Consider the following 59,451-nt stretch of genomic DNA (forward strand, 5'->3'; position numbering starts at 1 on the left):
GTTCACCTGCTGCTGTCTAATATTGTATCAAATTTGCTCATTTATTTCCATGGTTTGTTGAATCCAGAAGATGCCCAGACATATACGGATTTTAACCCTTATCGTGGCCATAATAGCTCAGTATGACAATAAATATAATTTTGTGAATAAAAGGAAGCCTGGTGAAGGTTACCAATTAAAGAGATCTTAAAGAGTGCAATTCCAAGTGGCATATAAAGATATTCGCTCCTGGCTTGAGACACAGACGTCAGCTAGGCGGGGGGTAATAAAAACTCCCAATCATCCCGAGGAGGGGCGTAATTGGCTTGACCACATCTTGAAACCACTATCAAGCATATATTGGGCAATAAACTGACTTATTCATTCAGCATCTGGTGAACTCCGGGCATTATAATTCCAGTTTAACGCGTAGCACTTTCCAACTGACATAATGGGTTAGAAAACTCTCCTAACTTGACGTATTACAACACACCCACACAGACTTTGCAAAGCACAGACTGTTGTTTTTAAATCACAAGAAAGTGAGTAAATCCATTACAGAAGCCATAATTAATGGCGCAATGATCGAATCCAACGTGAGTCGGAGTTGCGCATGGTGCGCCGGAGGAGGTGACGGAACCAGCGAGCACTTGGATCTAAATCATTCAGCGCACACTCTGAGCCCAACGGGACACTTGGTGGTCGCGGTGTGCCTCGGATTCATCGGAACTTTCGGGTTTCTCAATAACACGCTGGTCCTGATCCTGTTCTTTCGCTACAAAGTGCTGCGCTCGCCAATAAACTGTCTTCTGGTGAGCATCTCGGTGAGTGATCTGCTGGTGTGCGTCGTCGGCACTCCTTTCAGCTTCGCCGCCAGCACGCAGGGACGCTGGCTCATCGGACGCGCGGGATGCGTGTGGTATGGCTTCGTCAATTCATGCCTGGGTGAGTTTAGATGTAACGGTTGTCAGTAAACTCGTAAAGCAGATTTCGCATGCATCTGACTTAGTTTGGTACTTTTTAATCATACGCGAGCGCTAGGAGGACCGAAGATATTTCACTGCATTGTGGTTTGAATTGAATTGCAACTATTCTATTATGGCATTTATGCCTAACACTATTCAGATTATTCAGTTACCCTCTGTAATGACATAAGTAGGTATCTCCCCATTACGCAGAGGAATGTATTGTAGTGCATTGCACTTGCAATGTATTTTAAACCGTAAGCCTCAGAAATCATAGAATCCAACCTGCATGTTTACCCATAACAGAAACTCTCCCCTGTCCATAGATTATAATCAGTTTAAAATGGCTGTTCCCTTGATGACAGATTAAACCAATTGCAGTTATTATAACACTGGGCGTGTGTGTTCCAATTTATGGAACAAAAAAAAAGTACCACGGTATTAGCATGTCTTTCAAACTTGTTTCATGGAAAATTATATTATTTGTATTACAGTACCTTGGAGTGCCATGTAAATACCATGATACTGGAATATTGTAATCACTCAATATACGACAGTTTTACTATCTGAAACCATCAACGTACGCTGATACCACCACAACACTTTTCTGTAAGGGTTTTAACAAGAATATATTACAATTACTAAAAATTAGACTACTAATTGGATAAATATGCCAATAAGCACAAAATAATGCTCAAAGGACTTCAGCATGGAAAGAAATTGCTTATTGAAAAGACCCTGAAGTCTCTCACACCAGGGCAGAGGGGTATTGTTCCCTTGATTGCAGTTTTGCAATCGACCTGTTATAAAACGAAGAGCAGCTTTAGGGGAAATAAGATGCATGCTGTCCTGTACTTGACCCGTAGCACAGACTGTGCAATAGAGACCGTGTAAAAAGTGGGTATTGTATTTCCACTAAGTAGAAAAGTGGTGTTGTTGTTAATCAACAGTTCTCACTTTTAGCAGCCCTTATAACAAGAGTTTAACGTCATTGCATTTCAATGAACTCTTGATATAATACTCTTAAAATATTATACAGTCTAGTTGGTTATCAAGGAATGTAAATTACACATAAACACACAGAATAAGTTGTCAATGCACTGACATTTTCAAAACCTCAATGACCTGGCAGAGACCTCTGTTTAAAAACTGTGAATTAATCACCACTTGTTCAATACAGTTATGGGTTAACTTAGAACTTCCTAAATAAATGTGCATTTATGGAGAAAAGCTCTGTGATTGGTTTCACTCAACCAGATGCCACTCATTGCTTTGAAGAGGCTCATTACTCACTTTCTTGATTAGCAGTGATCAGGAACCATCATGCATAATCAGCATATATAATAAACCTTTTCTCTTATTCACAATGAGAACATTTCTAAGGCAATGTCTAATTGCTCCAAGTGCTAAGATACTTGTAAAACAATGCTACTGGACATAAAGACATGACAAATAGAGATTTTACTGTACTGTAATATTTTTTTTAATTATATTTTTATAATTAATAAATATAATGAACTAAATGGCATTATATATTTTATGAAATATGTATGCTTATAATAGGTCTCTGAAAACCATATACATTTTAAGTGAAAGGCTTATGCTGCTTTTTTATGATTAATTTGGCTATTTGGGGGATCTTTTTTGAGTGTTATGGTCTTAGGTTCAGGTTGGTGAAAATTGCCACGAGAGGGTCAAAAATAGCCCCAAAATACAAAATGTGGATGAAAAAATGCCTCTAGAATGAGTTCATCTTTGTAAAGTGATATATTTCCTAACGTTTCATTATAGGCCGAGTTCTACATATTATCACATAAAATAGGCATATGTTATCAGAGTTGATGCTGATTCAGTTTTAATTCATTAAACGTGATTCGTTCACAACATAACAATGGAACTGAATGAGAGCGATTCATTCATTTAAATGATTCGTTCATAAACACTGATTTATTCTTGAACAGTGTTGAAGTAGGCATATAAGTACATGTGAAGACAAAAGACTGGATGAAATGTATGATGAACAGTACATCAAATATGGATTAATGTGCCTCAAACTAACTAACAAATCACAACCACAGTGTGTTGTACTATGTTCCGAGTTGCTTTTAAATGACAGTGTAAAACTTGTGAAACTTATAAGACTCTTCCATCCAAACCAACCACTCAACATTAAAAGATAAGCCGGTTTACTTTTTCTGCCATAAAGAGTCAAGGTTGACATACCAAAAACAAGCAATGATGAGATAAACCACAGAGAGAAGCCACGTTTTCCATACCCACTTACTCGCATCAAAAGCAAGTATCGCTCACGTATTAACAGTGGAGGATGATATAACTCGCTTTGTATGGCACTGAACCATGGATTGACATGATGTCCTCTCAGAAACGAGCTGATCCATCACACTGAATACGGGCTAAGCGAAGGTCTATATATTTTTGTATCAGTATGCTTATAGCAGGCATAATCTCGCAGACTTAAGTGAGATTTAAGATGACATTTATTTGATGAATATTAAACAGAAAATTAATGTCTCTCTTTGGCGTAGACGGGGCATCTGGTGGTCCTCTGGTGGACTCAACTGGTGGTGGGGTGGTGGAGGTTGCCGTGTTAGCACACTGAAATGCAATGTGATAGATTGTGAACAGACTTATAAAACAATGGCTTGCATGTGATTGGCTAGGAATAACCCAGCTAATGGTGCGGCGATGTACAGCTGCTAGTCTTCCTGCTAGAACTACACTGCACTTACATTTATACTATTTTAATAGTGTGTCAAGAGTGTTTGGTAACATCCTAATTGCTCAGATGATTGAATTTATCATATATAAAAGGATGACACCGGATGTTTATACATGGTTAGAATGCCCTAAAAAAAATATGCCTATGAAAATCAGCTTTAAAGTGAGACACATATTAATAAGAAGTGTGTGAGTGTTTTAGTTATTATTTACTCTTTAGTGGACCATTTGGTGTAGTTCATCCATGCTTTAGACCAAAATCACAACCAGTATCCCTCTCATACAAAACATTCATCTCTCTCAACAGCAAGACAACACATTTCTACTTTCTGTAATTAAGTAGAATAAACTCAATTACACAATAGTACTATTTCACTTTAGACCTTACCCAAACTCCCCTTTGGGGCTCTATATCATTACACAATACATTGTTTGGCCTCCTCATATTATATATGGCCCACTGTGCCTAATCAATTAAGAACAACTTGCAGTCAGACACATCTTACATGAGTCCGTACACCTGCACTTCACAGTATTCAATGAATTTATAGCTGCTGTAAATTTAAGGTATTTTTAGATTCCTCTGAGTTTATCTGGCACAATTGACTGCAACATAGAACGATTGAGTGGAAAGCACAATGTGACAGTGATGTCCCACACCAGATACAGCATTAGGTACCTGTCGAATACTGATGTAAGTCTGCAGTCCACACAAAAACACTGTAAACGACATGGCCCTGGTGCTCCTTTTTGTAAACAAACCCTCGCTGGCAATGAGGGCCTGTAAGCAGTTCAGGTCTGCACTGCAGCTTTTACTCATAACACTTAGAGTTACAGTCTTGTATGGTCTGTTTCTCATTCTTTTGTTTGTACAGGCATTGTGTCTCTTATCTCCCTGGCAGTGCTCTCCTACGAGCGCTACTGCACTATGATGGGGGCCACGCAGGCCGACTCTACTAATTACAGAAAGGTGGCCATGGGTATTGCCTTCTCCTGGATGTATTCCGTGGTTTGGACTCTTCCTCCACTGTTTGGATGGAGCCGCTATGGTCCTGAGGGTCCTGGCACCACCTGCAGTGTCAACTGGGCTGCCAAGACAGCCAACAACGTGTCTTACATCGTCTGTCTCTTTTTATTCTGCCTTATTCTTCCCTTCATTGTGATTGTCTACAGCTATGGCAAGGTCCTTCAGGCTATCACACAGGTAGGTGGCAAACTATTTTATAGTTATTGATTTAAGAGCTTACAATATAGGCTAATATAAAGATCATAATGCCTCAATTATGAATTTAGCTACTCATACTGATTTAGCTTATATGTATCATTAATTGCAGGTTGTAAATGATGCATGGTAAATTTAGCAAGGCAGCTTGTTGGCGTTAAGGGATTAATTCAATAATTAATTGTGTTTTTCTCCTCTTTAAGTAAACACGGCAGTGTTCAGTGACTGAAACTTAATCTGGTGATGTAATATTTGTTCTATTTTTTTAGGTGAAGTGTGTATTTTTCCAATGTTTAAATACTTTTTTTCTATCCTAGTTTAATGTGTCCCCCAAACAGTGTAAACACTGGTTTTGTGACACTTTACATATTGCTCTACTTCTAACCTTTCCTATATTTTAATTAGCATGATTATAAAAATCATCGATATCAAGTCAAATTGTAAGAGTAGTACTAAATTACAAAATCATAAGAAATCGTACGAATTGGCTCAAAGAAAACATATGACTTCTACTGTTATGTAGTATGGAAAAATTATACATTTTAAATTGTGTTTGTTGATTGGTTGGTGTTTGTATGTGAATAAAGTTGAACGTTTTCATACGAGGCAAGTCATACGATATCTTGTGATTACGATGTTGTATTATTAAGAATTATAATTGTAATGAGTGTTGTTTAGCCAGAATGTTAGCCTCAGTCACCATTCACTTTCATTGTGTGGAAAAAAAGATGCAATGAAATAGAAAGGTGATGAGTTTAGTAAATGATGACAGAAACGATTTATGTGCAAACTATTCCTTTAATTGCTAAAACTCCTAAGTAGTTTTCTCGACATGTTGCACTAATAAGAAACAGTTTGAATCATTTGCTTTGTAGTCGTTCTTTGTTCCTCTATCATTTCCACTTAAGAAACAAGTTTACTTCCTTTACAACCACTCACCAGGAGGTGTTCTCTGTTGTCCAAAGATCAACATCGGCAGTCACCAACAATTGCCGATTTTTTTTCAACGTTTTGCGTGAGCCATTTTGAATGCAAATTAAGCACAGTCTTATGTTGCGTACGAAGAAAATCGTGTCAGAATTTGCATGGAGATGGGAAGAAAACAACATTTTCAATTGAGCAATCATTTTTATTTGATGTCCCATGAGTGGCCCAATTTTCTGAAGTAAACCAAATGCAAACACTTTCAAAGCTCCCACAATTCCTTTCTTCTCACCCCTCCCCCTGGTTTAGCTAACAGGGGCCATGAATGCTCAAATCAAATGCAGTGACACAACAGAGCGCTTTGATTTGCACCTGAATAACTTCGGAAAGCAACAATGACTGAAAACCTTCTCTGCTTCTTAGTAGAGGACAATGTTTAGAAGAGATGTTTCAGCACTTTTCATAGACTGGCGCTGCTTAGGAGAGCTAAATTCATGTTGATTTAAATTGCATCTTTATACACATTCCAATTTGACCTTCCTAAATGAGGCCATTGATGCTTTTGATGAGTGAACAGAGAGTGAACTTCTTCCTATTCACATCATTTATCACCAGCTGTCATTGCATTAACATGAGAAGTTTCTCCATAAATGTTCTGAAATGCCATTGCTGTTTGTGTGAAAGCCCTTCTGAATCTCATTTTGGTCTATAGGTCATCTATAGATTCATGTACAATGCGATCTGCACCTTGCGACTGGTGGGTGTCACATAGTTAGGTAATTAACAGCATAAGCTTATTTAAGAGTCAGCTATGTGACCATATTAAATGTCTGCATGCACATGTGAGTGTGTGCATGTATGCCTTGTGTACAACAAAAACATATGTGGACCACACAATCCACAAAGCTCTTTTACCATATTCTTCCTGAGACAACAAAAAAGGCTGAATAAATTCACATTCAGCAAAAGAACTGCCAAGCAAGGTCAACTTCAGAATAATGACTAATTCCAGTAAAATGTGTGTGGAGCTGTGATTATACTGTACATGTTGTATTCTAGTATGCAGGTCAAGACAAGACTTATGATAAGCCATAGACATCAGTGGTGTGATCTAAACTCAGTGGTGTCAGACAGATTCTTCTGCATGCCTGATAACCTTGATCATGGGCTTCTCTTGATAGAGGCATGAACAAAAGGAGGCCTGCAAGATCCTGAGTGGAAATAATTTCCAATTAATTAAAGAGTTACAACTCTTCACAAGGGTGAAGGGAAGGAACTGCAAGAACCAGTGAGATCCATCACTGGGCTTATGACCTTGTTACCTAGAGATTAGGTAAATGATTACATTTATGCACACACCAAGGCTTTAGGATTGAAGATAAAGCTCTGTGTGACATTTGTGACTCTATCTAAAGCCCAGGTATACTTCGTTTTTGCATGTTCTGGATTGCCTCATGCCTGGTCGACCGCGTTGTGACACTCTTTTAATATGGTCAGTGGCCAGCGCATGCGCAGACGACGCGCACAGCTAAGGACTGCATGAATGAATAAAGAAAATCTAGGTGGCTTGTAGACTTGTAGCTGTGCCAATGACGCAATTTGCGTCACACATACTGTGTGTGGAGCATTCCGCAACGCACACACCCGAAGTATATTTTGGCCTTAAAAAAACAAGGCTCAAGTTGACAAGGAATACATGCACTCACTCACATGTGTATGCAGACATTTAATTAACAATAAGCTTATGCTGTTAATTACCTACAACTCTGGGTTAAGTATTTGTTGGATTTTTGTCCAATTTGAAACTCTATAAAATGAAAATGCTCCTCCCCTTAATACCACCTGCAACTGACTAGCAGGCAAATTACTTTTCAAAGCAAGTCAGTCCACTCTGCAGCCATCTTTGGAACACTCCCGGGCAGCTATTTTGAATGAATACAAGTAGAATGACAGTACAGCTCCTATCTACTTGAATGGGGAAAGACCATAATTTCCAAAACTGTTGGTCAAGATTACAATCAAATAACATATTTCAAATCAACAGTAAAATGTAACAAGAATGGTATCATAAATTGTGCTTCTTTCCCTCAGCCATGCTTAAAAACACTAATTATCCAGCTTGTCAAGCTAATGCACTTGCCCATTTTAGAGTTGACTGACAGGCGATGTCTGTATCTAAAAAGTGATTGGCTCGTTTACCTATAAGGAGGGACTTCCGTTTCTACATCCACCATATTGGGTGTTCCAATTTCTCCCATTCATTTCAATACAAGTGCTCTGTCTCAGGGCTATAGTTTCTGCTAGCAAGTCCCTCAAGGCAAGTCAGTCCACTCGGCCACCATCTTTTGGAACACTCCCTGGCAGCTATTTTCTATGAATAAAAGCAGCATGCAAATATAGCTCCTATCTACTTGAATCTCCAAAACAGTTGTAAAGATTATGATCAAATATATTTTTTTAAATCAGCAGTAAAAATGTAACAAGAATGGTAACATAAATTGTGCTTCTTTAGCTCAGATCAAAGATTTTAATTAAAAAAAATTTTCAGGTTGGTCCATTTAACGCACATGTGCATTCTTATATTAACAGGCAATGACCGTATCTAAAAGGTGATTTTTACCTGTAAGGTGGCTAAATACTCTCTGCTAGTGACTTACAAGATGTTCATGACAATGAAGGAACATAAAAGGGACAAGTCCTTCGATATGACCAGCTATGACCCAAACATCCTTTCTTAATAGAAAAATTCAACACCAGAAATAAAACTGAAACATAACTGAAAATTCTTTTGTCGTTTTCTCACCCTTATGCCATTTAAAACCTGTAAGATTTTAAATCTTTTGTGAATGCAAAACAAGATGTTAGGCAGAATATTTGTAAATAACAGCCTCTGTCACCATTTACTTTTACTGAAAAATAGATGCATTGAAAGTGAATGGCAAATTAAGTTTTTCTGGACTTTTCTGTCTAACATCTCCTTTTTTGTTTCAATGGATAGAAGAAGCCCATACAGCTTTGGAAAAACACACGGGTGAGAATATGACAGGATTTTCATTTTTGAGTGAACTGTCCCATTAAGAGCTGTTTTCATTGGTTCAGACTGTATTTACTGGCTGTACTCTATTTCAATAAGAACTGATAGATTCATAAGCCTATTTCGAGAATATGCATTGATGCCTCACACAAATTCATTAGCATAATGTCATCCTGAAGGTAATTGTGAAAGATCTTTTGCTTGATTGGGAAGGAGGAAGCAGGGGCCAGATGAACAGTCCACGTAATTATTTATTAACAACACTTTTCTGCATAAACACACATATTTTTCTTTTCAGCACAACACACACTCTCTCTCTCGCCTTCGGGGGTCTGGACTGCTCATATTTTCCTCTCCAGCTCTCACTGCAAAACAAAACAGCTGTAAGAGAGAATGTCCCACAGGTGTCAGTCCTTACTGCTTTTCCTCTCCCGGCTTCACTCTCCACAGATGTCGCTCGGCCACTCCCCCATCTCCACATACCCCCATCGTCCGACACAGGCCGGAAAGCCATCCGCCCTGTCACCTAGTCCCCAAAATTTATGGAGAGGAAATCCGCAACGGCCATCTATTCTCTCGGCATATGGACCACCTTGAACTTAAAAGGCTAGAGAGTTAGATACCAAATGGTGATCCCTGCATTGGCATCCTTCATGCGATGGAGCTACTGAAGCATGGCATGGTCTGAACAGAGGGTGAAAGCACACCCCAACAGATAGTACCATAGGGTGAGGACTGCCCACTAGATGGTCAAACTCTCCTCAATTGTGCTGTACCTAGTCTCCCTCAGCGAGAGCTTCCAAATTCTGTACAGAATGGGGTGCTCCTCCCCCTCCACCATTTGGGAAAGTACCTCTCCCAACCCCTGTCCGCCATGTCTGTCTGCAAGATAAAAGTGTGAGAGAAGTCAGAAGAGTGCAATAACATTCCGCCGAAAAGTGCAGCTTTCACCTGCGTGAATGCCTGCTGACACAGCTCCATCTACAGAACCGGATCTGGTTCCCCCTTTTAGATAGATCAGTCAGCGGGCTGGTGACAGTCAAATAGTTAGGCACAAACCTACGAGAATAGCCAGCCAGCCTCAGGAAGTGTCTCACCTGCAGTTAGGGTGACTCGATCGGGCAGGGTGACTTGATCGGTGGCGTTTACGTTTACCTCCAGCCCGAGCTCCTCCATCTCCGGAACCACTATCGCACAAGTCACAAGAACCACCTCTCTCCATGGTTTTAGGAGGTGATGGTGGTAAATCTGACAAACTCCGCCTCTATCTGTTCATTTCACCTCGATTTCCCCAACTCGCCGTGTGACCTCAAAGTGCCCTTGCCACTTGGAGAGTAATTTAGAGCTTGATGTAGGGAGCAATACAATGACTTTACAAGCAATACAAGGACCCGGTGTAAATTCCCATAGTTGATTACACCTATTATATGGCCGGCTTTGACGTTCTTGAGCCTGGAGCAAATTCTCTTGTGTTAGTTGCCCCAGTGTGTGGAGTTTTGCCCTCAGGTCAAGAACTTATTGAATTTCGTTTTTACTTTTGAAGGTCCTTCCCAATTTACGGCTCTGTGGTATTAACAATTGGGTTGTATCCTCCTTTATCTTGTGTCCTGTGTCACTCGATACTACTGATCCTTGATAATTGCAAAGTAGGGGTATGAGCTGGAGACGTTGACCATCAATCCCTTTAACCTGGTCGAAGGCATGCCTAAGGGTTTCGTCTCACATCTGGTCCAGAGCGAAATCCCCTGAAGGGAATCCTCTAAGGGCTTAGGAAACTGAGACTTCCCCTTCCCTTGCATCCTCCTGACGTTGAGCTGACATAGAAGGCCGGGACTAACCGCAGCCTTGACACTATCTTTTGTCCCTGAAATTGAATGATGACCGTCACCAAAGTCTAATTTAGAAAATCCCCATACACACACCTTACCTTTACCCGCCAGCCTATATCCAGTGCCTTGGATTGACCTTGGTGAATGGAGGTTTGGTTACAACCTGAATCCAAGAGGCTTCATAAGTACCCCCCTTATTACTCACAGGTATCTGATACGCTTATGGTGATGTCTGGGCTGGACTGTGGAGCATTGGGGATCTGGACCAACATCTCCACCTCCATGGTGGGACTTTGGTCCTGGAAGTGCCAGGTTCCCTGCAGCTCCAGCATACCAGCCCAGACATCACACCCACACCCATGGCATCAGATTCACCAGCCTGTGAGGGAGAGTGGAGAGAGATGGGGAACCGGTTTTTGGGGTCATAATTCCCCATTTCTGAGAAATAGGAAGAGGACATGGGGAAGGGGAAGGGGATGGGGAAAGAGAGAGAAAGAGAAGAATACTCCATCATATGGTCCTCAGCCAGCTGGACCGCCTCATCCAGCAACACCGGTTGGTGGCACTGGATCCACTCCACCATTCCTTTCGGTAGCCGGGGGATGAATTGTACAACCAGATCAAGCACTTCCTCTGCATCATGTTCTTCAGCCAGCAGCCACCTTTGGCAGGTGTCACGGAGCTGTTGGGCGAATGCAAACGGGCAGCTCTGCTCGCCAAACATCAGCAAGAGGAAGTGTTACTGATGTTGTTCTGGACTGCAGCCAACCCGTTGGAGGATCTTAATCAGTTCGGCCATTAGTGAAGACTCCATGACGGCATTTCTTCCTCCTTTCAGCACCACTGTGAAAGATCTCTTGTTCAGTTGGGAAGGTGGAAGCAGGGACCAGGTGAGCGGTCCACATAATTCTTTATTAACAACACTTTTCAGCGTACACATGCACAGCTTCAAGCTCGGCTTTCTTTCTCCCCTCCGGCGGTCTGGACTGCCCTTATATCTCTCTCCAGCTCTCACTGCAACACAAAACAGCTGTTCTACACTTCCTCTACCGGCCTCGCTCTCCATAGACGTTGCTCGGCCATGCCCTTATCTCCACAGTAATAAAACCGTTCAATTTGATCAAAGGTATTTTTCCTAATCCACTGACTTCAATTTGTTTGGATGTCATTTAAATCAAAGCAATTATAGGGCAATCGTATTATGAGATCAGATGACTAGAGAGCTGTTGCCACTATATATGAGTGATTTTAGCTCCTTTCTGCTGGTATCGAACAACAAGATGGAATAATGAGAAGCTTTGAGTCTGTAAGAACAATTAACACCCTGTATACTGTTATATGAGATGCGACTCCATGTCTGTTTGATACTGTAGAGTCCAACAGGACGGGTGCCTGATATGATATTCCCCCTGTAATCTGCTAAGTCCCAGAAGGAACTATAAAATGCCATGTGATGTTGTTTTAAACTATAACTCTATTTTTAGTTTGATAAAGATGAAGGCTCTGGTTAATTGCATAATTGCATATTAATACATGTTTGGTAGGAGTGGTCATGTAGGAGTGGTGGTGGTGTAGTGGGCTAAAGCAATAAACTGTTAAGCAGAAAGTTGTCGGTTCGATCCACACAGCCACCGAAATTGTGTCCTTGAGCAAGGCACTTAACTCCAGGTTGCTCCGGGGGATTGTCCCCGTAATAAGGGCTCTTTAAATCGCTTTGGATAAAAGCATCTGCAAATGCATAAATGTAAATGTACACGTTTGTGATCAATAAGACCACACACCACTGCTCGATTTCACATTAAAAAGAGAGGGTTGCTTTGGTACACTCTACCTTTGAAAAACTGTGACGTCTGAATGGCAACTAAGAAGACCTGTATGCTTTGTCCCTGTGTCTCCCAGAGGGTGTCACACAGTTATATAAGTTTAAGTGAAGACGTGACAGAGTTTCATACCCACAGCCCATAAAGCCACAGTTACCCTCCCACCTCCTGTCGCTCCGGTCAGCCATTTACAATCCCTTCCAAAATGTCACCCAGTGGGGGTGGTTGACTGCCTTCCCTAAGAACAGCTTCATTTACACGGCCTGTCTCTTTCTGTAAACTCACACAGTGGGTGGAACAGAGTATGCCGTGATAACAGAGTGAGACAGAGCAAAGGATAAAGCCCAATGGTTTGCATTGGATTTGCCATGCTCATTTTCGGGCTATTCTTTGAAACCAAAATGCTTGTTTGTGCAGAAACTGATCGAGTAGACCGAAATCTGCTGCATGTCACTCTTCAAAGTTCTCTGAACATTTTTGACCTCTTTTTCTAGGAACAAATTTGTACACTAATAATTATGGCAAAATAGCATTTTTGTGTAATAGTGTTTTTTTTTTTTTTGCCGCTTGCGTCGCAAAATGTGTACAACTTTTCAAGCTGACTTGATTTAGCTGAGTGGCTTTATTGGGTATCGTGCTAGCTGCACTCTCTGTTTTTTAATTGAGCCTGACTGCTAACAACCTAATTAGAACAATGCAATCCCTCTTAATTATGTGTTTGACAGCTTTTCTGCCACTTTGCAGATGCATTGAAGCTTTCAGTTCACTTCAGTTTAGGAAGTTGATATTCCAGGCTAAGTGTCCAGATAGAAAAGAAATTTACTCCAAATGAGCTAATTGTCATACTCTGCAAATGGAAGACAATCATGAACGGAAGCACCAATTTTCTGCTCTCAAATTGTTTACCCAGAATTGTTTACAGGACGGATGGAACTAGGTTATTCTCATGAAAAAAGCTAAGAGAATGTCCTGGTCATATTTAACTCTAAAACAACACACACACACACATAGACATAATGGTTTTTATTCTGCACAAACTTTATATTCTATCCCCTAACCCTACCCCTAAACCTGACCCTCACAGAAAACTTTCTGCATTTTTGCATTTTCAAAAAACATATTTTAATATGATTTATAAGCTGTTTTCCTCACGGCGACTGATAAATTGTCCCCACAACGTCCAAAATGTTGTGTTTTATTATCCTTATGGGGACATTTGGTCCCCACAAAGTGATAAATACACGCACGCACACACACACAAACAAAATGCAATACAGTATATGGATGGATGGATGGATGGATGGATGGATGGATGGATGGATTACATAAAGAAAATAAAGTCTACATTTAGGACCATAAATATTTTCAGGACACAAATGCATTTTATCCCCAATTTCTCAGTACCGTAATGAGAATATTTTACTTTGAATATTTTTTTATTAAAATCTGCAAAAATTAAAAGCAGTAACAAGTGAGTAGTACTATGACATGTAAAGGCTTTACTTTTTAAAGAATATATAATTTTTCACATTGCTGTAATGAGAATATCATCATTTTATTTAGATTTTTTTGGCATTGTGGTAATGAGACTTCGGGAGTAAAATTTGCATAACTGTCATGAAAATAGTGTCTCAATGTGAAAAGGAATTAAAAACAGGCTTCATTTTTCTGTATGCAAAATATAATTTTAAATTAAGACCAGGACATTGTCTTGACAGGATTCATTAGAATTGCCCGTCTCTATTTTTGGCATGTTACTGCACCACAACTTTCATTGTGGCATTCGAACAAGCTTTCGGAAGCAATGACATTTGAAACATTCATTTGCTCATACATCTGATCAAACTTGGAGATGCACAGTTGCGACTTGGAATATAAACAATATGACTCTGTTCTCTGTTCACCTTGCACTGTTTAGAGCAGTCGTTGTTGTCGATTGGCTTGATGTTGGACAGACATGTTTTCTTTTTGGCTATATTTTAACCTGTTTGAATCCATCAAGGGAAGCTGATGAAGAAAAGCTTTTAAAATGAACGAGTCTTGTTGATCTGGTGATAGTTACAGTTAATCTAAGCATTCCAATAGTAACTGATTCCTATGGGCCAGTTCATCTCATCTCAACATGCGAGACTAATGACTTACATAATACAGCTTGTGTTAAACACAAGTTGATACCGTATGTGCTGTACATTCTTTGCCAACATGCACACATACAGTACTTAATATTATCAATTGCTGACCATTTCAGAGTCAGAGAATGATTAAATGTTTGCTTTTGTAAATAATTCAATTCAAGGAATGATTGCACTCAAGTCAATGTCCAGTTCAATACCAACCAGCTCCAATAAATCCATGGATGATTTAGAGGACATCTGAGATTTATTATACAGTATTCGATGAACATCCCATCAGCTTATTATAAATGTTCTCTTTTAATGAGATATTGAATTTTACAAATCAAATACAACAGCTTGCACCAAATGAGTTGTGTAATTATACTTTTACTTGATCATTATGATCATTCCAATGCATGTATTCTTATCAACTATTTATACTCTCCATCAGACTGCCCCACAGAGTTTTTCCTTCTAGAATTTTCTGTGGATGTTAGATTTGGATTCATAACAACAATTAATAATAACTGGACACTTAATATCATTATGATGTAATTACAAGGAAAGCGATGTAATTACACACAGTAAATGAGATTAGCAGTAGAAGGGGTGTTTGTATTGTTGAACGCACCCCCATCCTCGGTTTGGGTTGAGAACCAGAAATAGAATGCAGACATGCATGTGATTAACTCATTTTGCTGGACTGTTTTGCTTAAATACATTGATTTATGCATGCTGAACAGCAACCGTAGCTCCTTATAGAATAGAGGGAGAGTGAGAAGGATAAAGATAGATATGGACAGAGAGAGAGACACAATCTCCCGGGAGCTATTTAAGCAGCTGTACTCACAACTGTTCAGCCCACCTGTCAAAGAGAAGATTTAATGATCCAGTCCACTGTATTTGTTTTGTGCGGGCAAAGACAGATCAGGTTATGGCCCAAATCAATTAGGAGAGGATCGTCAGGGCCTGTTTTACTGAAGAAATTGGTCTAGACTCTAGGATGAAGTTTTATTCTTTCTTTGCTTTCTGTCATTCTCATCTACTCACCATCCTCCTTACCTATACTTTTTACTCTCTCAGTCTCGTTTCCTCTCTGGCTGACACTCTGTCTTAGTCTATTCTGACTTTACCGCATGCTTCTCACTCAGTGTTCTACCTGTCAATCCAGCTATCTGTCTTTCAACTATCAGCTCTCTCACTCTACTTATTTTTCTCTCACTTATGTGTGCACATACAGAGGTATTTTTTCCTGCCAGCTATTTTGCATTCCTGCTTTTTTTCTCTCTCTCTGAATGTTTTAGGGTTTTCAAAACCTTTTCCTCTCATTAATTGTAACAATTTTGTTGTAATTACAACTTTTGGTTTTAAAGGACTAGTACACCCCAATATTAACATTTTCTTATTGTTTACTCACCCTTATGCCATCTCAAACTCATACTACTTTTTTTTTTCCCTGTGGAACACAAATAAAGATTTTTTTCATAGATGTATGATGTGTTTATATTAATACAATGCACGTCCGTAGGGTCTAAAACTTCCTTGCTACAAAAAGGAGATAAAGGCAGCATAAAGATGTGACTCATGTGGTTTAATTCATGTTTTCTAAAGCCAAACTATTTTGGGTGAGAACAGACCAAAATGTAACTCATTTTCTTGCAGTCTCCTCTGCGTGATCATTATTTGAAGTTAGATAACACTTCCTCGTGCTTGACTCTTGCACATAGCTCTGTAAATGCATTCTTCCAAGGCAAAAAATTATGTTTTATTTACCAAGACAATGCATGTAATGTTACGGTAAAATATTGTAAAAAAAATAATAAATAAACAATAATAATCGTTTTTAAAAGTAGAAATTATGATTTATGTTATAGTTACCGGTCAAAAGTAAGGTTATGTTTAGCAAGACAATTAATGTACTTTTACTTTAAACTATTGTTAATGTTATGGTGAAAAATAATACTTCACAATCACTTTTGATTATATCAGTTATGTGCATTGGGGTGTTTTTCCTTTTTTATAAAACTGTTGCCATTTCTCTCATTTTAAAATAAATAAGGCAATTATGCACCTCTGTTCTCTGTAATGTGTAAAATTTAGAACAGTGAATAGAGGGTCCTTTAGGGGTGCCCAAATAAATATTTGTAATGGCAGAACTATCTCATATATTTACTTGATGTCATATATTGTATGTAAGTGTTTTATTGCCAAATAAAAAGCCATTCTGTATTACAAGTAACACTGATTACAACCGTTCCACCACCAAATTATTGTTCCACTCATTTCACTATTCCAAATAGTCTGTTACAGCTATTTTTATAATTGGCATGAAGTTACAGTTTCAGTAATTTGGACACAGTAGGGGAGGGCACAAACTAAAAAACATTTTGTTCTCTTAAGTCTGTGTAAATGCACATTTGGTTAAAATTATTTTTATTTTTTAACATAAATTTTACTCATGTCTGGTACACATATGTGGTCTTGCGTTATGAAAACAGTGTATACTATTGTCACCATCTACATTAAAAGAAGGAAAGTGAAATTTGAAAAGGTGCCCGGTATCTAATTGTATATAATCTAATTAAAATACCTAGATTATAAACTAAAATATTATGTCAATATAAGCCATTTATTAACTTTGGCATATGTAATATAGCAATAAGTTTGACACTTGACAGTGACTACACAACAAAGCCACATCATTGGCCAAAATAATGCATGGATTGATGAGACACACACACACACACACACACACACACACACAAAGGGGAATTATGTAAATTTCATATCTGACTGCATTGGATTGCATATAGTTTGTTCTAATTGGGGCACGTTGCAGGCCTGTCCATCTCACTAAAATAGCCATTTTTATTCATAATTAAAATGTGGTTAATTATTTTCTGTTAAATAAAGTGACATTTTCATATGCATTTGTTTATTAAAGATGACTGTGCCTCCAGATAGGCCCATGTTTAGATGAGATACTTTATATAAGATGGGGGTGTTAGAACAAATGAAATGGGGATGCCAAAGTCTGGGAACCAGTGATATACTTTATAGTATATCTATATAGTAATTTCCTTCTAGTAAAGCTTCAACAATCTTCTAAGCTGGGTATTTGTTAATGGTAGTTAGAAATTGATCAAGTACTTTAAAAGAAAAAATTTAACACAGTACCTGATCAGCAGAATTTCAGGTTCACTGGTGAATTGACATGTTTACTCATGTACTTCGGATTGCTCACAGGCATTTTTATAAGGACGACTATTTTTTAGGAGAACATAGTGTGGTCTTCAGAAACAAACCATTTTTTGGGGGGGTCTCAACTATGCTCACACAGCCACATCCCATTCAAAATCTAACTGGTACATATACGTGAATGTATATATAACCTGAGAGGTTCCTTCTAGGTACCTCTGGCCTGCTCTCTGACCAAACAGTCCCTGACAGCCACATGAGCTGCCATACACATTAGCATCTTCTTCATATAGCTAGAGTCCGCTGTGTTTGCCTTTTCTGACTGCAGGGCTCTCTTGCACCCTGAGGGGAGAGTCTCATTATCACCCTGTTACCACAACATCATGTACTGGATGTTTGAATATTTGTGTAACTCCCTCCATTTACATGTATTCACCCACTGTAATGATGCAAGATTGTGGATGGTTGCAGAGTGGCCATCGTTTGTTTTTGAGACTCTCCAAGAACATTTTAGAAGATTGATATTTCTAGGGATGTCAACAGATTTTGGTGCCAAGATATAGTTTTTAAAGAACCCATTCAATTTGAGTTTTGTGGCTTTTAGTTTATGTCTATAAATGGTTATGAGTCATTTATATGCTAGTGTACTCCCAAAAGTTTATAGAAATATCCTTTAACATATAGACACATTTAAAGGTGGCTGTGGCTCAGTTGGTAGAGCGGGTCAGCCACTAATCACAGGGTTGGTGGTTAGAGTCCCAGCCCAAATGACTCCGCATGCCGAAGTATCATTGGGCAAGACAATGAACCCCAAGTTGCTCCCAATGGCAGGCTAACGCCTTGTGTGGCAGCTCTGCCATCATTGGTGTGTGAATGTGTGTGTGTGTGTGTGAATGGGTGAATGAGATGCAGTGAAAATTGCTTTGAATACCGCTACTGTTAAAAAGGCCCTAAACAAGTGCAGACCATTTACCATTTAAAGGTAGTAAAACAGTTGACACAATAATGAAAATTATCTCATCATTTACTAAAATCGATATGATAGGTGTGGGTATATCTTTTATTTAAAAGATTCTACCCACTAGGTGGTGATATGCATAAATAATGCAAATCGCCAAAAACAAAAGAAGAATATGAAAGTGGACATATATACTGTAGTAAAATGGACTTAAATATTGATCTGTTTCTCACCCATACCTATCATATTGCTTCAGAAGACATGGATTTAACCACTGGAGTCGAATGGCTTACATTTATGCTGCCATTATGTGCTTTTTTGAGCTTCCAAATTCTGGCCACCATTAACTTGCATTGAATGGACCAACAGAGCTGAGATATTATTCTAAAATTCTTAATTTGTGTTCAGCAGAAGAAAGAAAGTCATACACATCTGGAATGGCATGAGGATGAGTCAATTATTAATTTTTGTTTTTGGGTGAAATGTTTGGTGCAAAAAGTGAGTCATATTTTCTCCCAAACAGATGAGATTTTTAAGTTGAAAGCTCTATTGAGTTTAAATCAACAAAATCTACCTCCCTACCCTTAAATTTAAACATAAACTTAACTGATTGTGGAATAATAAGTAGATGTGATATGAAAAACACAACACTTCATTTTGTGGAGCTTCAGTTACATTTATGGCTCTCACGTCGACTCGTGTGCTCTTCGGGACCCATACCCTTGTACTTTCCTACAGTGATCCACGTAAAATAGAATTTAGCAAAAAATGTAGGTATAGTAATATGATTCTTTGAGAATAGGTTGCTATAACCTTTTCATCCCTTCTCATGTGATTATTTTGTCTTGCAGAGGAAATGCTAAAAAAGTATTTATTTATTTATGTAATAACGTTGTTAGGGCTCATGGAGCTTTTGGTATCGCACTGAATGTGTTTGTAATGTGTGTATTGCACATGATTGTTGTAATTTTCCCAAAGCTTATTTTTCTGTCCTACTTACACTAATTTTTCAATTTCACAGTTTATTTGTGTAATCTATTTAGCATCCCTGCACTTTTAAATGAGTGCTTTTAATTGCTATTCCCCAACAATAATGTTTCATCATGAGTTGTGTGTAAATACTGAAATTCAACTGAGGATTAAGGAGCGCAGATGAACACCTACACAAATTCACACTAAAAACATGTCAAACTCACTGTATCCATTTGTGCTTCATTTGAGATTTTCTATCTATTCTGTCATTATTCACTCATGTCATTCCAAACCCATATGACTTTCTTTCTTGGAGCACAAAAGATTAATTTTTAATCCTGTCCACAATTTGCCATATAATGAAAGTGAAAGAGGTAAAAGTGATCTAAATGACTTATTCAAATTTCCATCTGCCAATGAATTCTGAGTTGTGGACGTCCTGCAGGGTATGAACTGCTTTTTTTTCGTCCACACACCTCTTTGTTTCATCTCAAACAGTCGCCATGTTTCCCCCGCAAGCTCTCGCTCTTAATTGGCATTGCAGCCACAGCTGTACCGCTGGCTGCGGCCCCTAGTGATGATCTCTACTAGGACTTTATACCCCCGTAGGCCTTCATACCTTGCAGCCTTTCATTTTCTGCTCCCCTGCATGGTGCGCTTCTGCACACAGGTACTGGACTCAGTTTAGATATGACCATAACTTAAGTAAGGACAAAAAACTGTGGTGCAACTCCATAGGGAGCCTATTAGCGACTCATCATTCAACTGACATTCTGCTAAGTATTAATTTGTCAAGGACAAATTTCTCAAAGTGGATGGCGGAAATGAGGGTGTCTGTGTGGACGTGATATATCAGCACTGGAAAACTACCAAGGACTGCTTGTGAAAAAAGGACTGCCTCATCCACAGATGTTCCACTCTATTGCTCCTAATTAGCTCTCAGTATGAGTACAATTATTTGATTGTGTGTGCCGGGCTCCAGCAATTACGTTCCACAATTACAAGCCAATCAGCAAGACGTGTTTACTTTCTAATTGAAAATATATGATATGATGCAAGCTATGACTCTTGTGTCAATGATTGTTGAGGTGTTTCTGAGGAAATGTGGCCTAAATTTGTGACAGTGTGTTTTGCTCCCACTAGGGCTGCCTCCCAATGCTTGATCACCAAGAGACTTGTTCAGTCCATAGCTGTGTCTGAAATTGAAGGCCGATGTGTTGTTGTATGAAGGTACCTCCTAGGAAAACTGGTTTCAGACAGGCTTCCATGGCAGCATAAGGTCATATCTTATGATCTAGAACAACCTGTGCAAGTATGCTTTAGAGTTAACCAATCAAACATTTAACAACTACAATGCTTATTTCTCTGTCGAAATTGAATTATAGTGTGAAAGGTGTTATTGAATAACAGAGACAATTGCAATAAAAGGGTCCTTAGGTACATTCTTAATGGGACAGTTCACCCAAAATTGGTTCTGTCATAATTTATTCAACCTCATATTGTTTCAAACCTGTTTGACTTTCTTGGACTTACCTGACTTACTCATATGGAAAAAAGATACTACTAAAGTAAATGGTTACTGAGGCTAACATTCTGCTAATATATCCCATTAGGCCTAATATGTGTCCCACGAAAGAAAGAAAGAAGGCCATACAGGTTTGGAACAATATGAGTATGTTTATGAACAATAAGAGTTGAGGAATGTAAGTGAATAATGACAGAATTCAAATTTTATGGGTGAACTATCCTTATAAGGGTTGGTTACAACCAAGTTCTATCTATTGGTTGAGCAGTAACCAATCTCTTCACTGTGTTATCTGCATTATTGACATATTGGAGTGGTGGTGGTCTAGTGGTTGCAGAAGGTTGTCGGTTCGATCCCCACAGCCACCACCATTGTGTCCTTGAGCAAGGCACTTAACTCCAGGTTGCTCCGGGGGGATTGTCCCTGTAATAAGGGCACTGTAAGTCACTTTGGATAAAATGTCTGCCAAATGCATAAATGTAAATGTAAATATTGGGTTGTATCTTGGGTTGTATTGTGGTAGCCTACTGGTCTGCTTTATAAAGTAGACATGAGTCTTTGCTCAGGAGGCTGAATTCCCTTAGAGAGTGAGAGAGAGAGAGAGAGAGAGAGAGAGAGAGAGAGAGAGAGAGAGAGAGAGAGAGAGAGAGAGAGAGAGAGAGTTAAGCTGACACAGAATTTGTAAGGCTGAGGAAGTGTGAGAGGAATAAAATGTCTTCAGATTCAGCTAAGCTGTTCTCAGCTCTTTCACTTTCCAACACCGCTGCCCTTTGTTCCCAGTCCAAGCGCAGCCCGGACTTGTCTTTGCCACTTATGGGGATTTAGGGATGGTAACCACTGTTAAGCAGCCTTCAATGAGTTCATTGCACATCCATGATGCAGTCTGAGAGAGTACGCCAGAGCTCTAGTCCACCACTGCACCAGATTTAAAGAGATAATTCGCCCAAAAATGAAAATTTTGTCACAATTTACTCAACCCCATTTTTGTTTTAACCCATATGACTTTCTTTCTTACATGGAACACAAAAAGAGATGTGAGGTGAAATAAAAGTAGTAAATTGTTGTCATTTTGCCTAATATCACCTTTTCTGTTCCACAGAAGAAAGTCATATGGGTTTGAAATGATGGCAGAATTGTCCTTTTTGGGTGAACTGTCCCTTTAAGGGACTAAAGTTCAACTAAAGTATCATCTCTCAGCTTTTGCCTGCCAAAAGAGCACTTGGCAGTTGTTAAACAGAGTGCTACAACAATGAGAAAATGGTCCACCGTGCTCTGCATGCAGTTCTAAAATGTGTAACAGGCCTTTTATTTGCCCACTGTTGCTTTTTTAAAGGGACTGTAAGAGACAAGAGTAAATTGGTTTGTGGTTGTATCAATTTCTGCCAAGCTGGCAACAAGATAATTCTAAACCTTCATTGAGGCATCGAGCCTAGACTATCATAAAGTGCTATCATTTTTATTTGGGAGCCATTCCCTCAAACAAACACTCTGCCAGCCTTGACAGGCTAGTCAGGCTGGTCATTTGGGTTTTGGGCACTTGTCAACTTGACGAGCTGGTTAGATTGAACTGTTTGTTGTTTTTAAGGAGGTTTTGGACACTTCTCAAATTTTCAAGTTTGGCTGGTCTGTTTGGCTGGTTTTCGAGGGGTTTTAGCACTTGTCAAAGTGACGAGCTAGTTAGACTGATCTGTTTTGCTGGTTTTAGATGGGTTTCGAGCACTTCTCAACTTGGCAAGCTGTTAGGCTGGTCTGTGAGGAGTTTTTAGCACTTCTCAACTTGTCAAACTAAATAAGCTGGTCTATTTTGTTGGTTTTTGCAAGGTTTTGGACACTTGTAAACTTGACGAGCTTGTTAGGCTGGTCTGTTTTGCTGGTTTTCAGGGGGGGTTTGGGCACTTGTCAACTTGACAAACTAGTTAGGCTGGTTTGTTTTGCTTGTTTTCAATAGGTTTGAGGCATTTGTCAGATTAGATAGGATGGTTTGTATTGCTGGTTTTCAAGGGGTTTGGAGCACTTGTCAACTTCTCAAACTTGTTAGGCTGGTCTGTTTTGCTGGTTTTAGAGTTTTTAAGCACTTAACTTGTCAAACTAAATAAGTTGGTCTATTTTGCTGGTTTTAGAGGGGTTTTGAGCACTTGCCAACTTGTCAAATTAAGTTGGTCTGTTTTGCTTGTTTTCGAGGGGTTTGGGGCACTTGTCAAATTAGTTAGGATGGTCTGTATTGCTGGTTTTCAAAGGGTTTGGGGCACTTGTCAACTTGTCAAATTAGTTAGGCTGGTCTGTATTCCTGGTTTTAGAGGCATTCAAGACCAGCTGGAGGACTGGCTAGACCGGCTTTACACCAGCATTGGCTCAGAGAAAAACAATACCCGCTGAAAACCAGTTTGGCCAAGCCTGGAGACCAACTAGATCATCTTAAACCACATAAGACCAGTAAACCACCTTGTTCTGGTTTCAGCTGTTCTTACCATAGGAATGAATCAGCTACCCAATATAATGTCAGTTATTCACATCTTGTTTTTCTTTACCTCTCTCCACCATCACAATGACGAAGGTGAGCAGGATCAATACGTTCGTGAGTCGCAAACGGGAGCAGAGAGTTCTCTTCATGGTGGTCACCATGGTGGTGTGTTACCTGATGTGCTGGCTGCCCTATGGGATTATGGCACTACTTGCCACCTTTGGACAGCCCGGCCTCGTGACTCCAGCAGCCAGCATTGTTCCCTCTATCCTAGCCAAGACCAGCACCGTCATAAACCCAATCATCTACATCTTCATGAACAAACAGGTTGGTGCTAACAGGAACAGTTTAAACAGCTAATCACTAAATTTGCACAGATGTCTATGCTTATTTTATCATCAGTGACATTTTAGATATGAAAATAACATAAACTTTGTTAATTATACTTTTTCTGAGAAAAGATCTAGCATAATTTGAATGCAGATGCCTCTTGGGTTTATGTTTTGTTATTAAATGCACAGAAATTCACATAGTGTCCATACACATGTATTCTTGTAATGAGCCCATACATTTAATTTCTATATTTAGTATTTAACTAAGAGTCAGGATAATATCAAGTTTTACTTTAAAATAGCACATGCACAGCAGGTTCATTTGAGTTCTCTCATTTTTAATACAATTTTCATTTGGGGGATGTCATTCCTAAAAGCACATTTTCAGCACCTAATTTTAGAACGTATTTAACAGCACAGATCACACAAACGAATTAGAAAAAGACATTTTTCCTCTGGCGTTAGCCAGTAACTTTTGAAGATGACATATGGGAACAGTGTTATGAACTATAAAGAGTTTTGTGCCCTATAGTAGTTTAGTTAGATACATATTTAGATCTCATGGCCATTTAATTCTCTCATGGTCATTTAGATCGACCAATCAAGCCTCTATAGATGCATTAATAAAGTTTCCAGAGTTAGGTATTGAAAAATATAATGTTTTGTAAAGAATCATTTCAGAACCACTATTAGATTTAGGGTTAGTATTTAGGTTAAGTTCTTAGGGATAAGAAGCTAACTAGGATTCAAATTTATTGACTTTTTTTTTTTTTTTTTTTTTAGTATCTCTCTGTTGATAACCTTTCTATCTCGGTTTTGCTCTCTCACTCTTATGTGGCTTTTCAAACCCAGATTTTTTTTGTCCCTGCTTTGATGGCTGGTTTGTATTCCATCATTCATTCTGGTTCACGGCTGGCCAAAATAATCACACAGTACTCCCTCCAGATGAAAATACATCTACATGCAATTATGTTCAAGTTTTTGGAAGAAAGCACATACCAGTAGAGTGAATATAACCAAATCTTGTGAGGTTGAAGTCTCAGAATTTATTCAAAGTGTGCTCAAGGAAATCGTGGAAAGTTTAATATAAAGTTTCCAAAGAAAGTTCTTTCAAAGAGGACTTAGCACTGTGTGATCAAACTGATATACCAGCTACACATTTTTTTTAATTATATTTCTGAATGTATGTGAACAGGTTTAGTTATGTGTTTGTAATATCTGTACATCTCTCATCTGAATGGGTTTAAGCTTTTGGAGAACATCTGCTCCAAACTATTGTTTGTGATAAGACCGGATATAAAGACTCTGGAAATCTGGTTTCGCCTATTGGAGGAGACACCAAGTCACCTGTATGTCATTTTCAGTCTTCAATTCCTCCCAGCCCATAACCATGGAAACTGTGAGTTGAGGCGAGTTGAAGACTTAAAGTGCTGTACAGATTCAGCTATCAACCCGGCATCTGTCGCTATGACTGGTGGAGATGGAGAGACAGCGGAGCACAGAAGAATACGGAAAAACAAGTGAGTTCAGTCCCTTTTGGAGTAAGAGAGCGAGCCAAAGTCCCTGAGCCTGAGTAATATATAACGCACAAGTTCCGGAGCTGTCATGGTTTGTGTTAATTACATTTACTGATCCACCCTCTCTTTCCTGGGACTCGAGGAATATTCTGCCACAATTAGTATTTTCTCCCTTACTAAGGGAGCAATTGTTCACACATAGAGTATGTAAAGCCGACTTAACATTTAATAGCTATCCACCTGAGGTTAAATTCCATTGTTCGTTTATTGCTTATAAGGGCCACCAACACATGAAAATCTATTTCCTGATCAGAATTTTTGTCTAGTTTTCCAGTTGAAATGTAAAAAAAAAATCCTTTAAACAGGATGAATTTACTACAAAGGAGGGACTATTTGTTTTATTTATAAGAGAATATATATATACGTTTATTTTTCGCTTCTATTTGCAATTTGCTACTTTCTTGTTATAAGCATACATGAAACAACATTTAGTGAGGTTTAATGTGGTTAGAAAAATCAACTTGATTCAATATGTATTCTCCAAAATCTGAAAATTCGGTCTTTATTAACTCACATGTTCTTCCAAACCTGAATGACTGTTTTTCTTCCGTGGAACCCAAAAGGAGATATTTGGCATAAGCCTCCATCACCATTCACTTTCTTTTAATATTTTTTTCTGTACAAGGAAAGTGAATAGTGACAGACTCACATTCTGTCCAACATCTCCGTTTGTGTTCCACAGAGGAAAGAAAAGTCATAAGGGTTTGGAAAAAAATTTGGGTGAAGAAGGATGACCTTCATTTTGGACTATCCCTTTAATATATATACACAATTTTGCTTCTGAAGTAAATTTATCTTGTTTTAAGGATCTTTAGATATTTCACAGCAGAACACAACAAAAAGTAATGATAAGGAAAATGTTTTTGCAGTGTTAAAACGTGACTCCTAATACACATAATGCAAACTATGTTACAATCATATAAAGGTGTATAATAGTGCCCACTTCAAAAGTCCATTTCCGGAGAGGCAAATCAGATCATCCAAGCTGTGGGATCAGTTATTTCGGACCACCTGTGAACAGGTGTACTGTAATTGCCATGTTAGTTCAGTTCTTCTCTCCAAAGCTTCTCAACACCCCGCAGAAATCTAATCATCTCTATTCCAGAGTACCATCTGCTCAAAAGTCGACTCCCCAGTACTCCTCTCTGATCTGAGCTTTACTCACCTGCCCCAGCCAACAGAACTTTCACTCATCCAGCATGAGTATGATTATGCATTATCTGCAAGGGGTGAAAAAGATGACCTAAAACTGCTTTCGTTTTTTCGACTTAAAAAGACAAGTCATCATTTTTATTTCAATATTGTTTATATCGAATATTGTTTCAAAGCAGCTTTACAGATTTTAAAAATTAAACTAATATTTATATAGTAGTTTGATTAAATATTATTTTAAATTATGTATAAAAATAAATAATAATTGTTTTTAGAACCCCAGTGAGCAAGCCGAAGGCGACTGTGGAAAGGAACACAAAACTCCATAAGATGTTGGTTAATGGAGAAAAATATTGTTTATATCGAATATTGTTTCAAAGCAGCTTTACAGATTTAAAAATTAAACTAATATCTATATAGTAGTTTGATTAAATATTATTTTAAATTATGTATAAAAATAAATAATAATTGTTTCCAGTGAGCAAGCCGAAGGCGACTGTGGAAAGGAACACAAAACTCCATAAGATGTTGGTTAATGGAGAAAAATAACTTTGGGAGAAACCAGACTCACTGTGGGGGCCAGTTCCCCTCTGGCTCAACAACATACATATAATGCCAATATTAGTTATTTGTAAGCAATTAAACAAAGACTTTGTATGAACTGTAAGATGAGTACTGTAATGAATAATGTCTTTGAAGTCCATCTTGGATTAACTGCTGAAGTTCACATTGATGTATTTGTAAATTGGCTGATGAAAGCTTTTTCTGGCAATTAATTGATGGTCTATGTATTCCATTTCAAGAGAGTAGTCTATCAATAGTCAAAGGTGATGTAGGCAGAGATCAATGAGGTGCATCGCAGCTCAACCTGCAGTTCATTTCGAGTGAGTTTCGGTGAGGTCTATCCTAAGTCCAAGGTTCAGGCAGTGCCATATGAAGTATCCAATGACTTAGAGTTAGAGTTGGCATCAGTTCATTCTCTGAGTTCAAAAGACTGAAGTGATGTCTGGCTAGCACCGGCTGTTGTTTGTCGTCATCACTCAATGACCCGTAGCAGTGTAGTCCGACACTAAGAAGATATGAATCCCGGGGTTGAGACAGATATATAACTAGAGTAATATTAGCATTGGAGCCATTAGAAGTAGCCATAGAGTTATAGAAAATGAGAAATGTTTCTGGTTCCAACGTACTTTACTAAAGCAGCCTAATTGTGAGTTGATGTATAAATTAGGTGTGTGCCTGGCTAAATACTGTAGATGAGTCTTTAGTCTAGACTTAAACTGAGTGAGTGAGTTTGTCTGTGTCCCGAACAGTGTTAGGGAGACTATTCCATAGTTTAGGAGCCAAATAGGTAAAGGATCTACCTCCTTTTGTGGATTTTGAATTCTAGAAAATATATTAACAGGCCAGAATTTTGTGATCATAATGAACGTAGTGGTGGTGAAAAGAGTGGTGGTGGTGTAGTGGTCCAAAGCACATAACTGGTAATCTGGTAATCAGAAGGTCGCTTGTCCGATCCCCACAGTCACCACCATTGTGTCCTTGAGCAAGGCACTTAACTCCAGGTTGCTCCGGGGGGATTGTCCCTGTAATAAGGGCTCTGTAAGTCGCTTTGGATAAAAGCGTCTGCCAAATGCATAAATGTAAATGTAAATGAACGTGATGGAATATAGCATGACAGAAGATCACTTAAGTGCTGTGGAGCTAGACCATTCAAAACTTTGTAAAATACTTTCTCTTATACCAACTTAATATGCAGAGACAACTACAAGACATTCGTAGGTCCAAGCTGGTCTCACAAGAAGTCTTATAGTATGTGATGGTCGAAATTGTACAAAAAAGTACAGCATTTAAACCATAAAGGAAAAATAAATGAACCTACAAATGATGTAATTATGATTTTTCTGAAGTCTATCCATTCACCCAAACTTAAAGCTAACCATCATTTGAATAAGGAAATCACTGTTGCATATTAATGAGGAAAGAGGCATATCTGGTTTTGAACAAGTTTTGAAATTTAGTTTACCACAGAAGGGAAAGAAATCAGGGTTTGGAACGAGATGAGGGAAGCATGTTACAGGTTATTAAATGGGCATTCAGTAGTTTTCCAGCCAGCGATAGCATTGCTCTTCTTTGTGTACTTTAAGTACCGATGTGACAGTGGTGTTAGACAATGTACTGTCATCTATCGACGTGGATCAGCATGATCGTCTCTGCTTACCCCACCAGCTCTGGAATATTATTTGCATCTGGAAAATGTCAGAGTTTGAGGTCATTTCTAATGTTATTTATTACTACTATAATATAACTGCTTTGCCTTAAAACAAACCTTTTTTGCTTCAGCAGTATAGCAACTGGATCTCCCGTTGTCTCCGCTGGTAAAGCACGATAAATGTAAGTTCCATTGTGTTCTTTTCACTCTTCGCATCACCAAACTACAAAACCGTGTGCTAAATAAGCATTGCCAAGAGTATCTACACAGGCAGCAGCCAATGAGCACAAGGATTCTCTTCTTCGACGTTTAGTGAAACACCGCAGGTCATGTGATTTCAACATGGCGAAACACATTGAAGGGGGTGACCCCGCAGCATCTAGAATAAAATACTTGAGTACAGTCTTCATCTCATGTGAGTGTTCACCATTCGGATCAATTTTCACAAAACACAACTCATTAGTTTATGTGTAAAACTTTTTAAATTGGCTCAAAACTTCTGAATGCACCTTTAACATACAGTACATCAGTCATTTATACTGCATAAATACATATGGAAAGAGTAACCAAATTTGTTCACAGACATTTCCTTTCGTAAAATAAAGTGTTGAACAGGAGGCTTGCTAAAATGTTATGTTTTGTATCGATTTATAATTCGGTTTGTCTGTTTAAGAATAAATTGTACCTTTTCGTATACAAGCCAAGTCGTACAATATCTTATAATTTAGCCATCTCGTAAGAATTATAACGAGTTCTCATGAGACCTTGTTGGAGCATCCCACCCCAACATAACACCAATGGAGAAGGTTTGGGGCTAGCTGTTTTTTTTATTAATATTTTTGTTTTAATGTAAAACATTTATATATGATTTTATACTGTATATGATATAATTATTTGTGCATCAAAGTTCTATGGCTGCTATCAAACCAACAAAGTTTTGAAATAGGCTTTTTATCTTTGGCCCACAACTTTAACCACAAAAGAAAAATCACACCCCTATTGAAAAATATAATGTCATCTTGTCCTGATAGTTTGTTGTGTTAATGGCCATATAAAACCACGCTATAAATGTCACACGCTAAATCTGATTGCTGAAATAGTAGTAAATCACTTTGCTCCTGCTCTACAGCATGTCCAGATGATCAGCATCTTCCTGTGCCACCTTTGCCACCTCTGCGGGGTTCACTGGACCTCCTGCTGGCCCCTGTAATGAGTCTGTGGATCAGAATCCATTTATAGACTCATTACTTCCACCTTACAAGCATCACATTCTTCACCTGCCTAGTGCCCCCAAAAAACACCCACATAGCTCAGAGAGCTATACACCTGTTGATAGCTGACAGCAATGTGAGAAATTTCCAGAACTATACAGATTAATTACAGCCACCACTAGGCCGTCCTTATCAGTGCAGACCAGAGTCAGAAATTAACCAGGGCTTGGGGTGAAATGCCACTGAAAGTGACAAAAATACCCCAAATATTTAAAATGAATTACATTCAGTTTTGTTACCTACAGTTTGTTATCTCATACTTGATATTGATGTTTCATAATATTGTATTCAAGTTATGGGTGTATAAAGGGATTCAGGCTCAATCTGAAAAGTTATCAAATATATCTGCATGGTGTCCTGTAATTCATATTTAATAGGCCTAGTAGTCCTGACTCATTTCCTGGAATGTTGTTAATAAAGCAGAATGCTTCTTAAATAGACATGTTGCCCCCATTTCTAATAGCTTGTTGTGTCTCAGAGGCAAGTGTTGTTAACTACCGTAATATGAAGTGGTTACTGTTATTTTTTATGAAAAATAAGTTTGGAAAAAATTACAATAATAAAAAGGTAGAAAAATGCCCCTGAAAATGAATTCCAGGAGGCAAATATGTTCACACAAAACTGAAGATTCTTTCACCATTTACTCACACTCATGTGATTCCAAATCTGTCTTTCTTCTGTGAAACACAAAAGATGTTGGAGTCATCATTCACTTTTATTGCATCTTTTTTCCATACAATAAAAGTGAATGGTGACTGAGGGAGTCAGTCCTTACCATTCTACCTAACATTTCCTTTTGAGTCCCAGGGAAGGACACATGAGCACGAGTAAATAATGACAGAATTTATTTTAAATAAAAATGTTAATTCCGGACACTGGTAGATACATTAAGCAGATCTTATATATCTTAAATGGCTGTGGATTCATAGGGGAGACTATGCAAGCTTTTGAGACTGTCAGTGAGTGCCATGTTCATGCATGATTGCATCCCATCAACGCTAACAGAACACTGAACAGCCATTAACAGGATGACTGAAGCCATTTGTCTTGGGAAAGTGTATATCTGCAGGCTGCCATTAACTGTGACCCCTTAAACCCAATTGAAAGTGGTCCATCTCTCTTCTCTTTCTTTGTCTTTATGTCTGGGTTATTAATGCCACTGATAATTGACATATCAGTAAAGATTTGAGGTTGTAATACAGCTTTTTTTCCCCCAGCTGTACAATACAAGGAGAGCTGCCCTTAACTGTACTGACAATATGTGTCTGCAGAGTTTGGCATCTTCTGAGGAAATGTAGTAGACTATATGTATACATCGAAAATTGAGGTATACTAAGTACACTACATTTTCTCAAGGGGTGAAATCTCACCGTTTTGTGTAACAGATAATTAATTATATGCATAATTTTTTTTTAAAGGGTTTTGTTATATCATGCACAGTACAATCCAAACAAATGAGGTGGTTTGAAGATGATAGCAGCAGTAATTACTGACATACAGTGGATTTTTAGAAAGCACTGAAAATCTGTTATTTAAAATCAGATTTGAACCTGGAAATAAACAAGTTTGAATTTTTAACAAAGAATCTTATTGATGTGCAATACATAAGAAATACGAAAAGATTCAGCACTATTTTTAATCAAATGCTGCATGTTGGTTTGTGACAATGACTCCAAAAGCTCTAAAAATAAATGTGTTTCATCCATTTAAGCACACAAGATGCTCTTTGGAACATTCTCAGATCATGCTGGATATCTTGGATAATTTTCCACAAACTTGTGGATTGTATGCTGTCATTAAATCAAATTATTATTATTATTATTATTATTATTATTATTATTATTATTATTATTATTATTATTATACTAATACAGAAAAATGCAAAATAGTGGTCTCAGACATTTGGACCCCACTGTATTTCACATACTGTACCTTTGCCATCATGCCAAAAAAAAAAAGCCTCTTAGAATATATTATAAATAAATGTTAATTCATGTGTTTAAGAAAGTAGTCTTGGTTTCCTGCAAGGTCATCCATCTGAACTCATGAAACTGGGAATTTTCAATTTCTTTCCTTTTGAGAGAATACTTTATGACTTGCCATTCATCTGTATAAATTTGCATGAAATAATTTTGCAATCTGAAGGTGATAAAAATCCAAGGCCATGCAAACATTTCTTTATTTAAACCTTTGCATTCCTCTGTAAATGTGTTTGTCTTAAAGCAAAATATCTTGCATTCTCATTGTCAAAAGTTAAGTGTCTTTAGAGAAATGTTTCTATCTGTTGCTGAACCTTTACAAATGCCACTAAGCTTTAGCATTCATCTGGACAACTCTACAAAGTTATGCCTCAAATGTTTGTAACGAGGATGGTTTTGTAAGTATGTGGTACAGTAAATCTCTTATATATTGACAAAACACCTTCTCTTTGAAAATGCATTTAACTCCTGCGAGGCCTCCACAGAATGTTTATTTACAATGAACCTTTATCTATAATGAAAAATGCAGTGCAAGAGCACAAAGGGAGGTTTGAAGAATAATGTAGTCCTTTTATTCCCTTGTTTCGAGTATCCACTGTCCTGATTTCTTTTCTCATTTTCAACAAGTACAGCAGCTTTGTTTCCATCTGTGACGACCTGATGGTCAGTGTTTGCAAGCTGTTTCCTTTGAATTTGTGATCTGCGTGTGGGAGAATGTAGATTTGTATACACAGACGCTCAGCAAGGGATTGACACCTTCAAACAAGCATCTCCATCACTCTTGTATAATAACTGCCTAGATACTCCTGCTGAGAGTTTCTGTATCAGTTAATTAATTTTGAGCACAGAGATCTTTCAATTTACAAACAATCCTTTCCACATTAGAGCAGACAGAGGGTCAACTGTTGTTCCAGGACTGATTATTCCTCCCTTTTTGCTGCTTTTTATGATTTCTTCTGTTTATTCATTTGCAAATCCATTATAATAGCAAAGAAAATGAAAACTCTTCTCTTAAAAATTAAGTTAAAGTAACAATTTGTCCAAAAAAATAAAATTCTGAATTCATGAGTTATATGGACCATTTCATGTTATTTTTGCATCCTTTAAGAAGCTTGAGCATCTTTAAAATTCCTCCTTTTGTATTCCACTGATGAAAGCAAGTTGTACAGCTTTGGGCACAGCGTGAGAATAAACAAAGACAGCACTGTCGTTTTAGTGAACTATCCCTTTAAGGATTACACATTTTATGTTTTAAGTCTCTTTGTGTGTCAGTTTTGCAGATGTTTCCATGCCCTTGTCACATGCACGACTCCAGAGAGAGGCTCCAGCTTTAAAAACTCATCCAAAGTCACCAAAACTCTCAGGACTGTGTGGCGTGCCAATGGCCAGAATGTGACCTTCGCAGTGGCCTCGGTTGGCCCCCCTACTTTCTATGCTCAACACAGTGGCGGGCAGAAAACCTCCTCAGAGGGCGAGGGACTCTCTCCTGCTGTAGGCCATGGGACCAGAAAACCTGTTGTCTCTCTTGTGGCCTATTACAATGGCTAACATTGACCAGCCACACAAATATCACCAAACACATATTAATTAAGTGGAATTATAAGTGGCATAGAAATCACGGTGAACAATGGATAGCATGGACAGAAAAAAATTATTGAGGGAGAAGAAGTGGCCGTGGCCTGTAGAGGACTGTGCAACTGATACACGCCCTTTTCTGAAGATCAGATGTCATGTTGCATGCATGACTTTTCTAGGAAAGAAGAAACTACTGGATATTGAATGTGAACAGATGCAGATGAAGTTGATACAACTGGAGTGATTAAAGCAGTAAGAAAAGCATATTTTTAACAAACACACATGGATCAAATTGTTCATTTCTAATGATATTTCTTATGTGTCCTGGATGTAAATGTACCAATGAGTTTGGAGAGGTCTTTTTCTATTTGAGACTGAGAATGCTCCTGTTTCTTCACCAATATTATAATATGGATATTTTCATCTTGAGTTGCCTTTCATGGTTGGACAACCACTGTAGCACAGTTTGTTTAAAGTGATGCTCTTCTTGCAGTCTAAAGGTTTTGTAATTCTACTCATGATGAAGGTATTACAAGTACAATACACTAAGCACACAAATAATTTGTGTTTATGGGATAATTTTACAATGCTTTTGAAATTTAAAGGGGTCCATGAAAAAACGAAATTTTCAAATTTTACTAGATAAGAAAAAAATATAGATAGATTAAATAATAATATAATAATAAAATGTTCTAATATTAAATCACCAGCAAACCCACAAACTGTGAGTAAGTGTACATCTTAAAGGGATAGTTCACCCAAAAATGGGGGTTTTCATTTACTCACTCATGCCATCCAAGATGTGTTTGACTTTCTTTCTTCAGCAGAACACAAACTAAGATTTTTAAAAGAATGTATCAGCTCTTTTGGTCCATACAATGCAAGTGAATGGGTGCCAAAATGTCAGCATAATATAACCCATAAAACCCTAGTGGTAAAATCAAATGTCTTCAGAAGTGATATGATAGGTGTGGGTGAGAAACAGATCACTTTCACAGTTTTCTTCTTGTGTTTTTGGTGATTCACGTTCTTCATGCATACCCTACTGGCCAGGGAGAAGAATTTCTAGCAAAAAAGGACTTAAATATTTATCTGTTTCTCACCCACACCGATCATGTCACTTCTGAAGAGATGGATTAAAACACTGGAGTCATATAGATTACTTTTATGATGGCTTTATGTGCTTTTTGTAGCATCAAAATGTTGGCACCCATTCACTTCAAAAGTCATAGACATCTGGAGTGGCATGAAGGTGAGTAAATGATGAGAGAATTTTCATTTTTGGGTGAACTGTCCTTTTAAGGAAACATTTTTTTCTGGTCATGAAGTGTATCAAGATTGAAAAAATATATTTCTTTTTATTGAATATTGATGGAACATTATTTGCGTGAAAAGAAATAATAACGGAAGGTTATTCTGATTAAAAATATTTTTCTAAAGGTGGCGAGGGAGTCTTTTGTTCCACACTTGTTGGGGTAAAAGGCCCTAGAGGTGTTAGTGATATTCTGTAATTATAGGTACAATAGATATCAGTGGCGGGCCGTGTATTTAAAGTATTCTAGGCCTTCAGTGCGATTCATGCCATTAAGAAAACACAGTTTTACAATGAATAAGACACCCTATGCCTTTGCAGCCAACTAGTAATACCATATTTTAAAAACACATCCACGCACGAAAGCCAAAACTTGAAATGACACTTAATGCTCAAGCAAGACTAATTTTAACAGCAGCATGACTTTTTTGTGAAATGAACATCTCCCAAACAGAAATTCAAAAATCATAATTTTTCATATGAATCTATCAAGGAGGTCTATAATACCTGGATAGGCCTATCTAATAATATTTGCGATTAAAATGTTGCTTGCAATACATTTCATTTCGTCAGGGTACATGGTTATGCTGCGTTCCATTCAAGTTGGATGTGGGATATTCCTATTTGATATCTCTGACCATAAATGCATTCCATTCCCCGATATTCAGAAGATGATGTTTAAGAAAACAAAACTGCAACACTCCCATTAGCTTAGCAAGGGTTTGACTCTCATTAGAGATGTCTCCTAGCAACCCAACTGATGAAAAGATGTTTTTTTGAGTAACAAATTAAGATGATGCTTATTCAAAATAACCATTTCAGAAAAGGATTAATTATTTTGGGTTCATTTTTTTAAACACATTTTGCATTTCATAACATCTCAAGTATTATATATACAAACTAATCTCCATTTTGATTAGATCAGTCAATGTGAGCCCACTTTGAAAATTTGATAACAAATCCATCGACCCACTTCCCCAAAAAAAAGGTGTTTTATGGGTGGCCTTTAGGCCCTGCAAATACTACTTGTACTTATTGGGGAAATTTTGGTTGAATCACCATGAACTAAACACGAAAAACTTGAAAATCACAAGTATTTTGTCTCAAAATAAATGTGATAATTACCACAAAATCAAACTTTAGACATTGCACACAATGGTCTCATGAATCAGGAAAATTTGCAGCGTATAGGGACAAACAGGTGTTAAGCAAAGTGCTGTTGTAGTTTGTTGCTATTTAGTGTCTTGGGACAAAATAAAATCAGAAGTGCCTTTTTATCTCATGGGGCCTTTAGTCCCATTGTACCCTACAGCTTAGTGCAGTTCCTGAGTTCAAATGCAAGCAGGGCATGTACGTAGTCTTAAAGTTACAGCAGCAAGAACTGCTCATTTCATTTTAAGGGTTAGAGTGATTGTGAATAAAAACTAGATTATGTTTTTGGTGTAAGAAACTTCGACTAATATTATAAGTGAACCTCAGGGGAAAACAATGTAATGATAAAAATGTTTGATATGACCCCTTTAAAATTAAGATTAAAATGCAACATCCATGAAAACAAAGCACTGTAGTTATAATGTAAGCTCTAAAATTCTATGTTTTTCTTTTTTTTCAATTGCTTAGCATTTAATTATAAATAATCAATAATGTTCCTCAGTAGCTTTACCATTATTATTTCCAGGTTTAAATGGCTTATTATTTATCTGTGAGGCACAAGTTGCTTGGCATGTTATATTTCATTGTCTGGATGCATCCATTCCATGAAATCTTAATAATGCCAAAAAGCTTTCTTATACTAGTGTATTGTATCTTAAAGCAATGATATACTTTGCCAAAACCTAGAACAGAAAAGGCTCCAAATGGAATTCATCCCATATGTTTGATAATCATTTTTATTGTTCTGTTTTATTTTCTGATTTGTTTCTGATCATTTATTTTATATCATTATTTATATTCGTATGCCATGAAAGAGACCGACTTCTCCCTAATGTGCTTTTGACTCCTAAAGACTTGAATAATGTGTGATTGGCTCAACTTGGACTGTGACTGTTCTATTGAGCTGATCCCGGTTTACTCTTGCAACAACATTCACAATCAAACATGGAAAAAGAAGATGTTTACTGCAAAAAATGCCTCCGTGAATCTTTGATAAATGAGACATTGTACTGGAAAATACAAATGTTGAAGTAGTTTTATTTTGACTTATCTAAAGCGTTTCTTGTTGTCAGTGAAAGGAAAACAGGGTTTAAAGCGTAGTATGATCATTTAATGTATCAATTTCTGTGTCATCATTTCAATGTAATTTACCCTTCTTATGCAATACGCATACAACAGCACCTACAGGTCACACTAGACATTCTGTAATGTTTAAATAATTAAAAACTGTTGTTTGCTGAGATACATTTGCATTTTAGCATTAAATTTAGAATTGCATATGGCTTAAGCTTTATAAGTCTGGATTGACAGTGATCACTTTATGTCTTATATTAGAATAGAGGATTACCCTCATAAACCCATATCATTTATGTCAGCACATTTGTAAACACAAGATTTCAAATTAAGAGGCAACAGGTCTGTTTTACAGGATTATTTTTTACAAGAGGTGGGATATGTGAAATAAACTGATTCAATGTGAAATTTGATTTCACTTGTTTATTTTGGGGCATTTGTATAATGTACAAAAAATAGGGCGTGAAAGAATATTAGTGGGGAATTTGAGGACTATTTATAGATTAAGGGGTGAAGGGATTTTATGCGACCCAATTTTATGCTTGTAATATAGATTTGCCATTCTGGGAAACAATAATATAAGATGATGATTTGCAAAATTTGAATTCTGTAAATGAAGTGAAAATGTTGTATGCAGGCAGTGCTGTGCATATTGTTTCATAATGTGTATGCAGAACATAAAATGCAAATGAACAGCACACATTTTGTAATGAATGCATTTTTGGACAACAGTAAAAAATAAATGTGATCTATTTCCCCATGGGCAAATAGTTTTCTCTCATTGTAAAATACCTCACTAAATCATGTTAGATTTATGTTTAGATTTTATTAGATACGAAAACTAAAATACAATAAAACAAATAGCCAATAAGGTTAGAAAGATGTATTCTCTGAAAACAACTGTATCTAGTTTGTATGGTATTCTAGTAATATTAAGTAAAAAAAAAAATATTTGTCTGTTCGTATCTGTATTTCTGTGTGTGTTTGTGTGTGTGTGTGTGTGTGTGTGTGTGTGTGTGTGTGTGTGTGTGTGTGTGTGTGTGTGTGTGTGTGTGTGTGTGTGTGTTTGCAAGCAACTGTCATGTAGTACCAAAGCATATGTTTCCCCAACAAATGTAAAAATGTTATTGATAATAAAAATATGAGTATAAAAGATGTGTTTGGCTCTTATAAAAATAACTTTGTATCATTGTAAATTTGAGTTTTAATATCCACAATGTAAGACAAGTTTTATTAAAAGAGATGAAGCACAATTCTGAGTTTAAGCAACCAAGCTGCCTATTGAAATTTCTAGATTGCTCTAGTATAAAATATCAAATTTGTGATCTGAGCTGTCAAAAATTACCTCTTATTTACTTCTGTTCTAAAAACATAATTTTGAGGTTTCCTATTTTTGGTCAACCAAAATGTAAAAGTGTAAAACCTACGCTTCATCTATTTTTGTGACAGATGCCTGCTTTCTTTGTTTCGGTCATAACAGTGATGTACTGGGATCTGATTTGAGACTTGAAAATGGGAAAGTCACACCATAGTGTGATAAATCCCTCTAGGAGAGGATGAATCGATAGTTGTATTGGTGGAGAGACAGTGAAAAAGAGAACTGGAGAAAGATGCAGAGAGTTCTCACAACTAAAAAAAATAGTTCTTGATGGCCCAACAGAAACAGCAGGTGTACTGGAATGAGGGAATGTGCAGAATTCATATAAAGGAAAGAAGGGATGTGATTTCACTCAGTGTGAATATAAGGTTCCATTAACAGTAAGAAGCATACCCCCGTTCAGAAGCACCCAGCAGGACAAACCAATACCGTACCTAAACCTGACTGATCTGACCCAACATGAGTCCATTCCCAGCTGGATACAGAATACTTTCAGATGTTGAAGACTGATCAGTGTGCGTGCGTGCGTGCGTGTGTGTGTGTCTCAAGAAAAGCCAATACTGAAATTTGTTGGGGTGGTTTTTAACAACCATTTCATGAGTTCTGTATTTTCGGTGGGAAATTTAGAAAAAGAACTAGTGATTCCCAAATCGCGAATGAGTCAGTTGAGTTTGAATGATTCAGACAGCTCCTGCACGTGCTTAATCGTTTGGAGCGATTACTCACTTAAACCGTAATGAGTTACTTCAGAACACAGAGAGCACAAAGAGTGCATTTTTACCTACAAACCATTGAAACAAACCTCTCTTGTTTGCCAAAGCATAAAGTTCAAGAAGAACACGAGCAACTACTGCTGCAGGTAAAGAGATTTTCCTATTTCCATCAGAGTACCATGGTACTGCCATTGCAGGCTGCTTTTTTTTTTTAAGGTAATTCTGAGAATCTTAAACTGGTGCTGTTTAATGTGAATAAGCCATTTAGATATGCTTTGTAACTACTTGCATAACAAAATTAGACCGAGGCCTACTCAAGAAAATGTAAAAATGCACACCTGATATGTAAAACATATACAAATGTATAGTCATTTAGAAGGCATGCTCTTACACTTGTTATCGTTTTCATTAGCATAGCCTATGCATTTTGTATATGTTCACAGCATTGTTGTTAATGTACATTTGATTTGTTGGTAATGACCATGGACAATTGGTACTCACTTAGGATGCCAATCGGGGCAGGACTGGCACATGCCAACAACACTTTAAATGCAGTTGTACAGAGGAACAGATGGTATCAGTGATGCACAGATCAAAAGAGAGCAACAGGTATTTTATAAATCACATAAAGGCATTGCCATCTTGTAGGCCTTGATAATAAATCTCCTACTGCAAAGGATGAATGTTCAGCAATAAAATGTATCCTTTAGTGCAGTAAAAGACTCACTTACTATGAACAATGGCCCTTGGGCCTGACTGACATCATTTCACTGTCATCCTTTTGGCAGAGCATTAGAGTCACAATTATTTCTGTGATGGATGTATTTGTTTTATCATTGGGAGAAGCATGTCAATTATTTATACTTTAAATAAATATGAGGAACCCTTTTATACAAAGACTTCCTGTAGTGTCTCATCCCCACATTGCTCTGATTACAGCAAAGTAAAGTTGTTTATTTTGGCTTGCTTTGCTTGCAGCGTACAAATGCCCCTTTTTAAATGAATAGTTCACACAAAAATGAAAATTCTCATCATTTACTCACCATCGCAGATGTGTATGACTTTTTCTTCTTCTGCAAAACACAGAGATTTTTAGAAGAATATCTCAGCTGTGTAGGTCCATACAATGCAAGTTAATGGTAATCGAAACTTTGAATTGCAATCCATATGACTCCAGTGGTTAAATCCATGTCTTCAGAAGCAATATGATAAGAGTGACTGAGAAACAGATCAATATTTATGATCTTTTTTTTACTATAAATCCACACTTTCACTTCCACATTCTACTTTTGTTTTTTGTTTTTGGCTATTTGCATTCTTTGCCAATCAACGGTGGAGATTTGAGTAAAAAAGGAATAAAAATGTATCAGTTTCTCATTCACACCTATCATATTGCATCTGAATGCATGGATTTAACCACTGGAGTCATATGGATTACTTTTGTGCTGCCGTTGTATGTGTTTTGGAGCTTCAAATTTCTGGCCACCATTAACTTGAATTGTATGGCCCAACAGAGCTGAGATAATATTAATTTGTGTTCTGCAGAAGAAAGAAAGGGGATGGCATGAGTGTGAGTAAAAGGTAAGAGAATTTTCATTTTTGGGTGAACTATTCCTTTAAATTAATTGTAATAATACAAATGTACAAAAAGCCAAACTATTAATTGATTTAAAGGAATAGGTCATCCAAAATTATAATTCTGTCTCATGTCTTTTCAAACGTTTGACTTTATTCTGTAGGACACAAAAGTAGAAGTTTAGCAGAAATGTCCAAGCTCCTTTATTCCATACAATGAAAATGGTGGGGGACCATCATCGTCAGGAAAGTGAGTATGAAGGCGGCTATGGCTCAAGTGGTAGAGCAGGTTGGCCACTAATCGCAGGGTTGGTGGTTAGATTCCCGGCCCACACGACTCCACATGCTGAAGTGTCCTTGGGCAAACACTGAACCCCAAGTTGCTCCCAATGGCAGGCTAGCACCTTGCATGGTAACTCTGCTATCATTGTTATGCAAGTGTGGGTGTGAATGGGTGAATAAGTTCACAGTGTAAAGCATTTTGAAAACTGCTAAGGTTAAAAAAGCGCTATATAAGTGCAGACCATTTACCATTTTGCTTTAGCTTGTGTTTGTATTTATGTAAGAAAAAACGGACACCCACCCAATATCTCTCCATTTTGCTTTCTCTCTCCCAGTTACTGCCAGTTCATAGAAGGAACCATCTGCTAGTATGCTTCTCTGAGGCAGGAGCCAAATGCCTTTTGTGACAGATTAGGCGCCAGTAACCTACTGTGACTGGCTGCCGTTAGGCATATACAGTACATGTACGGGAGGAAGCAGCGACCATGCTGGGTCCTCCACTGTGGCACACTGGCATACTCCCACCCCAAAGATCAGAAAGCCAGTCATTGCCCATTCTGACCATGCCACAGCATACATATAGAAGACAAAGACACACATGTCAAAACACTTTATGAATGACAAACAGCACATGAAAGCCAATTAACACATACAATAGGAAAACATTTTATCCCATTTTGATGTTCAAAATAATCAGCTGTACGCTACAACATAATGCTTTTAACATAATTTCATGAGTGTACATGCAGTTCCTTAGTATAGACCATCCAGAGACTTTATTAAAGTCAATATTAAATCAAAATGGACCCTTTTTGCTCCACCCACAACCCCCCAACCCCCCCAAACCCACCTGTCATATGGATTCACTCTGACCACTTTTTTTTAAACAATCCAATTAATTCTCAAAGGATAAGATCAAGTGTTGTCCTACATATTGTATCTCATTGAATATCCTGTTTCACTCTGAAATGTCACGTTATGGAAGGAAAATGGGTTGCGAATGCCAATTCATGTTGACTTTAAGCTGGATATCTGATTAAATATTTGTTCATATTTGCTTTAGCTATTCCGCTTGGATTTGAACATGCACGTCTGTGTCTCCTGTGCCCTTTTTTGGCCTTTTCCAGGCCATTTGCAAAGCAGGTGCTCTCGCAAAATCTTTCCTAAATGCTCTATTTAGTTTTACCTCAGATTTCTCAGTTGAATCGTTGTAAGACAAAGTGGGTCAGCGCACCATTTCTCCTCAGCAACTATTCTTTTATAATGTGTAAATGTCATGTGTGTGAATGTTTGCTAGGTATTCTCTAGGATATGAAAAAGTTAAATTACATTAATTGCACAAACACGGTGATTAAAATACATCTGTGTATTGAGGGGGTAGGAGTAGAAAAATGATTAGAGGATCATTGTGATGCTAATTTGTTCTCCCGAGGGATTTGTCTGGTTAATCTTATTTGTGATTCACTTGTGAAATATTAGCAAAATTAAAAAGCGTGATAGATCAGCCAAGGTACATCAGTTTGAATATTAAAGACTTGCATTTAAAAAAAAATTCTTCACCTTCATAAAAGGCACAAGAATTGTTCAAATTTTATATATACACAAACTGGTAGGGTTTAGCAAAAGTATTATTAACAAACAGTGGCGGGCCGTGTATTTAAAGTATTCTAGGCCTTCAGTGTGATTCATGCCATTAAGAAAACACAGTTTCACAATGAATAAAACACTGTATGCCTTTGGGCATCATACATTATGTCGCAGCTATCTAGTAATACCAACTGACATTTTAAAAACACATTAATACTCACGCAAGCTTAATTTTAACTGCAGCATGACTTTTTTGTCAATGTCTCCCGAACAGACATTCAAAAATCATAATATTTCATTTGAATCTACCAAGGAGGTCTATAATACCTGGAAAAATCGATCTAATAATATTTGCGATTTAAATGTTGCTTGCAATAAATTTCATTTCGTCAGGGTACATGGTTATGTTGCGTTCCATTCAAGTTGGATGTGGGATATTCCTATTTGACATCTCCGACCATAAATTCATTCCATTCCCTGATATTCAGAACTGCAACACTCCTGTTAGCTTAGCAAGGGTTTGCCTCTCATTAGAGATGTCTCCTAGCAACCCAACTGATAAACAAGGCTACAGCACTAGCATTTGTGCTTCAGGTGTACGATTATCAAAAGGGATTGTAACGTTTTATACACCTGTTTCTGCAGGAGTTTATAAAGCCAGCTTTAATATCATGTAATGTGGAAACAAACTCATTTATCGATGTGACAGGTATTAATGGGAAAGGAGGAGGCAAGAACAGGCTTGACAATATAAATAATAGTTTAATGAAAAACTTAAACAAAAGACACAAACACACACACATGATGGTCAGCTACCGTAAACGATCTCTCTCTGTTACACCACCATCCACATCCTTTATCCCTCTCGGAGGCTTCATTATCGTGCGTTCAGACCAGAGGCGGCGAGAGCGTAAAAATTTTATGTCGTTCTTTTTGACGACATATCACAAGTAAGTAAGTCAGTCAAATGTATTTCTAAAGCACACTCAAACACAGCAAAGCTGACCGAAGTGCTGTACAGATGAATATACAATACATTAAAATAAAACAAAAACAAACGCACCAAGTACATATGAATATACAATACATTCATAAAACAAACACGTCATAAAAAATACAAAAAAATAAAAAGACAATCTCATTTAATACTGCAAAACGCTCGAGAATAAAAATGCGTTTTAAGCCTACGTTTAAAAGTAGACAGTGATGAAGCTTGTCTAATGTCAAGTGGTAGCTGATTCCATAGCCTAGGGGCAGCAACTGCAAATGCTCTATCACCCTTGCGTATACAACGTGACCAAGGAATATGCAATAACATTTTGTCTTCAGATCTTAAAGACCTAGTTGGTAAGTATGGCTGTATTAAATCCCTAATATATGACGGGGCCTGGTTATTAAGAGCCTTAAAAACAAACAACAGTATTTTAAATTGAATCCTAAAATAAACAGGAAGCCAGTGCAGCGAGATAGGATCCCTTTTTTTAGATGATGTCAAAAATCTGGCTGCAGCATTTTGAACCAGTTGAAGACGGAAAAGAGAGGACTGAGGAAGACCAACATAAAGAGAATTACAATAATCCAATCGAGAGGTGATAAAAGCATGAATAACAGTCTCCAGGTCTTGAAAAGATAAAACTGATTTAAAATTAGAAATCATTCGTAACTGATAAAACGTCTCGGGTTACATGTGTAACCCTTGTTCCCTGAAAAAGGCGGAACGAGATGTTGCGCTGCTAAGCGCTAGGGGAACAGCTTTAGCTGTGAGCCGAGCTGAATAAATGTGTGGAACACGTCAATGAACATTGACCGGAATTTATAGCCTCGGCTGATGTAATCATTAGATGCACCTGAGGCCAGGCTATAAATGGATACGTCACCAGGTGTCGTCAGATACTTCTTTTTGAAGAGCAGTCCTGGGACGCCCCAGTGCGGCAAAGCAGCGCAACATCTCGTTCCGCCTTTTTCAGGGAACAAGGGTTACACATGTAACCCGAGACGTTCCCTTTACAAAAGGCTTCACTACGATGTTGCGCTGCTAAGCGCTAGGGGAACGCAATACCCACGCCGCCGCACTTGGGGCTGTCCGGACCCCTACGGTTGTGCAGTGTACTCACAAAAACGCGAGAGGTCTCAGACATGAGCTTCAGATGTCGACTCAAGGGCATAAGAGCCCGGAGTAGCATAAACATCTAAACCATTCAATTTTGATGAATGTGTGCGGAGAGGACCAGCCTGACGCATCACAAACTTGTTCAGGCATGAGCTGAGATGTCGACTCAAGGGCATAAGAGCCCGGAGTAGCAAAGCATCTAACCCATAAAGTTCGATGAATGTGTGCGAAGAGAACCCTGTCGCAACACAAACTTGTCATAAAAACTGATGAATGTGAGCGGAGAGGACCAGCCTGCCGCATCACAAACCTGTTCAGGCATGAGCTGAGATGTCGACTCAAGGGCATAGGAGCCCGGAGTAGCAAAGCATCTAACCCATAAAGCTTGATGAATGTGTGCGAAGAGAACCCTGTCGCATCACAAACTTGTCATAAAAACTGATGAATGTGAGCGGAGAGGACCAGCCTGCCGCATCACAAACTTGTTTAGGCATGGGCTGAGATGCCGACTCAAGGGCATAAGAGCCCGGAGTAGCAAAGCATCTAGCCCATAAAGTTCGATGAATGTGTGCGAAGAGAACCCTATCGCACCACAAACCTGTCATAAAAACTGATGAATGTGAGCGGAGAGGACCAGCCTGCCGCATCACAAACTTGTTCAGGTATGAGCTGAGATGTCGACTCAAGGGCATAAGAGCCCGGAGTGCAGAACATCCAAACTAAAAAAGTCCAATGAATGTGTGCGGAGGGGACAACCTGCCGCATCACAAACTTGTTTAGGCATGGGCTGAGATGTCGACTCAAGGGCATAAGAGCCCGGAGTAGCAAAGCATCTAACCCATAAAGTTCGATGAATGTGTGCGAAGAGAACCCTATCGCAACACAAACTTGTCATAAAAACTGATGAATGTGAGCGGAGAGGACCAGCCTGCCGCATCACAAACTTGTCCAGACATGAGCTTGAGATGTCGACTCAAGGGCATAAGAGCCCGGAGTGGCAAAACATCCAAACTATAAAAATCCAATGAATGTGTGCGGAGAGGACAACCTGCCGCATCACAAACTTGCTGCAGAGGGAGACCTCTAGCCAAGGTTTTAGAGGAGGAGAGCCCTCTGGTAGAGTGCGCCCTGAAACCTACTGGCGAAGCTTGACCGCGCGCCTCGTAGGCCCGGGCAATAATGAGGATGCCTCTTTGAGGGCACCCCGCCCACCAAGCCGTGGCAAACCGCAGTGGCCACATAGAACCTGGCAGTGGCGAGGCAAGTGCCCGCTGACAGTTCTTTCTACAGAAAATCCAGAACTGAAACAAACTGGCAGTTAGCTGGTTCTGTAATAAGAACTTTAGTAGAAGGAAACGCATGCAGGTGCATTTGCGTTACTACGTTCAGCCCCTCCCAAGGGGGAGGGGGAGGGGGGACTGGGCGACTCGGGGAGAAGTAGAGGAGACATTGCGCTATCAACAGAGGCGAAGAGGTCCTCTTCTGCCCTGTAAAATCTACACAGATCAGTTCCAAGTGGAGGGAGCCCTAGCACTTGAAATGGTCTCAATAACCTCAAGAGAAAACCCTGTGAACCTCATTTGGTACCCTTAGGGGCCAGACATGAAAGGTTTCACAATTCGGGCCGGGGATGAAATATCGTCCCCTGTGCCTGAGACAGAAGGTCCCTCCTGTCCGGAATCGCCCAAGGCGAGCCGTCGAGGAGAGATATAATTTCTGAGAACCAAATCCTGTTCGGCCAGTGAGGCGCTATCAGTAAGAGGCAAGACCCTTGCTGGCGAACTCTGGCTAAGACTCCCGGGAGCAGAGAAACCGGGGAAAAGCATACCGACACATTCTGGGCCATGTATGCGCCATCGCGTCCAGACCCAGGGGGCTGGGTGACTCAGAGAGAAGTAGAGGGACATTGCGCAGTCTCTTGAGAGGCGAAGAGGTCCACTTCTGCTCTGTAAAATCTCTCCCAAATGTGTTGTACTACCTCGGGGTGGAGTTTCCACTCACCCCTCGGTATGTTCTGTCTGGACAGCAAATCTGCTCCCACATTTAGGCGTCCAGGGATGTAAATTGCCCTGAGTGACAGGAGCTTGCCCTGGGCCCAAAGGAGAATCTGACGTGTCAGAAATACAGCTGACAAGAACGTGGGTCTCCTTGATGATTTATGTAAGAGGCTACCGCTGTATTGTCCACCCGCACCAAGACATGGCAGCCTCAGGAGGAGGTATTTCAGGGCCAGAAATACAGCCATCAACCCGAGACAGTGACTGTGACAACCGAGCTGACGACCCTCCTATCCCCTTAAGCTGGACGACCACTTAAGGCCGCTACCCCGCCCGTCAGGGAGGCGTCTGTCGTTAGCAGTCTGCGACAACAAGACGCACCTAGAGTGGGACCCAAGGCAGAAAACCGGGGTCTGAACCACATAGAAAGGGAACGAAGCCTGAGGCGCATAACCCTATTTAGCCCAGGGGTTTTGGCCCTTGGAAGAAATCCCCTGGCTTTTGGCCACAACAAAAACGGTCTCATGAGCAGAAGGTCCAGAGGGATCACCGTGGACGCGTTCAGCCCTGAGACCTGGAAATCGTTGATACTGATAACAGTGCAACCTAGCCTGACTTTGCTCAGGGTGATCTGAATGGACTCAATCCTAGCGGGAGACAGTTGTGCCCGCATAGTGATTGAACTCCATACGATGCCCCGATAGACAGTGTTCTGAGTGGGAGAGAGGATGCTTTTCTTGGCGTTGAGCCTCAACCCCAGAGAAACAGATGAGCTAAGACGATGTCCCTGTGCTGAACTGCCAGTTCCTGGAACTGCGCTAGGATCAGCCAGTCGTCTACGTAATTCAGAATGCAGATGCCCCGGAGTCGCAAGGAGCCAGCGCTACATCATGCATTGTGAATGTGCGGGTAAAAAGGGCTAGGCTGGGTGAAAGAACCTGACCCTGGAAGACTTCGCCCCCGGAAGTGAACCTCAGGAAATTTCCATGTTGTGGCAGAACTTCTAAATGAAGTATAGAAGTGCGTCATAAGATCGATGGTGACCAGCCAAACGAGTTGTAGGGCTTGAGACACGACCGTCTTGACAGGCATCATCTTGGACTTGAACACCCACGGGTAGTTCAAGCTTAAGATCTAAGCCAGACGCCACCCCTCACCCTCCATGGGAAACGGGAAGTATTTAGTGTAATAACCTAACTCTCTCTCTGGAAGGGGAACACATACCATGGCCCCTTTAACCAGGAGATTGAGAGTTTTTTTTTTTTTTTACAAAAAAAGAAATCCGGTTTACGGTAGTGAGAACACGCCGTTGAAACACGGAAAAGCGGCGAGAGAATTAAATCCTGACGCCCTTATAAGACCCACAGAAAAGGATATATCCGGCAGAAGTTTCCACGCTGCCAGGATCTCTGAGATGGGTATTATCTTTTAACACTTCCTGTTGAGGGGTTGTCGGGTGTTTCGCGTCCTGAATAAAATGCAGGAACAGCGAAAACACCCAATTTTGACGGAAGCCTCTGCAACCCGAAACACCAAGAGGTGGCGGGAATGGAGGGGCTTCGAGGGGGTACCGGAAGGGGTGAAGTGAAGCACGCGCCCCGTCCCGAGGGGAGCTACCCCCTAATCTAGGCGCAAGACCGTCAGGGTCTTCTCTTACTAGAATTTATAGTCCTGAGGGCTGGCAAGGGTGGCGAGACTGTCCCCAATCCCTGGGAGGAGGAGCACGACTCGCCACGCTTTGCTTTTGAGCCTCCCTTCAGTCAGGACCGAGGTGGGTCTGAGGCTTGCTCGTCAAGCGCAGAACCCACACTCAGGTCGTCCAGGAGGTCAGCCTGGTATGCCTGAAAAACAGCATAGTGTGCAGAGCAGCACCAGCCTGACCTGCTGCTTGATAAGCCCTTCCCACTAAAGTGGAGGTTGTCCTATAAGGCTTTGAGGGGAGAGAGGGCTTCTTAAGTGACGATGTCGAGCCCGGCGAGAGATAGCCCGCAAGCGTCTCTTCGACCGGCGGCATCACTGAATACCCCCGTGCCTCAGCACCCACGATAGTCGAATATAATGACGTCGAGGGTATGTGAACACGGGAAGAAAATATATATGTATTTTTTTTTTTTTTTTTTTAGGGGTTCTCCATGAGCGAAAAGCTCTTCAAGGAGGTTATCAAAGAAAGGGAAGGGACCCATGAGGCGTTCCCTTTCTTAGACTGGAAGATAAAATCTATCCCCTAATTGGAGCGTTTGGGGGTCTCTTTTTCGCGTGGCCAGTCCAATCTGGCAACAGCACGAGTAACAACATCGAGCAATTCCTCCGTAGATTTTTTATCGCGGACGGAAAGCTCGGAGGCGGGAAGAGAATAGCGATCCACCTCATGATCCGAAGAAGCGTCGGAACGCGCTTCGAGATCATGTGAAGGACCAGCTGGGTTTGGGGAGAGAGTGAGAGAAAGGGATCAACCCGTCTCTTGCTCCTCAGCCAAATCCATGCACGAGCCCCACGAACGATCTTTTCGTGAGTGCTGACTCCCGGAAGCAAGCGAGGCGAGCACGCCCTGCTGCAACGCGAGAGCAGCGTGCTCTACCCCCAAACAAACAGCAAAAACTGATGTGTGCCGTCTTCAGCTATAGAGCAAGAAGAGGGAACACGCACCGTTTTTAGATATATATATATATATATATATATATATATATATATATATATATATATATATATATATATATATATAATATTTTCTAAACAGAAGAGAAAAATAGAACAACGTTCACTGCACACTGCCTAACTGAATCTATCTCCTAACAGAGGAAAGAAAGTTTTGACAGGGTGTGTGAAACACACAGAAACAGAATCGCTCTGAAAAAAGAGTTTCTGACGACACCTGGTGACATATCCATTTATAGCCTGGCCTCAGGTGCATCTAATGATTACATCAGCCGAGGCTATAAATTCCGGTCAATGTTCATTGACGTGTTCCACACATTTATTCAGCTCGGCTCACAGCTAAAGCTGTTCCCCTAGCGCTTAGCAGCGCAACATCGTAGTGAAGCCTTTTGTAAAGGGAAGCTATTTTTCACTACTGAATTTATTTGTCGGACTAAGCCAAGTCAGAATCTATAATGACACCAAGATTCCTCACATGCGAATTAACATGGTGGAAGTGTTGGCCAAGCTTGTTAGCAAGAGCGATTCTGGCTTCAGCAGAACCAAAAATAATCATTTCAGTCTTATCATTGTTTAACTGGAGAAAGTTACTCGATAACCACTTTTTTATGTCTTCAATACATTCCAAGAGGTGTTGAACAGAATCACCTGATTTCAAAGGCAGATAAAGTTGTGTATCATCAGCGTACAAATGAAACAAAATATTATGTCTCCTAATAATATTTCCAAGAGGGAGCATATACAAATTAAAAAGAATTGGCCCCAGAATGGATCCCTGAGGAACCCCACAGAGAACAGGAGCTACAGATGAAGAGAGCTGATCCATATTAACAGAAAAAAACCCTATCTGTAATATAAGCTTTAAACCACTCTAGTGCTGTGCTCTTTATACCAGCCCAGTGTTCCAACCTCGAAAGGAGAATGCTATGATCCACTGTATCAAAAGCAGCAGTAAGGTCTAACAGAATTAATACAGCACTTTTCCCAGAGTCAACCGTAGACAGTAAATCATTAAATACTTTCAGCAAAGCTGATTCTGTGCTATGATTAGCTGTAAAACCTGATTGTAGAGGTTCAAAAATGTCTGTTGACTTTAAAAATGGAAGTAATTGGGATAGCACCACCTTCTCTAATAACTTTGACAGAAATGGCAGCTTGGAAACAGGCCGATAGTTGTTTAAGCAATTTTGATCTAAGCCCGGTTTCTTAAGTAGAGGTTTCACTGCTGCATGTTTAAAACATCCTGGGACAATACCATTTTCTAGTGAAGAATTTATAATTATTTGTATACTCGGACCGATAGTAGCAAAAGCTGTTTTTAAAACATTACATGGAACAATATCATGTGGAGAGGTAGTGGGCCTCATATCACTAATCATTTCACTAAGATCAGAGAGAGAGACATGCTGAAAACCAGAGAAAGCAGCAGAACCAGTAACCGAATTAAATACAATACCTGATAGAGTATTGGTGAAAGACGAGCGAATGGTATTAATTTTCTCTTGGAAAAAAGTCATGAATTTATCACAGATCGCCTTAGAGGGAGCAACATTATAATGACAGTTTGGATTTATTGCCAAATTCATAGTTGAAAATAAAATCTTTGGTCTATTAGAATGTGTATTAATTAAATTTGAAAGGTAATTGGTTCTTGCCAACTTAGACGCATTCTGAAAGATCTTTAAACAATCTTTATAAATCTCGTAAGAGACAGTAAGGCGATCTTTCTTCCATTTCCTCTCAGCTCTACGGCAGGTCTGCCTCAAAGACCGGGTATGTTCATTTAGACAATAGAGAGAATTTTTTGTTTTTGATTGTTTGTACTTCAGAGGTGCAATACAATCTAATATCGTTAAGCAGAATGAATAAAATAATACAATTAACTCATCAGGGCTAGATGTGGTTTGAGAAGTAGTTAAAAATAACGTTTCAAAAGCATGTTCCTGATAGCTGTCAGAAAAATGTGTAATCGTGGAAGAATTAATAAAACGGGAATAATGGCCAACAGGCTTGACAGTAGATAGAGGGCTGTAAGCAGTAATATTGAAAAAATGGGCTTATGATCTGAAAAACATGCATCTTCTATAACAATATTATCAACAGGAATTCCATAAGACAAAATAAGATCAAGAGTATGTCCAAGAACATGAGTGGGGCTCGTTATATGCTGGTTAAAACCAAAGCAGTCCAAAACATTATTAAATTCGGTAACCAAAGGTCTACCGGGACAACACACGTGAATATTAAAATCCCCCAGCAACAACATACGGTCATACAGTGGGACTATAAGAGATAAGAATTCAGAGAATTCTACTATGAAGTCCTTGTCCAGCTTAGGAGGTCTGTAGACCAAGTAGCGTATATCCTCATGAAATATTTTAATACATTATTATATAATATTATATGAACCATAATATCCACTTCATCAACTCACCTGGCACACTAACAATTTCAGACACCTTCCGTTTTCCACTCATAGTTTTTAATTTTTTTTTTACATCTCAGTAAGCAAACAAGGACAGATCTAATATTACGGGAAAATCCACCACGGCAATAATCAGTCTTCAGAACTAATGTTTGGTGGGAACCAATGTTTACACGGTTGTGTTCTCTAGATTTCGCTAGAGTGGGGCACTTCTATACTCCAATAGGTTGCCCCTCATTACCATAATGTTGGCTGCACTTGAACTTTCTTCTGACGCCCACACCGCCCCAAGACTCGCCGCGCCGCTTCTCGCCGCCGAGAGACGCTGGCTGTCATAGAAAATGAATGACTTCCGGTAGATTTGACGCTCTCGCCGCCCGGTAAGGGACCGGGTATGTATAATCACGATCCGGCCCCACCCTCAGCCCTATCACAACTTTGTATATCTCCCTGAGTGTCGACATGTTTATGTGACATCATGCCCCTGCATCTCGGCGAAATCGTAGTTGAGAATTTCTGCACAAGCCTACAAGTTGTAATTCTGACTTCAAGATGCATTCCATTGCACTTTTCCTAGTAGGAAGTTGTAAATTCTGACTTTCCGAGTTGAATGTAACACAGCACTACTTTTCAAAACTTGATCCGACACTGAATGCTCAAGCAGCCTAATTTAAATTCAGAAAACTCCTGATGTTGCTATAACAATGCAAAAATCACTTACCAATTTACTTGAAGTGAAAATCAGTCTTCATTTCCTGTTTAATAAATGAATCAATCACATGGTCATGCAGAACATCTTGTGTTTTTAAATCCATAAGGATCTCTTTCTCAATGGCGATAGCTATTGACGTTCTCGCGCTTTTCGCTCTTGAATTCTAGCTCTCGGCTAGGAGGGCCTCGACCGGGACATATCCTGAAGACCACACCCACCAAGAACAAATAAATAAATCTGATTGGCTGATGAATCTGACAATCTGACTTTAGTTGCTCATTCATTTGCAGTGTTGAGGGATTCTGTGGAAATTCTGAAGGCCAAATGGGGTGGAGCTCAGACTCACGCGTGGCTTCAGGCATGTGATTAGTGTATTCCTCTATTTTTTTGTAGATTAATTAAGAGTTGGAAGCAATAAATACATAGGCAAAAAGGTGATTGAGAATGAAAGGATGAAAAGTATTTATTTATTTGGCATGTTAAACCAGCAGAGAAGGCTTTGCTGGCCCTGAGAATTTGCTAATGTTAACAAAATACCCAAGGCAGGATCCCTAAAAGGTTACAGTGGTAACAGTTAACAATAAGGTTCCATTTGTTAGCATTATTTAATGCATGATGTATCAAGAACAAACAAAGAACAAATATGTTTTACAGCATTTATTAATCTTTGTTAATGTTAGTTCATAGTGCATTAACTATTCTTAACATTTACAACTTTTTATTTTAAATATATATTAATAAATAGTGACGTTAACATTAACCAAGATAAATAAATGCTGTAAAAGTATTGTTCATTGTTAGTTCATATTAACTAATGTTGTTAACTAATGTTCACAAGCGGAACCTTATTGTAAAGTATTAACATTACAGTATGTCATTTTAAGCATTTACAATCTTGAAACTTTGTTTTCAGGGTTTTTGAAGCCATTTGGAGATTTAAGTGTTTTCCTATATTTAATTTAATTAACGTTACTCTGTAAAATGTAATTGTGTTTTAAATATTTATACTCAGTTGTGATACATGCAGGAACCTAATTTCAATGTACGACTGAATTATAGATGTGTGAAATATGAGAACCTCACGTTTCCTATTCTCCCAAGAAAGTTCATATTATAGAAATAAAGAGAAATGACTAACAATACTTTCTGTCTACCATTCTTATTTAAATTATAATGTGGGAATGGGGGGGGGTCTTCCACAGGTGTATTATCTGTCATTCTCAAACAATTATTATTTTTTTTTACTTCAAGGTGGAGTGTGGAAATCCATAGTCTTCATGTGAGCTCTGCACTGATTAACTTTTTTTGCTTTAGGCCCCAGAGTTTGCATTGGGCATTCAATTGGAGACCCAACACAAAATTATTTATCAAACAAAAGTGAACAGGCTCTTCTTGAAATTAGATTCCAGTGTTTTGTTTTTGGAAATGTACTTCCATTGGACTGGAAGTTTAGATGCAGAGAAATCATTCAGGCATTACTTATACACAAAAGTTTGGTCAAGCATGGTCGTTCACGTTCAAAAATGACCGTGAAAAACTTTGCTGTGTTATTAAAGATGGGAGACACCATCTGATGAATTCTGGCAGGAGAAGAAATTGAAGCAGGAGAGATAAAGGTGCATGTCAGACCATGTGCAACAGTCTTATAATTTAAAATCCATGAATGCTTTCTCCGTTTTATGATTTATTCATACGGATGGCAAGCAGGGTGCAGGAAATAGCAATGGAAGGGAGCTGACTATTGAGCAGCTCTCAAGGACGCTGTTGTCTACCACAGATCCAGAGCCTCTTACAGGGCCTCTCTGTATGCACAATCTCGCTGTTGGACCCTTATTAATTCACACGCTGCTCTCCCTTCACACACCGCGTTCACACTACAAATGGTCGTCTGGTCCTCGGGGACCCCAGCAGAAACACAGTGTCTTTTTGAAGAGTTCTTTTGGCTCACTTTATGTCCTCAAAGGTGGGGAAGATTAAACAGACTTGCGAATTAAGGGAAGCTGGGGGAAAGGGCCTCTCCAAGGTCCTCTGTCATTCCTCTAGAACACATAAACTCAATGTATGTGAATTACGGTCTATCAATCATGTTTGATTTGTAAAGACCCATGCCAGGATCCGTGCCATACTAGCTTAAATGTCTCCCTGAATATTGTCATGTTTTGGTGTAGACAGAAAATACTGGTAAAAAAGGGTCTGCCAAAAAAATGCATAAATGTAAAAAAAAAAGCTTCTGGCACTGTGCCTGATAATCAAAAGGATTTCTCCCTCTTAACCAAAGTCTTAAGTGGTTGTAATGATCAGAACTACATTTCTCTATCAAAAGCGAGGTACAATGAGACAGGAAAGAGATGAGGGAGAAGCCAGAAGAATTTTTTTAATCTCTTTGCTTATGCTTTAAAGGGATAGTCGGACAAAAAGTTCTAATTGCATCGTCATGTACCTGCCCTCGTATTTTTTCAAAACTGTATGAGTGTTTGTTCATTCTTACAGAAACTTTTCAGAATCCTTCAAAACTTGGTAAACATGTTACTAGAGCGATATTTTGAACACTGAGAGTGTGAATTTTCCTTCATATTTAAAATATGAAAAATCCCTTAGATGCCCATTTAAAATGTGCCTGTGGGTTCATCCACGCAGGCTCACACAAATAAATGGTAAAGCTGCCTACTGCTAAATCAAAGCTCCATGGGCACATTGAAAATAAGCTAATTATTAATAACTAATTAGTCATTTACTATCAGTTAATGACTTTCTAAGTTCTCTGCATCTACCTTCGTACAGCATAATCCAAAAGTTTTGTTCCCTCACACAATTAAGTGTTTACCCATGGATAAACTCTCAAGCATGAGAGACTAGAAAATGATCACAACACTCTTGTTTGTTTCTGCATTAGGGTACATAATTATGCATTAATGTCAGCATTAATCCTCATGTTCTACTGAGACTGATATTACTGTCTTTATGTTTGGGGTCCCACAGACCCCAATGATGTAAATATAACATATTGTTTTCTTCTCAAACATCTTTGAATATGTTTCTCTGATCTTATCCAGCTGACAGAAATTATGGAAGTTTTTCCACTGTTTTATCAAAATGTATTCATATTCTTTTAAGTTATTTTGTACAGTAATGTTGTTCCTATAGAGTCTAGGAATAAAACTAGTTTCTGTGACCTCAAGCTTTCATTTGAAGTTGTTTTTAACTTGACAAAACACAGTAAAACACTGCAGGATGTGACAATGACCAAAAGGTGTTGATTTGATGAATGAATGAACATTAGATTCATATAGCGCTTTTCAAACACTACACTCCATATATTCATCACTATACACAGTGAACAGGGGATTCTCCTCAACCACCACCAGTGTGCAACCTGGATGATCCAACGGCAGCCATAGTGCATCAGTATGCTCAACACACACCAGCTATTGCTGGAGAGGGGAGAGTTGAGGGATAGAGTCAATTAATGGATGGGGATTAATAGAAAGCCATAACTGATAAGGGCCAATGGGGGGATTTTGGCCTGGACCCTTACTCTTTTCGAGATGTGTCCTGGGATTTTTAATGACCAGTGAGAGTCAGGACCTCGGTTTAATGTCTCGTCCGATGGATGGTGCCTTTTTACAGTATAGTGTCCCCATCACTATACTGGGGCATTAGGACCTAGAGTCCACAGGTTGAGCACCCCTTGCTGGACTCCATAATACCTCTTCCAGCAGCAACATTAGTTTACCAAGGAGGACTCCCATCCAGGTACTGACTAGGCTCAGCCCTGTTTAGCTTCAGTAGGCAACCAGTCTTGAGCTACAGGGTGTATCTGCTGATGCATGTTTACATAGAACAAAAGGCATAAAAAACAGCACACTCAAAAATGTGTTTATGAAAACGGCCCCTAAATCTACCAGGGACAGATCATGTTATTAATTTGGTTCAAACTTTTAATGTATTGACATACACATTTCATCTATAACAAACACATTTTGGGTGGTGGATTTTAACTTTTTATTATGATGATTTAGTATTTGCACTTTTGTAGAAAGATGTGGATGAGCTCAGTGTTTAGTTGACTATATGCATTTTAATTCTCTTTTGTAAGATTTGAAAAAGCAACATTACATTTTACCCTGACATATCAGATTTGTCCTTGTAAACTACATTTACTGCATTTCATTGAAATGTTTTCCTTGCCCAAATTCAATAAGGCATCATGCAGCATTACATGATTTATTGCAGCCTGGTGTGAACTGCAGGTGTTTAGGGTGTTGGGAGATGGCTGTTGGGGAGGGGGATGCTTTCCTATTAAAAATTGTGTCCATCTTTCCCTATGTGGCTGTTATTAATGCTAACACAAGAGAAAAGAGGAACATGATTAATAATTCTGCTTTGATCTACTTAAATATATATACAACCAGCACATCAATCATCTTTCCTGTGTTTTTGAAAGGATCTATTGAATGCATACATAGTTTTAATTCAGTTCTGCCATTCCTTTGGTTATAGTATTGAGTGAGAGGAGAGTTGCTGGAGTTGAGATGATGGAGTCACTGTAAAGGTGAGTGTGTTCAATGAAATGATTTTAGATTATGACCACCTTTGGAGTACTGGAGAGCACTAACAAACATATTGATCTTATTCCCTTTGAACAAGATGTCTGACCCCACATGGTTGTGAGGCCCCACATCATTATAAACCAACGATGAGCTGAGAAACACCTTACTCATGCACCAACAGAACCTATTTCTATTGGTTTCCCTGGGGAACATTACATTTCTCAGAGGTTACTCTTTCAGAACTCTGGAGACTTAATTGTCATTCTCAGGTATGTTTGTTCAATTATTCATTTAGTCAATTTTCCTGAGGAGAAATCAAAATAACTAACTAAACAATTGTTTGTCATACTGTAAGAGTATCATTATCAAACCTTAAAGATTACGTGGATAGCACAGCATTTAGTTCTTTTGAAGAATTGCATGAGAAATATTCCACATTGGAATATTTACTTTTGATTACAGACTTTGGTATTTTAGCAAATTTGAGCACAGTTTGAGATCTCTTCTGAAACTAGAGGAGACACATGTGAGATTACTGGGGTCTTTTTCGTAGGAGAAACATTGCAAAAGATGGAAACCAATGCAAAAGTCTGCATTTGCTCTCCATTTAAACTCATTGTTAGAAGAAACTATTAAAACTATATTAAAGAGATCTCATTTGAGATGTTTCTTTACTTTGGCTTGCGATTTAAGCTTTAGATTTTGCAAATGGCACCACAGCATTGTTTACATCACGACAATAATCTACCAAACAGTTAGTAAAACAAGAACTTTCAAAAAATTGAGGAAAGATCCTTATCTAACGTAGGTAATTGATATCTTCTTTTGTTTTAATTTACGCATGGGAGAGCCGCAACCAGCATTTGCACAAGCACACACACACAAAAAGAGAGATAAAAAGAAAGGTTTGTCAGATTATCTTTATGCTATACTGGAACAATGATTTTAAACTTTTACATATTTTTAAAATGCAGAAGCACGTCTGGTTTTCAGCGAACCCAAGAGAGTGCATGGGCGCTACACCCCTCGTCTCTCTACACTGGTTATTGCAAGTTACACGTATCAAGTTCAAGGCTCTGATGCTGGCATACAGAACAGTCACTAGGTCTGCTCCTGCTTACCTAATATCATTCCTGCAGACTTACTTTCCCACAAGAATTCTGCAGTCTGCAAATGAGCGGCACCTTGTTGTACCAACATAAAGAGGCACCAAATTACTTTCCCGGACTTCCAGCTTTACTGGAACAACCTTCTGAATTCCATCTGTGAATCAGACTCCCTCTCTGCTTTCAAAAAACGAATAAAGACTAACAGCTTTTTCGGCTTTTCGTGAGCCCTTCATCATACACTCGTAAAAAAATCTAATCTCTTTCTTGTATAGTACTTTTGTGATGCAATAGAAGCTTTGTAATGCAGCACTTTTCATACTACTGTCTCCTTAAGATGAATCAAATATGTTGTATCCTTCCTCATTTTGTCAGTCGCTTTGGACAAAAGCATCTGCCAAATGAATAAATGTAAATGTAAAGAATATACATCCAGCCTGTTGGTCATCTTCGCTTTGTTTTGGATTCTCCAGGATCATATGTGTTTTCATACATAAATTTCGCCATTGGTCATTTGGTCTCAGGGTTAAATGAGTAAGAACACAGTTGTTCAAATGCTGTTGGGGAAACTGTATAGGTTGAGTTTCCTGAAGAAAATATAAGTGGTGCTTACCAGTGCAAAACTCACCAACACAATGTATGGGGGTTGATAGGGCATTGCTATGCGATAGCTAAGGTTTTCTGAATGTTTTTTAGCATGTTTCTATGCAGTTTCTGGAGTATTGCTAACACTTTTGCCAAACTCCTCCCTCTTAAAATCTCCAAAACTACCCAAAAAGTCGCTAAATAAGCAAGCACACTGTTTTTTTACAGTTAGTAATTTTAATGGAAAAGACTGTAAAAAATGCTTAATTGGTTAATGGATAGTTGACTTAAAATATACTGTAAAAATGTTTTCATATATTTAAAAAGGCAATACATGTAGTAAAAAAAATGAAAAAGTATGATTTTCTGTATAATTAAGAACATAATTAAACATTTATAT

At 38.8% G+C, this 59,451-nt stretch overlaps 1 protein-coding gene across 1 annotated transcript; it reads left to right on the forward strand.

The window, feature by feature from the left end:
• Positions 1-533: 533 nt before the first annotated feature.
• On the forward strand, positions 534-38,128 carry LOC127635083 (pinopsin-like). Its single transcript, XM_052114860.1, has 4 exons — positions 534-924; positions 4,559-4,887; positions 23,834-24,067; positions 33,536-38,128. The coding sequence occupies exons 1-4, from the start codon at positions 561-563 to the stop codon at positions 33,809-33,811; spliced, it is 1,203 nt and encodes a 400-aa protein (XP_051970820.1). The 5' UTR covers positions 534-560; the 3' UTR covers positions 33,812-38,128.
• The last annotated feature ends 21,323 nt before the right edge of the window (positions 38,129-59,451 follow it).

This window comes from Xyrauchen texanus, chromosome 42 (assembly GCF_025860055.1).
Source record: "Xyrauchen texanus isolate HMW12.3.18 chromosome 42, RBS_HiC_50CHRs, whole genome shotgun sequence".
NCBI classification, from domain to species: domain Eukaryota; kingdom Metazoa; phylum Chordata; class Actinopteri; order Cypriniformes; family Catostomidae; genus Xyrauchen; species Xyrauchen texanus.

Bases quoted from the DNA above. Each gene is read 5' to 3' on its own strand.
- LOC127635083 (XM_052114860.1), top strand. From the start codon at position 561: ATGATCGAATCCAACGTGAGTCGGAGTTGCGCATGGTGCGCCGGAGGA. The intron at 925-4,558 runs GTGAGTTTAGAT...TTGTTTGTACAG, and splicing joins CTTCGTCAATTCATGCCTGG to GCATTGTGTCTCTTATCTCC. The intron at 4,888-23,833 runs GTAGGTGGCAAA...ACAATGACGAAG, and splicing joins TCCTTCAGGCTATCACACAG to GTGAGCAGGATCAATACGTT.